The 72,089-nt window shown below is 41.2% G+C and overlaps 2 pseudogenes and 2 gene segments (V, D, J or C); 3 read left to right on the plus strand and 1 right to left on the minus strand.

Annotated features, from left to right (window-relative positions):
- The first annotated feature begins 8,772 nt into the window (after window positions 1–8,772).
- On the plus strand, window positions 8,773–40,654 carry LOC132022181 (immunoglobulin lambda-1 light chain-like; annotated as a pseudogene).
- Window positions 25,734–26,790, minus strand: LOC132022186 (immunoglobulin kappa variable 3-11-like). The segment is given in 2 exon segments: window positions 25,734–26,447; window positions 26,695–26,790. Coding segments are annotated over 2 exon segments (384 nt in total).
- Window positions 40,655–50,788: 10,134 nt separating the features above from the next.
- On the plus strand, window positions 50,789–52,316 carry LOC132021371 (immunoglobulin kappa variable 1-9-like). The segment is given in 2 exon segments: window positions 50,789–51,132; window positions 51,360–52,316. Coding segments are annotated over 2 exon segments (495 nt in total).
- A 6,108-nt stretch (window positions 52,317–58,424) lies between these two features.
- On the plus strand, window positions 58,425–61,453 carry LOC132021372 (immunoglobulin kappa variable 2D-29-like; annotated as a pseudogene).
- Window positions 61,454–72,089: the final 10,636 nt, after the last annotated feature.

The raw sequence follows: 72,089 nt of genomic DNA on the forward strand, positions 1-72,089 counted from the left end.
TATCTTTTGAAACTGGTGTTTTCATTGTCTTTGGATAAATACCCAGCAGTGGAATTACTGGAGTGTGTGATATTCCCATTTTTAATTTTTTGAGGAGACTCCATGCTGTTTAAACACCTTACTCTTTTTCACAGTGGTTGAACCAATGTACAATCCCACGAACAGTGCATGGGACTCCTTTTTCTCCACATCCTCACCAACACTTATTCTTTCTTATCTTTTTGATACTAGACATTCTGATAGGTGGAAGTAGATATCTTATTGTGGTTTTGAATTGCATTTCCCTGATGATTCGTGGTGTTGAGCATCTTTTCATGTGTCTGTTGGTCATCCCCAATCTTCTTTTGAAAAATGTCTATTCAGGTTCTCATCCACTTTCAATCCAATTATTTGGGATTTGGTTGTTGAGTTATAATAGTACTTATATATTTTGGATTTTAGCCCTTTTTTGGATGTATCATTTGCAAATATCTTCTCCCATTTAGTAGGTTGCCTTTTCGTTTTGATGATGGTTCCCTCTGCTGTGTGTTTTTCAGTTGGTGTAGTCCCAACGGTTTATTTTTGCTTTTATTTCCCTTGTCTAAAAAGACATATCTAGAAAAAGTTTCTAAGGCTAATGTCAAAGAGATTGCTGTTGACCTTTATGTCTATTTTCGTGTCCATACCTTATCAATTTGTTTACTCTAGCTGCCCAATACAGTTTGCAGTCTAGGATCGTGATACCTCCAGCTTTGTTCTTCTTCCTCAAGATTGCTGTGTATACTCAGGATCAACCTTTTTTTTTTAAATATTTTATTTATTTATTTGACAGACAGAGATCACAAGTAGGCAGAGGCAGGCAGAGAGAGAGAAGGGGAAGCAGGCTCCCTGTTGAGCAGAGAGCCTGATGTGTGGCTCGATCCCAGGACGCTGGGATCATGACCTGAGCCGAAGGCAGAGGCTTTAACCCACCGAGCCACCTAGGCACCCCAGGATCAACTTTTTAAAATAGAAAGAAAATGTGTCTGGAAAAAGCTAAAGATATAGAAATCTAGCAGGAAAATGGAAGGAACATTTAAATATGTCCCTCCTACTGCTTAGGCAGCATACTTATATCTTTATTAGTTTTATTCTATCTTTAATGTCACTTTGCTCACTTGAGAGATCACACCCTTCTCTAGCTGGCTCTCTCCATTTGGCTGTGCCCACAGGGGATTTGCATGTTGTCCCCCATGGAGGACCTTCCCTTGCCAATCTGAGATAAAAAACCAAATCTCAACTGGTTTTGACCTACCAGGACTCATCCTTTTAACTTGTCAAAGCTCAGCTTCTGGGGATCCTCATGCTCTGGTTTCCAGGTAAGGACAGAGTGCCAAAGGGGAAGGGAAATGGGAGGGCAGGATGAACTCTGAGAGCACCACAGTTTCCCACATAAATTCTGTTTGCCTGTGAGATGGATATGTCTTGCCCTCTGGGATGTGACATGTGACCTTTAGATCTGTGATAGAGGAAGAGTCCCAAAGGAAAAGGCACTCTGCGTACCCTGGTGACTACTGTAACACTGAAGATAGGAAAGGCTTAAATGACCTCCAGAGATGCCTTTATGTCTGCCAATCTCTGGTTCTTTTTTGAAATTGGAGAGTTTTGAGTTCTGAATCAAAATCCCTTAAAAAGCATTTAGTCTGAAATAAAAAGCAAATGGGAAATTGTGAAAATTTCTCACAATATTTGCACATAACCTTGCTTTCCCTCTTCCTACTTTAGGATCCAGTGGGGATGTCGTGATAACATAGAGCCCACTCTCAAAGCAGGTCACCCCTGAAGAGACAGCTTCCATCTCCTGCAGAGCCATTCATAGCCTCTTACAAAGTAATGGAAACGCCTATTTGCATTGGTTCCAGCAGAAGCCAGGCTAGTCTCCACAGAGCCTGATCTATTCAGTTTCCAACCATCACTCTGGGGTCCCAGACAGGTTCAGTGGCAGATTTCAGTGTTCACTGGTTCAGTGGCAGATCAGGGACAGATTTCACCCTGGGTCAGGGACAGATTTCACCCTGACAATCAGCAGCGTGGAGGCTGACGATATGGGAGTTTATTACTGTGAGCAACATACATATGTTCCTCCCACAGTGATTCAGCCCCAAACACAAACTCCCTGCTTGTTGTGGCCCAGCTGCCCACACGTGTTGCTTGTCTGGGGAGGAGGCACAGCAGATTCTCCCTGTCAGTATAAGAGGAAGATGATGGGGAGCTCAAGGAATAGTTGAGGCTGTGGGTTCTGGACCCCAAGGACCTCAGCCACACCCCAGCACCATCCTTTATGGTCTTGTCAGCTAAAAAGTCTTGGGCATGACATGTCTGTCAGGAAGAATGGGTGAGCTCCGAGCACCAGCCAGGACAGAGGGAAGAGCTAAAGGAAAGTTCATGTGAACCTCCTGCCTTGTGTAGAGTTGGAATTTAAACTCAGGAGGAAAGCCAGACAAGTGAGGCCATTCTCAGAAATACAAGTGGAATCCATATTGCTATTTGACAGTTTTGAGCACCTGGTATTGTATGGAAATGTGGAATTGCCATTTTGTACATCTGAAACCAATATTACACAGAAAGTTGACTGGAACTTAAATTAAATCTTTTAAAAACAATAAAATCTGGGGCGCCTGGGTGGCTCAGTGGGTTGAGCCTCTGCCTTTGGCTCAGGTCATGATCTCAGGGTCCTGGAATCGAGTCCCTCATCGGGCTTCCTGCACAGCGGGGATCCTGCTTCCCTCTCTCTCTCTCTCTGCCTGCCTCTCTGCCTATTTATGATCTCTCTCTCTCTCTCTCTCTCTGTGTCAAATAATTAAATAAATAAAATCTTTAAAAAAAACAATAAAATCTAATACAGCTGAAAGGAAATAAAAAGAATTGTTTTGACAAGGCAGAAAATTTTCACACACGAATTTTATCCCCTGCTTTAAAAAAAGATGAAGGAAGATCCCTCCCTTCCCCAGGGTGGGAAACCGCACAGGAGGAACCACGGCTTTTAGCTAATGGGACTCTTGTTCTTCCCCAATGAGATTTTGGTCAAGAGAACCCTCCCCCTAAACCCTAATTAAAAATGACCTCTTTTCTCCTTTAACTTGCCTAATATTTGTCATAGGATTCTTATCCTCACCTATTCCTGAGTAAATTTCTGAGTTGATAAAACCACTGGCCATGTTACTTTTAACTTGGTCATACTCTTAAGCAACATTTCCTCAAGTTTCCCACCTTACTCCCCTAGTATCTGGACACACCATTCCACTCTGTTTTTTGAGTTCAGTTCTTTTAGGTTCTACATACAAGTGATATCATAGAATAGTTGTCTTTCTCTGACTTCTCTCCCTTAGCAATAATGACCTCAAGATCCATCCAATTGTTTGCAAATGGCAGGATGTCATTCTTTGTCATGGCTGAATAATATTTCATATACCACAACGTCCTTATCCATTCATTCACTGATGGTTGTTTGTTTCCATATCTTTGTTAGTATGAATAATGTTGCAGTAAACATGAGAGCATAGATATCTATGACAACTGATTTCCTTCAGGGAATTTGGGAAGATAAGGTTTATTACTCATTACCTTGAGGGGCAGGTCTTGTATTTATCAGAGAATTATGATGGCCTGATGTCACATCATTGCTGTAGTCAAGGACATCTGGAAAGAATGGAAATCAACACAGTAAGTAAACTCCAAGCATTACATGTGGTGTTCACTATTCAAAAGCAAGCAATTCAATTTCAGGGTTTCAGGGCTCCAGGAACAGGCCTGCAAGGAATTTGAGTCTTGTAAAAACTTTCTCGGCAACATGAAACCGACCATTCATTCTAAAATGAGATTCCTAGGTAGAGCCTGCAAAAGGTTTATCATTAGCATGGTTTTTGAATAGCTTCTGTAGAGGAGGTGTTTATTAAAGGCTAAGAACTGGGTTAGAAAAAAAAAAGAGTCTGTAGTCAATGAAATAAAACAACAGAACACCAATTATATTGCCATTTGCAATTTACAGAAATCTCTGGGCTTTACCATGTGTAAGTAGTGTATTAAGGACTTAACCATCTAGTGCCACTATTCTCACAATTCTCCTGTGGAGATGAGAAATCAGAGGTTCTCAGAGCTCAGGTTGCTCAAGGGACCAGTGCCAACAGGGAAGAAGGTGGGAGAAGAATCGGATACTCTGACTCTCTAATTCCTACTCATTAGCTAATCCATTCATATAAAACAAGTAGATAGACATAGACACAGTAAAGTGTGTGGAAAGTGACTATGAAGTGTGTAAGTGGGTAAACATAAACACAGACAGCTCCCCTAGAGCCACTACACACATGCAGATGGAGTCTGTCTCCAACATCCCAGTCTCCTCATGCTTCTTCTGTCAAGTCCACATTTCTTCCACCACCACCACCAGAGGCCCCCACTGTTCTGTTTTCAACCAAAATGTATCTGATTTTCCCAGATCTTTTACTTTATCACAAGTGGCCACACACTGTGTACTTTGTTGTCCCGCTTCTCTCCAGCAACACATTTTTGTGTGTCATCTACATCATTAATGTGGCAGTAGTTTGTTCCTTTTTATTGCAGAATGATTTTTTTATTCAAATAGATCACAATTTATTCGTTTTTATTTAACACTTTGTTCTGTTTTTATTTTGTTGTTTTTGTTTTTTAAAGATTAATTTATTTGAAAAAGAAAAAGAGAAAGTGAGTGCCCATGCACGTGCATGCACAGGTGGCAGGTAGGGGAGAAACAGAGGGAGAGAGAGAGAGAAACCTTAGCAGACTCTGCCTGAGCCCTGAGCCCAAAATGGGGCTCAATCCCAGGACCCTGAGATCATGACCTGAGCCAAAGCCAGGAGTCCAGCACTTAACTGACTCTGCCTCCCATATGCCCCATCAGTTTTTATTAATAAAGTTTTATTGGAACATTCATGTATCTGTCAGTTGTGGATTTATGCACCTACCTCCCTTGGGTATATTCCTAGAAATGGAAGTCCTGAGTCACAGGGTTGGCATAGGCTTGGCTTTACTAAATACCACTTTATCGAAATGGTGAACATGTTTACATTCAACCAGCCATGTAATAAAAGTTTCAGTAGCTGTAAATACTGTCCACTTATTGTCAGACTTTTTTTTTAAAGATTTTGTTTATTTATTTGACAAAGAGACATCACAAGTAGGCAGAGAGGCAGGCAGAGAGAGAGGAGGAGGCAGGCTCCTTGCTGAGCAGGGAATCCTATGCGGGGCTTCATCTCAGGACATGGGGATCATGACCTGAGCTGAAGGCAGAGGCTTTAACCCACTGAGCCACCCAGGCGCCCCTTATTGTCAGATTTTAAAAAAACCAACAACACACAACTGTATTGATAGACACTTCTCCAAAGAAAACATACAAATAACTAACAGACACATTAAAAAACACTATTGGGTATTTACCCTAAAGATACAAACGTAGTGATCCAAAGGGGCACGTGCACCCGAATGTTTATAGCAGCAATGTCCACAATAGCCAAACTATGGAAAGAACCTAGATGTCCATCAACAGATGAATGGATCAAGAAGATGTGGTATATATACACAATGGAATACTATGCAGCCATCAAAAGAAATGAAATCTTGCCATTTGCGACGATGTGGATGGAACTAGAGCATATCATGCTTAGCGAAATAAGTCAAGCAGAGAAATACAACTATCATATGATCTCCCTGATATGAGGAAGTGGTGATGCAACATGGGGGCTTATGTGGGTAGGAGAAGAATAAATGAAACAAGATGGGATTGGGAGGGAGACAAACCATAAGTGACTCTTAATCTTACAAAACAAACTGAGGGTTGCTGGGGGGAGGGGGTTTGGGAGAAGGGGTTGGGATTATGGACATTGGGGAGGGTATGTGCTTTGGTGAGTGCTGTGAAGTGTGTAAACCTGGTGATTCACAGACCTGTACCCCAGGGGATAAAAATATATGTTTATAAAAAATAAAAATTAATTAAAAAAAATGTTCATCATCATCATTAGCCATCAGGGAAGTTCAACTCAAAACCACATTGCGATACCACCTTACACCATTTAGAATGGCAAAAGTGGACAAGACAAGAAACAACAAGGGTTGGAGAGGGTGTAGAGAAAGGGGAACCCTCTTACACGGTTGGTGGGAATGCAAGTTGGGTCAGACTCTTGGGAAAACAGTGTGGAGATTCCTTAAGAAATTAAAAATAGAGCTTCCCTATGACCCTGCCATTGCACTACTGGATATTTTCCACAAAGATACAGACATAGTGAAAAGAAGGGGGACATGCACCCCAATGCTCATAGCAGCAATGTCCAAAATAGCCAAACTGTGGAAGGAGCTAAGATGCCATTCCACAGACGAATGGTCCATATATATGATGGTTTCTACTACTCAGTCACCAGATAGGATGAATACACACCGTTTGCTTCAACATGGATGGAACTGGAGGGGATTATGCTAAGTGAAATAAGTCAAGCAGAGAAAGACAATTATCATAGAGTTTCACTTATATGTAGAACATAAGGAATAGCATAGAGGACCAAAGAGGAAGGAAGGGAAAAATGAGGGAGGAGAGACCAGAAGGGGAGATGAACTGTGAGAGATTATGGACTCTGGGAAACAAGCTGAGAGTTTTAGAGGGGAGGGGCATGGGAGGATGGGTGAGCCTGGTGATGGGTATTAAGGACGACATGTATTGCAATGAGTACTGGGTGTTACAGGCAAGGGATGAATCATGGAACCCTACATCAAAAACTAATGACGTACTGTATGGTGACTAACATAACATATAAATATAATAAATAAATAAAAGTTGATTTGTTATGTGAATTTCATCTCAATAATAAAAAAGGAAAGAAAAATTAAAAAATAAAACTATGCTTTAGTGGTATCATCTTTCAAATTAGCATTTCCCTGTTGACCAATGCTATGGAGTAAGCTTTCCTGTGTTTATATATACATGTCCACATACATACATATGATTTGGAATTCTTGATTATAGAATAGATTGATCAAGTGTTCTTTTTCTATGTTTATGTTTGTCCCATTCAATAAGTTTCTGCCTCTCTTCAGAGCCTAACAATATTCTTCTATAGTTTCGTCAGGCATCATTATTTTTACCTCTCGCTCATAGAGAGTGGTCTACCTATAATTCATAATTTTGCCTGGTATTAGATGGGTCAAAACTTTTTTTGATTTCTCAGTTTATTCTTATTTCAATATCCAATAGCACCTTACCATTCTTTGTAACAACAACAATAAACAAACAAACACAAAAAGCAAATTATACCTCACTTGAATGCCTTTGTTAGAAATCAAATCATTATGTATATGGAGTCTTTCTCTGGACTTTTTGTTCTCTTCCATATTTTTATTTGTCTATCTTTGTAACTACAGTAACTGTCTTAATCACTGTAGCTTTATAAGAAGTCTGGAAATCTGGGTACTGTAGTCTTCAGACTTTATTTTTTTCCTTTAAGATCTTCTTAACTATTCTAGGTCCTTTGAATTTGCATGTAAATTCTGGAATTGCCTTTTTCACTTTCTAGGAGATTTTAATTGGATTGCATTGAGTCTATATGTCAAATTGAGGGAAACTGAAATCTTAAAAATATCAAGTTTTCCATTCTTTGAGCATGGAAAAAATCTATTTAATTAAATTTCCCTTAATCCACAAAAGATATTTATGTATTGACATTGTATGTGGATACCTGGTTAAATTATTTCTAGTGGTTTATTTGAAGGTTCTCTAAGAATTTATGTATGCATTTTGTTATCAACAAATAAAGATATTTTGCTTCTTCCTTTCTGTATTTTGTAACTTTGCCTTTCTTCTTCCTGTTTTATTTTTCCTTATTGCACTGTCTAGGACCTGCAGTATCATTTTGAACAGAAGTGATGAGAGTGGACATTTCAGTCTCTTTAACAATACAAGGAATAAAATGTTCAATAATTTTACCACCGAGTATGATGTTTATATGGGATATTATTGAATATTGAATGTTGAATATATTGAATAGATACTTTATGAGAATAAGGTGTTTTTCCATTATTTGTGTCTTGCTGAGAATATTGTTCAAAAACAATTGAACAAGTCAATTGTTGACTTGTTTTCAAGTGATTTTTCACTACTATTGAGATCACTTAGGAACAAAGAAAAGGTCCCTCTGCAAGATAAATATCTCTCTTTTTTTTTTTTTAAAGATTTTATTTATTTGTTTGAGAGAGAGAAAGCAAGCACAGCCTATGTAAGGCTCCATCCCAGAACCCTGGGATCATGACCTGGGCCAGAGGCAGATGCTTAACCAACTGAGCCACCCAGGCATTCCTGGAAGATAAATTTCTGATCACCCCCTCAATCCAATCCAATCCAGTGATGCACTAAGACGTCCATGCACATTGAGAATGGAAAGTACATAATAAGACCACCAGCCTCTCTTCCGCTTCCAGCATTCTTGCACCAAACACCATCTCGCTGAATCTAGGTGAATAATGGGGTGGGAGGACATAGGAATCAATGTTGTGAGCACAGGTCAGAAATTCTTCCCTTGGATTGAGCTCTAGGCATCTTCTATCATAACCACCTGGGGATGGGTTGTTCAACTTCAGGGAAGAAGAAGTGAATGGTCTCTGCAACTGGAAGCCCAGATGCCCCTCCCCACCTGCTTTGCATGTTGTTCCCAGCCCACTCTGCTGTCCAGAGCCCATATCAATACCTGGGTCAGTGTCCTGGGGGAGATCTGCCTCAGTTAAGGCACGGAGTGAACCATGATATCCCCAGCTCAGCTCCTCTGCCTCCTGTCCCTCTGGCTCCCAGGTGAGAGGAAAATGGGATGATTCTGCGTATCAGTGAAAACTGTGTTGTTTGGTCTTATCACTTGGCACCTTGACTCAGCAAGCACAATAACTCAAGCTCAATACAGAGGAACAAACCAGAAGACAGTGGTTAAGATGTTTATGCGGCTGACTTTTCTGTTTTATTTCCAATCTCAGGTGCCACTGGAGAAATCGTGTTGACGCAGTCTCCAGCCTTGCTGTCTTTGTCTCCAGGAGAAAAAGCCACTCTCAACTGCAGAGCCAGTCAGAGTGCTAGCAGCTACGTAGCCTGGTACTAGCAAAAACCTGGACAGGCTCCCAGGCTCCTCATCTATGGTGCATCCACCAGGGCCACGGACATCCCAGCCCGGTTCAGCGGCAGTGGGTCTGGGACAGACTTTACCCTCACCATCAGCAACCTGGAACGTGAAGATGCTGCAATTTATCACTGTCATCAGTATAATATCGGGTACCCACCGTGATTCAACATAAGACAAAAACCTCTGTTAGGACCTCAATGATTCATTTTACCAGGTGCTTCCTTTATAAGCAGCTGCTGTAGTGCTTCCTCAGTCTCAGCATCTCTGTTCTGTCGGGAAATCCTGAGGTTCAGAAAACTAACTCCATCACAAGACTTGGGCTCTGATTACTGGATTCTTCCTTGGACTTAGCTGCACTCCCAGTTCAGGAACAATTTCACCACCAATGGCATCAGATCAGATTCATAGGAAAGGACATCTCTAAAGGTCCTGGATGGTGTAATAAGACAACAACAAGGACAACAAAGGATTGGAAAGGAAGAATGAAAAATATCATAATTCAAAGATGAAAAGATTGTATGCTGACAAAATTCAAAATAATTTACAAAGAAACTACTAACAACAACAAAAGAAATAAGTTATCACTGAATTCAAAGACAGCATGCAAAGAACCGTGTGATTTCTGTATAAAGGAAATAAATGCTTAAAAATAAAATTAGAAAACCCATTATTTTTATGCCTCAAAAACATCTAATATATTTAGGAAAAACAACAAAATAATTAGTAATAATTATTAACAGAATATTATTCAAAGAAAACAAAACCTAGGTAAATGGAAAACCGTATTATGTCCAAGGATTAAAAGTCTTGATATTGGGAACATGTCCATTTTATCTTCCCTTCAGCCCAAATCTGTGTATTTGTTGGAAAATTTCATGCCCCAGCAAGGAAGCTTTCCCCCATCCCAGTCCCCAGCAATGATAAACACTCAACATTCTGTCTCATGGAAGGTAACCTGCATAGCCTGCTCTCCCCAGGAGCCCCTTGTATGAGTAAAAACACCCTCTCAATTCTTTTGGTACATGGAGTCCATCAGTCTCAAATTAATGCTTCTTAACTGGAAAAGGGGTCCGTCTCACCTCCATGGAAAAACCATAAAACATAATACTGAAGAAAACAGGAAAAGAAGGAAAGCTCATAGAGTTGAGCCCCACTTTTCTTTCTTTGCTCTTCCTTGGCTAATGAGCAGAGTTGGGATTAGTAACAGGTCATTAGAAGCATAGAGTCTGGAATAAAGAAAAGGCTGAGAAGTCCCAGCACTGAACAAAGTTTCCAACAATATCACACGGTCAGAGATGAAAATTAATCCTCAAGGACCAAAGAGAAGGAAAGATTCTGGCAAAGTCTGAAGACTGCAGTTGGAATTGCAGCAGGGCTACACCCTGGGGGGCTGGAAGGACTGGGAAGAGCCAACAGGGCATCATCGCCAGTGCTAACCCCAGACTCAGGGACAGTGCAATCCTTGATTGGATAGAGATTACACAGCATCCAATAGCACTTCAGGCTGCCAGAATCAAATGTCATTTCTTTCTGCATGATAAAAATCGTTCTTTTATTTTTATTTTTAAATTTATTTATTTGACACAAAGAGTGAGAGAGAGAGCAAGCATGCGGCAGGTAGAGAGGCAGGCATAGGGAGAGGGAGAAGCAGGCTCCCTGCTGAGCAGGGAGCCCAATGTAAGCTTCGATCCAGGACCGTGGGATCATGACTTGAGCCGAAGGCAGACGCTTAACCGACTGAGCCACCCAAGTGTCCTGATAAAAATCATTATGGAGCCTAAAATCATTAAAATGTTTCTCAGCAAATACGTGTATAAATCTACATAAGTAGTAAGTATATAGAACACTGTCTGGTTTTCCATCAATGAGTACAGGAGGAAAATAAACAGGCAAGAGAAATAGATTTCTGCCCTCAAAGTTGCAACTATGAGGTAAGAGGATGTTAGAGGCTTAATGCATTCACTGAAAGATTGAGAATTCTAATAGACAGCCTGAAATGATTAAAAGTAACCAAAAAGAAATTCAAAAATAATAATCCAAGTCAAGAACTCAACAGATGAGTTTAGCAGTAGATTTATCAGAACTGAAAAGAGAAATGGTAAACAGGAAGATGATACAGAGTAAGGTTGGAATATCAAATCAGTAGAAGACATACAAAAGGTCATAAAAGGCAAAATAGATACACCAGGGGGGAAAAGTCCAATGTATTTATAACTGAAGTTCACGAAGTAGAGAGGAGAGTATAGGCAGAGGCAAGATTCAAAGAGGTAGTGACTGAGGAACTTCTAAAACTGATCACAGATTGAAGGAATTCTGTGAACTCTTAATAAGGTAAATGCCCCTTCGAAATGATACCAAGGCCCATCTTATTACCGGTGCTGAGAAAACACATACAAAATGGGGAAAGAGATAAAAAACAGAGAGGGTAAATGTAATTCTTAGAAAATAAGGTAAATTATCTTTAAAAGAGCAACAATAAGAAAACCATATAGCTCTTAACATTAGATGGCGGGAGACAAAATGAAATAAAATAAAATAAATAAAATAAATTTTGAAGGTGTAGGAAGAAAGTATCTGCCAATTAAGGATTCTATACAGGAATATACTTTACAATGGAAGACAAAAAAAATACATTTTACAAAAACAAAAATGTACAAATTGAATCATCAGAAGACCAACATGAATAGAAATCCTACAAGGACTTTTAGAGAGAAGAAAATGAAGTCCAGACATAAGTTCGGAGATTGAAAAGGAGTGAAGAACAGTACAAGGGGTATATATGTGGGAAAGTCTACAGTAATTTTGACTGTCTACAATAATAATATCTTGTGGTATTTACAATGATGTAGAATTAAATTATACATCCAAATGAAACATGGACACAAATACTCAGAAGGTACAAAGTTTTGTACCTTTGTACTTCTAACTAATTTAAGTTAGAGTTTCGAAGATGAATGCATTTTCTGGAATATGTTCAGGTACAAAGGCATATAAAGACAGGACAAGCCAAAAACACATGCCATTACTCTCTAGAATACTCACAGTGTATGAAAATAATACAAAATTTAAAAATGTACTTAGGAAAAGAATGAACCAGTCCTGCAACCACATACCAAATCAGTGCTATGTGAATTGTTATGGAAAAGATTATATAAAGATACTCAAAATTGCATGATAAAATATTACAAATTAAACTAAATCAAAAGACAACTGAAGACTACAGTGAACTATTTTTAATATATTATATATAAATAAACATCAATATTCTCAACTATAAGAACTTTTAAAAATAATTATGGCAAAGAATCAAAATCTATGAAGAAACATGAAAAAAAAAGAACAGAGAATTAAAAAAAAGACAAAAATAACTTTTAAGTATACATAATATTTTCAATCTCACGATTATTAGACAATGCAAATCATAACTATTTTGAGATGGTATTTCTCATCTATCAGATCTGAGAAAATTAAGAACACACGAAGCACATATTTAGACAAAGTTGTGGGGAAACACACACCTCATTTATAGCTCTTGGGGATGGAAGTGAATACTGTATCTTCAGAGAAGAATATGACAGTAGTAACAAAATTATCTGTGTGTTAACCATTTGACCTATAATTCCATTTCTAGGAATTCCTGGAGATACACTTACAAATGCGATGTACAAGGTTATTCCCTGCAGCACGGATACATTTTATCCATGAAAAAGAGGATTTCTATGAACTGATATGGAGTGACTTCCAGGATTTATTTTTAAATGAAAAAAGCAAAGTGCAAACAATTCTCTGTATTATCCTACATTCCTTACAAGGTGGAAGAAAAGAAAAACAAAACAAACAACAAACAAACAAACAAAAATCTGTGAGGATAAACCAGAGTGAGATTGTTGCCTACAGGGGTGGTATGGCTATGAAATAGAAGGGACAGGAATGTGACCTATCTCGGATCATAACCTTTGTTTTTGTGTATCTCTGACTTCGGGAATCACATTAACTGCACACACATTCAAAAACATAAATAAATGTTATCAACCAGGATGAGGGAAGTGCAGTTGTTTTCCTTGTTTTAGATAGAAATTCAGAGATCAGAGAGAATGTGTGTGAGCATTGAGCTGCTCTAGCAAGTGATCTGGTGGAAGTTTCGACAAGCCAGGTGGAAATCTGTTATAAACAAGGAAAGAAAATCTTTCTAAGAAAAGAGTTGGATGTGCACTGATTTAAAAATAACAGATTGTTACTTCACGAATTGCAGGGAACATGATCATCAGATGGAAAGTAAGAGCACTCATTCATTTTCAGGCCAAACATTGTGAGAAATTGGGGCCAGATAAAGGATTGAAAGAACATTGCGGAGGAAGTAAAACAGCCCAGTGATGAAGGGACATAAGCAAAGGATGCTTGCAAAGCCCTGAATAATGCAGACTTCTTGTCTTTTGTGGAACCAGGGAGCAAAGGAACGCACGAAGGCGCAGCTCCCAGGCTTCCAAATGTATTACGTTCAATACAGTTTGAAGGAATCATTTGACTCTTCTCATACTTTTTGACTTAATCCTCTACCAAAACCAGGATGCACCCAGTGTAGAGAAGATAGAAGAAGTTGTCCTCCACTCCGTGATCATCCCTGGGCACCATCTCCTGTGAGATGACTAAACAAAGCAAAGCTAGGATCTAATCCAAGAGAGCTTGAAGATGGGTATTGTGGGCAGCCATCATTCTGTGCTCTCAGTACATCCCAGGTATGTGAGGGAGAGGAGGCCAGTGGGACAGACAAGAAGGAAACCACACCACAGGTTACAACCAGAGAATATAACAGAAGGTGATATAATCTCAGACTGGCTGAGTCGCTGGGAACCCCAAACCTGATCACACCATAGGGACTCCATTGCTAATGAGAGAGTCTTGAGCACCAAACTATTGAATGGCCTTGAGTCCCAGATGTGGTGAGGAAAGACCAGTTCATAGAGCATTGACATCTAACTGAAAACTACATCTCCTATATAATGCTCCCACTCTCTGGTATGGTACCTGGAAACTAATTATGATTTGTCACAGGCATCAGAAATAAAGCATGTTTGAAATTGTATAAGAAAAAGTACATTGTCCCCTGGAAATGACACTCAATTAAACAGGAAGTACCCCAGAGTGTCTCTCCACACATGGCCACAAGAGGGGACACCTACACCAAGTGACCCCAGAGAGGAATCTGGGTTTATCTGGTACTAATGGCGGAGAGTCCGGACTAATTTAGGTCACCGTCATCATCATCACCATCACTTTTTCATTCCATTTCAGAGTTTAGCCTTTTAATGATACAATAGGCTTTTTTTTTTAAGATTTTTTATTTATTTATCAGAGAGAGAGAGGGAGAGAGAGCGAGCGCAGGCAGACAGAATGGCAGGCAGAGGCAGAGGGAGAAGCAGGCTCCCCGCCGAGCAAGGAGCCCGATGTGGGACTCGATCCCACGATGCTGGGATCATGACCTGAGCCGAAGGCAGCTGCTTAACCAACTGAGCCACCCAGGCGTCCCTGATACAATAGTTTTATAGTTCCTCCTACTGCCCATTATACAGCTGACTCTATCTATGGCCCTATGGCATTTCATATTTAGAAAGACTCAGAATGATCTAATCAAAGGGTAATTGGCACTTAAACTGGTTCCTTTTATGACAAAATGTTTCAAGCACAATGAAAGTCTGGAGAATTGACTCACACAGAAAATACACATGAAGGGGAATAGTGAGTGGGAAGGTTTGTCCAATAAAGGAAAGAAGACTAGATCTCTGGAGTGTGGTCCAGTCAGTGATGAGCTTCCAGAGGACATAGATCAAGGCACCCCATTCAGGCAAGCATGACAAAGTGCAAACCTGCAGCTGCTGCCCAGGCTGGTGCTCATGGTTTTGGAGACCAGTAGATCACACTCACATTTGCTCACATTGGCAGTCACTTCCTGAATGCAGACACAGAACTGGCGTGGTCTGGCATCTCAGCTTCTCAGGAACTGTGGACCCAGACTGCCAATGACTAAAACAACGAGGAAGAATATTTTTGGTTAGATGTATAATGATAACTACACCCAGGAAAGAAAAATGGGTAGAAGAAACATCTCTCTATACCCAATTTAAAAATCACAATCTTGTGACTCTTTTCCCTTCTCATAATAATCCTTAAGATGGTATCTGAAACTTCACAAAGTGAGCTTAGTCTTATATATTTATCCCCAGTCCTTGGCCCTGCCCCACTTGAGCCCATGGTTGGACCATCTCCAGGCTTTTGGGAACAAACCAGTCCCTGAGCCACGAGTTTTCTCTTGCAGGGACCTTCAGCTGAAGTTTAGACTGCTGACTGCACTGCAGAGACCTTTGCAGAGAGACACACATGTGACCCTTGACAGCCTCTAAGATACAGACATGAATCTTTGTTCTGCTCCTGCTCATCCAGGCTGAAGACATGCTTTCATGTGGTTCCCAGATCCAGGTCTTTCCGGGACAGACCTTCCACCCCTGGGGATCTGTGTTCACTGTAGGGGATAATTTTTACAGTAAGTGATATTCAGGAAGAAACAGTCATGGCTATTCTCATCCAGTGCAGAGACAATTAAGAACGAAGACTAACTGTGATATTTCAGTAATTGATTCTGGGGAGGTGTTCAAAATTTTGGCTAAAGTCTATAAAATATCTAACATTTGTGAGAAAATATGATTTTGGTACTACTTCATTCCTTACTTCAAAATTATTACCTCATATTTGCATTTCCATGACAAGTTTCTTTCTTCTTCCAGTATCCCATGGGCAGCTGTGCTACTCGGGCTCCATCCATCTTGTCTGTGGCAATGGAAGGGGTGTCTGTGTTGCCTGAAAAGCAAGTCTCAGTCCCATCCCTGCATTGGACACACCCACCTGCACGGGTTCCTCAACTTGCACTAATATCCTCAACCTGCAGGGTGTCCCACAGGGCTCCTAGGGACTCAGACCATTCAGTGGTGGTGGGTCAGGGACAGAGTCCACACTCACAATCACCAGCATGGAGACTGGAGGCACCACTTATACCTGGGTGAACAGCACACTCACTGGGAACCTTCACATTGTAATGGCCCTAAACACAACCCTCCCATGTGGGGTCAGCCCTTCTGCTCAGCTGAACAGCTGCTTCCTCTGGGGAATCAGTCAGAGCAGCTGCTTCTCTCAGAGAACCAAGCTGGGGTGCGGTTAAAAGGGTGGGGGGCTCTTGAAGGAGGTCAGGAAGATCCTCATGGTCTAGACCCAAATCCTGACCAGAGTTGCTTTCAGTGGATAAACAGTGTCCAGAACAACATGGCTGAGGTGGCTCATAGATGGTTCCACACTGACTCTCCCCCTCAGCTCTCAGCCTGGCTGATCCCTAAGGAACGACCATCCGCCTCTTCCCCATGACACCAGGAACAGACCTCCCCTGGATTAGTGTAAAATTCAGAAATATCCAAATATAACTTTAGATTTGTTAATATCATAGCATTATCATTCATTTTGGGTTTGGAAAATTATGCCATGGTTATGTGCAGTGATACTGTTAAGGAAAGCTAGGGCAAGAGTACACAGGAACGATCTGTTATAGTTGAGACTTTAGGTAAGTCTAAAATTATTTCAAAATAAATATGGCATAGAAGTAAAAATAAAAATAATAAAAGAGCATAAATGCTTACTGAAGGCTTCCACAAGTGTTACTCTATTTTTGCTTCATTTTCTGGGTGTAATTCCAGTGCCTTGTGGCGCCAACCTGGACTCTGATTGTCTACAGTATGTTGACTTATTTGTCCATCCTGGAATACACATAAGTTGTTAAAAAATGGCTAGTGCCTACTTCTGAGCATCAGAATTCCAAGTGTTTGAATTCCATTTCTCTTAATTTCAGAGCTTGGGGTCCACGTTCTCTATTTAAAAATTACTTCTTTAGTTAGAGTTAACCCTTGAATAGCATCGGTTTGTCCACTCAAGTCTACTTACATATGGATGTTTTGGGGTATTTTTTTTTTTAATAAACACCGTCCAGTACTATAGTGTATTTCCTCTTCCTTATGTCCTTATGATATTCTTCATAACATGTTCTTTTCTCTAGCTTTCTTTATTGTTTTAATGCTGTATATAATACATGTAACGTACAAAGTAATTGTTAATCTACTGTCTATGTTATTGGTAAGGCTCCTGCTCAACACTAGGCTATCAGCAGTTATGTTTGGGGGGAGTCTAAAGTTAGACATGCATTTTCAATTGCATGGGACAGAGGGTTGGCACCATTAACCCCTGCATTGTTCAAGGGACAAGTAGTTAGTCTACACCTTCATTCCCTCTTTCAGGGTGGCTATGATGACTCTTTAAATCCAGTTCTGAAGTCACTCCCAATTACACAATAATAAACAGTTTAGTGAGTCATTTCTGCAAAAACAAACAAGAAACAAGCACTGTACACAACTGGAAAAATCATCAAAATCTATTTCAGTTCTTTATTTTAGGAAATTGCCATAAGAACAAAATAAATGGAGCAGTGCTCATTCTTGAAAAAGAACTAGAGCTTAGAGTAAGGAAGGAGAGTTTGTGTCTTTTTACCCATGAATGCTCACTTCTGTCCCCAGTTCAATTGATCTGTCACTTAACAACATAAGGATGGTGACAAAAACTAACAGGTTATTGCCAGGAAAAACTGGACTTCAGGTGGGATGTGGATTGGAGCAAGATCCTTCAGCAAATACGGTTATTTAAACATAAAATATTAAAATACTGGCAGAATAGGAATGCCTAGGTGACTCAGTTGGTTAAGCAGCTGCCGTTAGCTCAGACCCTGAGTTTCTGGGATCCAGCCCCTCATCCATACCCAGCCAACTGCTTATTAGGGAGTCTGCTTCTCCATCCCCTTCTGCACCTCCCCCTGCTTGTGCTCTGTCTCGCTCTCCCTCTCTCAAATAAATAAACAAAATATTTAAAATATTGGCAGAATATTGGGGAAAATGTCACACATAATGGAACATAATTAATCTATAGAACAAAGAAACTCAAGGAAATCTGTTCAAGAGAAACACAATGAGCTTCACATTACACAGAGTAGAGTAAAAATGATCAAAAACAAAGAGAAAATCTTGAAAGTGACAAGAAAAAAACCCAACTCATTTTTTAAGGGAAACGATAACACATTGGCTATCTTTTCACCGGGACTGGTAGGGACCACAAACAGTGACAGATTTAAAGTGCTGCAAGAGAAAAGAAAAATCCACAAAGAGTTTTATAACCACAAAACTATCCTTCAGAAATAAAGGAAAAGTAACAATATCCCCTGAGAAGCAAAAAGGAAGAGAAGTCATACCTGGCAGATATGCAAACAAAAACCATAAAAGGAAATCCTTCAGACTCAAAGAAGTGACGGAAGGAGCTAACTCAAATACACAAGAAGAAAGGAAGCACTCAAAAATCGTAAGGAAACTAGAAAGAGGATGGAAACAAAAGGATGTTATGTGTAACTAATGAACCATTCAACACTACATCAAAAACTAATGATTACTATACAGTGACTAACTGAACATAATACATACATACATACATATGATAAAAATAAACTGAAAAAAGAATAAAAAACACACACACACACACAAAGGATGCTTGCTGTGACTTATATGAAGCTGAAGTCCAAGAAAAGTCCAAAGTATTGTGAAACATGTCAAAATCATAGTTACCTCGGTTGGGTTAGCAGAGAGTTGGTTTGGACTCAAAGGAGAGAGGCATCTCGAGAATTTGAAATATTCTACACTTCAATATGGACTGTGAATTTATGTAAAACTCAGATGCACAATTAAGATTTCTGCCCTTTCCTTGGCACTACTTTTACCACAATTTAAAACAAAAAGACAAACCCTAGATTCGTTTAAATAAATGTGAGAAAGATTAAGAGTCACCAACTACTTATGGAACTCAACCTTATTAAGAAGTATAAATGTGACTGGGAATGTTCTAGAGACATAGAACACCGGTTGAGGAAAAGAAGGAAACGTCAAACTGTGTGCCTTTACTCTTCAAGCAGCATAGACCTTAGCTCTCTGAGTTTTCCTTTGAACACAGACATTTTATATTACTCTGCTCCCCTGGGGGCCCCTACCCTCCCATTGGCTCTTACCCAGTGGCTGTAGCCACCAGGAGATTTGCATATTGTTCCTTAAAGGAGGACTAAGATACAAAGGCTCAGATAAAATCTTTGCAACTGAGATAAAAGACCAGCTGTCGTCTTGGTCAGGACTCATCAGATAAACTTCCCCAAATGAGGTTCCCTTCTCAGCTCCTGGGGCTGCTGATGCTCTGGGTCCCAGGTAAGGACAGAGGGGAGATGAGAAAGCAGAGTGGGTCAGGGAGGGTCACACTACGGACACTCCTGCTCTCCATGTCTATTATGGCCAAGAGCTAGAAGCCTACCTCTTACCCTCTGGGAAGAGGCATGTGATGTTTAGATCCCGGAGAGCAAGGAACGTTTCAGATTGTGGTAAGACTATGACATAGAGAAAAGGGGGTGAGGCAGGCAACTTTTAGACTCGACTTTGTCTGCTGCAAATCTTAGGTTCTTTTTTGAAATTGGATATTTGGGGTTATTAATAAATATCACAAAGTGTGGTGTACCTTCATGGCACAGTCAGTTAAGCTTCTGCCTTTGGCTTAGGTCATGATCTCAGGGTCCTGGGATGGAGCCCCACATCAGGCTCTCTGTTCAGAGGGCAGTCTGCTGCTCCCTCTCCCTCTGCCACTGACCCCCACTCATGCTCTCTCTCTGTCATATAAATAAACAAAACCTTTTTAAAAAAGTTACAAGAAAGTGATGTAGCCTGAAATAATTACCAAGTAAAATTTTGAAAATGACTCATAATGTTGGCATGTAATCCTACAATTCTCTCTTTACTTTAGGATCCACAGGGAGGTCGTGCTGACTCAGACCCCACTCTTGTTGCTGGTCACCCCTGGAGAGCCGGCCTCCATCTCCTGCAGGGCCAGTCGGAGCCTCCTGCACAGCAATAGAAAATCCTATTTAAATTGGTACTTGCAGAAGCCAGGCCAGTCCCCACAGTCCCTGATCTATGAGGCTTCCAACCGTTTCACTGGGGCCCCAGACAGGTTCAGTGGCAGCGGGTCAGGGACAGATTTCACCCTGAGAATCAGCAGGGTAGAGGCTGACAATGTGGGGGTTTATTACTTCGGGCGAAGTATATATGTTCCTCCCACAGTGGTTCAGCCCCAAACACAAACTCCCTGCTTGTCATGGCCCAGCTGCCCTCACGTGTTGTTTGCCTGGGAAGCAGACACAGCAGATTATCTCAGTCAGTGTAAGAGGAAGAGGTTGGGGACCTCAGGGCAATGGATGAGTTTGAAGACTCACTGCTTCTTGCAACCCACAAATTTTGAAATTTTGATACACCATGTTTTCTTTTGGTTTAAAAAAGTATCTAATTTCTCCTTTTATGTCTTGTTTGACCCAAGTTTCACTTACTGGGTATATCCTCTAGTGAGTACAGTTATTTAGGAAGGTTGACCAACTTGGGTCACAGAGGTCTCAGAGCTCAGGAAATTACTCCAGTGACCTGCAGTTGGGGAAGTTCATTCTGGCTGGATGGCTTGATCTTAGTACTCATGCAAGGAGAAAGTCTTCCTTCTAATTAGAGAGAAGTTCCAGGTGGGCCCATCAAGGAACAGGCCTCTGTGTGTCTCCAGTGTTGGCCGAAACAGTGTGGGTTAGACTCTGTGGCTGATAAAGTCTATGGGTCAAAGTATAAGAGTATCACATTGTTGGGGTGCTTCGGTGGCCCAGTCTGTTAAGCATCAGCTCTTGGTTCGGCTTAGGTCATGATCTCAGGATTGTGTTCTCAGGGTCATGACCTCAGGGTCATGAGGTTGAGCTCCACATAGAGGCTCTCTGCCCCTCCCCACCCCACTCTCTCTGTCTCTCCCTCTCATAACCTCTGATTCCAGGAGAACAGATCAAATAGTTGCACCAAGACTATCTGGATCTCAGACAAATCACACACTAGCCTTCCATTTTATTGAACACAAACTAACATCCTCTGACAACTGAGGCAATCTTCAGTAAAACCAACCTGCATAAGTCCTTCCTCATTCAGTGATGATGGTCAGATATAGAGACTCACAGAGACTGCTCTGTTACCCCACATGATCGCCTTGTACCTTTTTACCAAATCTTATTACTTGTGTCAATTCCTGGTCAGTTTCACTGCCCAGGCCACAGCATGATTCTTTATCGTGCAGGAGACAGAGATTCTTTTTTTAGAATTGGAAATATTATGGTTTCTGTATATAAGTAGAAAGGAAAATTTCAAAGCCTTTTTGTAACTAAGAAAGAATTTTTATAAGATTTACTATTTTCAAAAATACTAATTTAGGGGTACCTGGGTGGTTCAGTGGGTTAAAGCCTCTACCTTCAGCTCAGGTCATGATCCCAGGGTCCTGGGATTGAGCCCCACATTGGGCTTTCTGCTCAGCAGGGAGCCTGCTTCTCCCTGTCTCTCTGCCAACTTGTGAATTCTGTCTGTCAAATAAATAAATAAAATCTTTAAAAAATACTAATTTAAAAAGGTATTATGTACCCCTATGTTTATTGCAGTATGATTTATAATTACCATGGTATAGAAACAACCTAAGTGTCCATCAATAGATGAATGGGTAAGGAAAATGTATATACAATGGAATGTTACTCAGCCATAAAAAAGAATCAGATTTTACCATTTGTGACAACGTGGATGGACTTAAAGGGTATTATGCTAAGTGAAACAAGTCAGACAAAGAGAAATACCATATGCTTTACTTGTACATGGAATCTAAAAACCAAGATACATGAACAAACTAAAAAGATTTTTATAGAACTTAGAGTCACATTAATAAAGCTGTTTCTTTGAAAGGAAGTGAAAAGCTGAGAAATCAAGGAGTATAACTGCTCTAAGGAAACTCCCAGACTTATAGGAAATGAGAATCAGAGCCAGATGATGTAACCCAAGTGCTGGATGGCAGCACCACCTCCATCTTCAGGGAAATTGTATCTGCGATCTGAGATACAATCTCAGATTGTCCTCCTCACCTCTGCATTTGTGGTTGTCTCTCCATTCACATAGGTGGTTCCAGTTCAGTGCAGTTTTTTACTAATCCTTACAAAGAATGAAGCAACTTCAGGGTCTTCAAGAAAAATGTCTAACAAGTAAAGGAAAGTTGCATCTGGAGGTAGATTTCTTCTCATTGGAATTCTTCATCCAACCTGACCTAATCATGGAACAAGGGAGTTGTGTAGGCATGTTACCAGTAGATGGGGAGTAGATGGGGAGCACAGGATTCTATTTTCTTTTCCATAGACTTGTACCAAATGCCATCTCACCAAGTGTAGGTGACGGGTGAGTCAGGAGGACACAAGGGATTCGATTCTGTGAGCACAGGAGAAAAATTTCTTCCTCAGGCTGAGCCCATGACATCTGATTTGACCACTTGGGGATGGTTGCTCAAGAGTAAAGAAGAAAAGGTGAATGGTCTTTGCACCTGGAAGCCCAGGTGTCCCTCCACAGCTGCTGCTCATGTTGCTCCCAGCCCACTCTGCTGTCCAGAGTCCATATCAATGCCTGGGTTGGTGCTTTCAGGGAGATCAGGCTAACTTAGGACACAGAGTGAACCCTGGAAGTCCCAGCTCAGTTTATCTGCCTCCTGTTACTCTCACTCCAAGGTGAGAGGAACATGAGATGATTTTGCATGTAGTGAAAACTTTGTCTGCGTTGTTGGGTCCTGTGACTTTTGCTCAGTCAGCACAATCATAAAAGCTCATTAAAGGCACACCTGGGGGGCTCAGTCAGTTAAGCATCTGCCTTCGTCTCAGGTCATGATCCCTGGACCCTGGGAGAGAGACCCAATTGGGGTTCGCTACTCAATGGGGAGCCTACTTGTTCCTCTCCCTCTCTCTTAGCCTTTCTCATGCACTCATGCTCTCTCTCTCAAATACATAAATAAAATCTTTTTTTAAATTTTATTTATTTATCTGAGAGAGAGGGGAAGAGAGAGAGCACAGGCAGACAGAATGGCAGGCAGAGGCAGAGGGAGAAGCAGGCTCCCTGCTGAGCAAAGAGCCCGATGCGGGACTCGATCCCAGGACGCTGGGATCATGACCTGAGCTGAAGGCAGCTGCCTCACCAACTGAGCCACCCAGGTGTCCCACATAAATAAAATCTTAAAAAAAAAAAAAACCCTCAATATAGAACAATCATCCTAGCACTGTCAGGAAGATAACAGTTAAGATCCAGATTATAGGCACACCTTTCATGTTTCATTTCCAATCTCAGATACCACCAAAGAAATCATGAGGCTGTAGCCTCCCTTTCATTGTCTGCAGGGGAGAGGACAGCCCTTACCTGCAGAGTGAGTCAGTGTTGGTAACTAATAGAAACCTGGGCAGACTTCCAGGGTCCTCATCCTTGGTGCAACCACCAGGGCCATTGGCATCCCAGCCCAATTCAGTGCCAGTGGATCTAAATAGACGTTACTGTTTCCATAGGCAGCCTGGAATGGAGGATGCTCCAGTTTGCTCTGGTCAGCAAGGCTCCAGTGAGAACCACAGTGATCCAGTCTCTACCACAGACCTCACCAGCTCCTTCCTTCAGAAGCATGGAGACACATCTTTTGCAGCTTTCTCTGTTCCATTTGCCACCTGAAAAAGGAGCTTGTGAGGATTAGCACCTTATTTCATTCAGGTCCTAGAGAACTGAGTGGGCTCTCAGACTCTCTTTTGCTTCCCCCCATGAAATGTCAGATATTAAAGAGAAGTGGAGGACACATTGTTCACTTGCACACAATTTACCAGGATGAAACTGAGGCTCAGGAAGGGTCATAAATATCCCAAGTCCATGCAGAGAGTTAGTGGTGACTATATTGAGAGGAATCTCCTCTCCCAGATTCCCCAGGTACTTCCCATTTGACCTGAACAAGTGATGGCCTCTTCTGTGAAGGCCCAGTCCCTGACAAGAAAGTTCCCGAAATTTTTTCCAGGTCCCCTCAGAAGATACTTTCTTTCAATCACAGGAATAAGGTCTGGAGCCTGAAAATCTATTGTTGGCTGAGTTCTTTCATAGGATTAACACACATTTCTCCTGAGAACACTTCTTAAAAACAATTCTGAGAATTTTGTGGTTTCAGAGCAAAAGAGATGCAAATCATCTGAGTGTAGGTGAGGAGGTCCTATCTTATAAGTCCACATATGCCATCCACTTCTTTGTATAAGTCAAGTGGGTATAGGAAAGAGGAGATTCTCTGAGCTTTTACAAAGTGTGCATACACCTGGCTCAGCTATATGTCCCTGTCCAGCCAGGCTTACTTTGAACTTGTTAGAAAGGAAAACTTCATGGACCTGTTATGTGAAGTGAATTTCCTTAGCAATAAGAATCTGTTAAGGAAGGAGTCACCTAATTTCTATCCGAAAATCCCAAACCCATAGATCTCCCTCTTCTTTTCTTGGCAGTTGCTCAACTGAGACCGTGCCCATCCACTGAGTTCTCTTCAAACACCTCTGAACCCTCAAGACCCTGGGAAAACTAGCTTCCCAGTGGGTGACCTGGAATCCAGATATCCTCAGTGTGTCTTTCCACATAAGACAGGCACTGGTTCCATCCAGAGAAAAGAACCCACCAGGAAGGTTCAGCAAAATAGACCTTTCTCTCTGGTACTGAAGGACACATAGCTATTGAGTTTTTAGCATAGCAAGTTATCTAGCCCTCGAACTCATTCTCCTTTTAAAAGGATCCTGGCACTGAGAAGCAAGAATGGGGCTCATTAAATAACTACAGATTAAGTAATGATATTTTTAGTCACAAGATGAACAATATTCTGGGATATTTAGCTAGAAGTCACATTTTTATCTGTGACTGTTAGAGAATAGTTTTCAAAAAGTTATATATCAACTATGAAAGAGTAAGTGAGAATACTAGAAGCAAGAGATTTTATGCAAGGATTTGGTCAAGGCAAAGTGCTGAAAGGTATTCTTTAGTCTCATAAAAAAAATGAATCTATCCCTGTGTGCAGTGAGGAGATACCATGAAGGGACCATGAGGAACCATGGATGGAAATATCTTCCCTGATCCCCAAGGATGAGTAATAGACTCACTGCTTGTCTCTTGAAACAATTCTCCCATTGTTGGTCATCGATTCATAAAGATTAGTAATAAAAATTCCTTAAGGTATTAGTGAATAAAGGCCCTGTATCTAGAGATATGGATTTCCAAATGGTCTTGACTTTATATTAACTCTGGGAGGAGTTAATTTAAAGCTTTGCTGAGAAGTGAACTCTAGGCATATGATTTCTTTTTTAGTCATTTCGAAGTTGTCCCATTGTCACTTCCTCCCCTTGTTTATGTTGAGACTTTAACTAACCCTTCCTATTCTTGTTCCTTCAAAATGAGAGGATTTTCTTTTAAAAAAGAGACACAAAGATAGAAAAATCTTCATCAAAAAATGAAAAGTAACTACATCACAATTCTTTTTTTTTTTACACTAACATTTTTTTTAAGATTTTATTTATTTATTTGACAGACAGAGATCACAAGTAGGCAGAAAGGCAGGCAGAGAGAGAGGGGGAAGCAGGCTCCTGGGCTGAGTGCTTGGATCTGAGTGATCCAGAGAGCCTGATGCAGGGCTCGATCCCAGGACCCTGGGATCATGACCTGAGCCGAACGAAGGCAGAGGTTTTAACCCACTGAGCCACCCAGGTGCCCCACTACATCACAATTCTTAAGTTGCTGAACAACTACAGAGATCTTTGTGTGAGCTCAAGCAAATAGGAGAAGTTAAAAATCCAAATTAATGTGAGAAGATCAGGCTCTATCTGAAAGACAGAGACCTGAAAGTTCTGGCAGTTGAAGGCTGTTTTTTTTTTTTTTTTTTTTTTTTTTTTTTTCATTGAAATGACTGAGCAGCCACTTGAGGAGGTTTTTGTTTAGACCCAGAGCACCGTGGGAGGTGTCTCCTTGCTCTGCTTGCAGTAATAGTTGGCAGCATCCCCATCCTCCACGGGATCAATTGTGAGACTGAATTCAGTCCCAGACCCACTGCCACTGAAGCGGGCCGGGGCCCCAGATGCTTGACTGGATGCTTTATAAATCAGCATTCTTGGACGCTGTCCTGATTTTTGTTGATACCATGTAATATAGTGTGTCATGCCCCAAATGTCACCAACGTTCTGACTGGTCTTACAAGAGATGGTGGCCCTCTGCCCTGGAGACACAGTCAAAGAGGCTGGAGACTGGGTCAGCACAATGTCCCCAGAGCAGCCTGGAATGAGAAACACAACAAATTTAACAGAGATACTGAGAGCATCCTAGTGGAGGCCCACAGCACTGATGACCTTGTAGTCAAAGTCATGGACAACACTCTGAGGAACCAGAAAATGGAAGGGAATTGGGCAACTGGAACCCCATGCCAAATGCTTGAATTCCAGCCACCAGGAACCCAGACACACTGAAAGCATCGAGGCCACAGTTGAGTTTGCCCACCATTTCTCAGTGTGCCCCCCTCTCACCTGGAGCCCAGAGCAGCAGGATCCATAGCAGGGGAGTCCCGGACCCCATCTCAGAGAGCTGGACTAGAGGCTGCTCCTCGGGGGCCCTGACAAGATGCCTTTAAGGATGTTGAGAACAGCCTGGGGTTTTGTCTAATGACACAACATGCAAATCAGCTCCAAAGAGCTTGAGGTTGTGCCCAAAGTGGACACCTGCTCTCAGAACACCCTGTGGGACTTTGGGTCACCAGAAATTTCCAAGTATAGCTCAAGCATGTCCCAAGGGATTTGGGGACCAGTTTCTTGAATCCTTGCCTTCTAGTCTGTCTGAGATGCCATGTGGGGGAGTGCCCTGGGCTCTTCTACTGTGAGGATATAGGTTATTTCAGAAACACTCTTAATCCCTAGAATTAACACAATAATGTATTTCAAGTTGTGATTATTGTCAGGAAGAGAAAGCCGCAGGATTATAAAAGAGTGAACCAGGGTGGCCTGGTTCGATGAGGAGAGGAAGTCTGCCCCACTGAGTAAAAGACCTTCATATGAAGTCCTGACATGTCCTCAGGACCTGGAAAGGGTGAAAGGTCTGGCACGGACCCTTGGTGAAGGCTGGGAACAGACACTAATCTAGGAACTTGCCTCAGTGTGGATAAGCCAGGACTCTCTATCTGTTCAGTCCTGGAAACCAATGTCATGTCCCCCTCGAAGCCCTCCCATGTGGAGGGATCACTCCGCTGGCTCCCATTCACAGTGAACAGCCAGCATCTGACTTGCCACTATTAAAACTTTGTCACCGAAATCTCAAACTGAGGAACTTCTTGTTCTACTACAGCAGAAGTATCATGTCCCAAAGACACTGGGCAGAGTAATAGCATTGATATTAGATTTAGTCTACCTATGAAGGGAAAAAAATAACTGATATCTGAAAATATTTCTTAGAGGTTAAAAAGGTAAAAGAAATCAGCTGAGAATAAACTGGTAAGATATTCTATTCTGAATAGTCAAGAACAAAAACTAATAACAGTCTTTTTAGGATTGTTTAAATATTATAATCCAGGAAAATTGTCCTTGGGTTCAGTTGAAAAGACTTAATGGATTTATTGCCATATCCCTTTATTTAACTTATTTTCTTCATTCAACATGATATTTTCTTTGCTGAGAAAACAAAACCTTTGGCAGGATCTCTACATAGAGAAAACCATCACCAACTCCCACAACAACAAAAGAGAAATTGACTACTTAACTTTGGAACTAACAGGAGCCAGGACTTGACTCAGGACACCTGTCAAGCATCTTCCAACCCAGGGCCCTGCCCCAGGTGTGCACAGAGAATTGGAGGTCCTACACATCAGCCATCAGTAATAGGCAGGTAAGCTCTGTTATTCTTTAGTGCTCTCTATAAAGTCATAGCCACCTCCCACACGATCATAGCCCTGGACACAATCCCACAGACCAGCTGGGCAGGGAGGCTCTTTTGTGACAACTGATCCACTTTTCCATTGCATCTACACTGTAAGGGAGCCACACTGGTTTACTTTAGAGAAAGTTGTGAAGAATACAAAGGAAGTTCACACATCTAAGCTTGCAGCTGTTTGTCTTCAAGAAAGGTCGTTGCCCCTGGTGCCCACACACAACATTAGTTACAATAGGAAGGGCTGAGTAGGGGCAGTGCCGGGCTTCACTCAAGCTACTGGGCTGCTGCTTTCCCTCTAGCTCAGGGGAGAGAGCTGCTCTAGTGTTTGGAAGATACAATAATGCATGATAAGACACACTTCAGTTGATGTTTGTGAGGTAACGTGCAATCAACCAAAATAGAGCAAGGGGACCTGTTTACATAGAATCTACTGCCCCATGGAGGTTACTTCATAATAGAGAACCAAAGTTTAAATATCACATAGAATGCTGTCAGTACAAGTAACAGGGTCAGAGAAATGGTAGATTTCAGAGTCTGCTGAGTCAATGACTTAAAGTAAGATCAAACTGTTTCCACATCAGCTCTGATATCCTCGGTCTGTCAATAATGAGTTCCTTCATGATGGGCTGATGATCCACTTTCTGTACAACCAACAGGAGAAAAATGCTATATTTTCACTGAAACATCAAATGCAATTTTTGAGTCTTCTATTGAAGTCTTACTGAGTAATCTAGAACAACAATAATTGTACACACTGTTTCTCTTTAGTCAATAGATTGGAGTTAAGCCAGCTTGCTATGAAGCCCAAGGAAAGGTTTAAGTTGAAGGCCTAAGATATTGAGATGTTTAAGAATGAAGCATGTCTACATGCTCAGTAAGCATCCAATTCCCCTCCACACTTATGGATGATTGAGATCTGTGTAATGGGAATGGTTAAGTCTTCATAGCAGAGCCCAGATTGTTGGGGAGGGGAGAAACATTCCAAATAATCCAGAAGAATATGCAAGTGTTTTCATAGTGTAGAAACAGAAAATGATGGTTATCCTCAAAGTCCCAGAACCTAAATCCAGTCCTACTCTCAGAGACAGAACCATGAATTCTTCTCCACTGTGAGGTTTACACAGCTTCTGTGAAATTCACATAACCCTGCCCTTTCTCAGTGGACCTCAAATGTTTTTGCAAGCCTTCAACTGGGATCCAGTGAGATATTATTTTTCTATTTACATTTTTCCTTTCTAATAGCCTCTGGCAAGTAGAAGGAGGAGAAGCTGAGCAAAGAGCAATCTTAAAAACACCAGTGAGTAATCATGTCTTGAGGTGGCAAGCTATGCAGCTGGCCAAAGGGTTACAGGGAATGCTGATGTGTCATGTTACAGGGGAGCATTCTGCTCTGAATCCCACTGATCCCTTCTCCGCAAGAAGCAGCAGAAGCCATGATCATGTCAGTAATATAAACCCATCTGTATGGACAATTCAGATTCAGGTGATCCAAAATATTTTGAATGGTGTAGACAAGGGCCCATGGCAAGTCATTACAGCCTTCACAGAATGACCTCCTGGTACAAGAGACATAGAAGAGCTTTATCCACTCAATCTTCCCTTAAGACTCATACATTCTTCTATGATTCACCCCAAAGGCTTATCCTACAACTTAGGGAGAAACAAGGCTGAGCGGGGAGGAAGCAGCTGGTTCAGCAAAGCCTCCCTTACCCCATGGCCCTGGGGAACAGGTTTGTGTTCGAGGCTGAAGCACTGTGGGCGGAAAGCTATAATACTGCATGCAGTAATAGTCCCCCACATCTTCAGCCTGGAGGTTGCTGATGGTGAGGGTGAAGTCTGTCCCAGACCCACTGCCGCTGAACCGGTCGGGAACCCCAGATGCCCGGGTGGATGCCCAGATGATGAGTAGCTTAGGAGCCTGCCCTGGCTTCTGCTGGTACCAAGCTAAGTAGTTCTTCTGGTTGGAGCTGTATAGAAGACTCTGGCTAGACTTGCAGTTCATGGCAATGCGTTCTCCTGGAGACCCGTTCAGGGAGGCTGGAGACTGGGTCATCACGATGTCCCCAGACACACCTGCAATCACAAATGGACAGTGGCCATACACTGTCTCATTAGTATACTAAAATATGTATCTAAAAATGTAGGTTTCCTTATTTTTCATAAGTAATCAAACTGTTTTAATGAAATGTTTTATTCATAACATGTTGTAAAGTCATTTGCCAATTTTATAAAGATCTTTCTCCTCTCAGCCTCTCACCTGAGATGCCCAGTGCCGCAAAGAGGAGGAATTGGAGCTGTGACCCCATCGTGCTGCTGGTCCCCTGTTTGATGCTCCTGGACCCCATCCCCAAGAAACCCTATTAATATAGCTCTCAGCAGCCAACCCAAGACCCGAGGAGCCTATGCAAAGCATCAGAGAGCATGAAAGTGCCTGCTCACTGAGCTGTGAATCAGAGAATGGAAAGAAAGAGACAAAATATCAACACCCCAGGAAATGTGATTGTATGCTACAAGAGGCCCAGAAATCACCTTAAAACTATGATTCTCAGCAATATATAGCAAAATCCCCAAATGTAAACTCTTGTTAATATCTATTAACAAACAGTTAATAAATTCTTGTTAACTGTCCAATTTCAAACCAGCTAAAGTCAACCTGAAAGCATAAATCACTTTTGTAGTAAAATATATGTGTTCATGAGTATATAATTTCAGAACCTAACTGAAATGATATAAATATAGTGTGAGTGCATGGAATGTACTCATGTCACCAGAATGAGCATAGAGGGTAGGTACACATTTACATCGCTATCTCAGACTTTCCTCTGAATTTTAAACACATACTTGAAGTTGCTCTTGGACAACTTAAAGGCATCGCCATATGTCCAAAACAGACCTCTGGTAGCTCCCTGTGCACAAACTCGATTTCAGAAAATGTGTCACCACATACTTAGGAATCACCCTTGTCCCTGCTCTTTAGGTCAACCAGGGTCTGAATAGCCCAAATCCTTCCCGCCTGTAGCATCACAGCTCCTCCTAGGGGCAGTAGGTGAAATAGCTTCAGCTCCAGGCCCTGCAGAGCAGTTTTTCATTTCTCTTGACTCCAAATCAACAGTCCTTTTAGAATTCCACAAACAACAGCTTCCTAAACTCTCCTAGGCATAGAGAATTTAAAACAAATCGAACAGGGGTTCCTGATTGGTTCTGTTGACTAAGTGTCTGACTCTTGATTTTGGTTCAGGTCATGATCTCAGGGTTGGAAGATGGAACACCGTATCAGGTTCTGTGCTGGGCTCAGAGTCTATCTTCCCTCAGGCACCTGGGTGGCTCAGTGGGTTAAACCTCTGCCTCTCGGCTCAGATCATGATCTCAGGGCACCTGGGTGGCTCAGTGGGTTAAACCTCTGCCTTCGGCTCAGATCATGATCTCAGGGTCCTGGGATCGAGTCCTGCATCAGGCTGCCTGCTGAGCAGGGAGGCTGCTTCCCCTTCTTCCTCTGCTGTTCCCCCTGCTTGTGCTCTCTCTCCTTCTCTCACTCTCTATCAAATACATAAATTCTTAAAAAAAAAATTGTCTCTCTCCCAGAAACAAAACAAAAGCAAAAACAAAAACAAACAAACAAAAAAATGTTTTCTCTCTCCCTATCCCTCTGCCTCTCCTCCCTCCACTTGCTCTCTAAAAAAATTAATAAAACAAATCAAGCAAAACCTCATAGCACTTTTATTTCAGTGGGAAGGATGGATAAGAAAGAAACAAATAGCATCTCTGCTGCTGTCACTTCTGCTCTCTGAGGTCCCCTCTCTGGGTAGCATCATCACTCAGCATGAATGGGGCAGTGGATGTCCAGGTCCATTTAGTGTATCGCATCCTTCAGCATGGACAGACAGAGGAAGAGAGAACATGTCTGTGTGGGTTTACACTTTTGTTCTGGGAAAATAAAAGCAACTGTAGTCTCATATATTGTCAAGTATCCAAATCATCTCTTGATCACGGACAATAGTCTTTCCATTCCTCATTTCCCTGCAGCATGAAACTACCCAAGACAAAGGTTGGTGACAAAAATCAATACTCTAACACTATATATAAAGATAAACTGGGCCCAGTTTTATCAGAGCATTTTTGTATGTTTAATATTCCTTTCTGGTGAGGAGAACCATCTTTCATTTTACCTTTTTCCATTTTTTCTTGGAAAAAAAAAGAAGTTTATCGAATATAAGAGGTAAGCACTGATTCTTCATGTGCCTCAGATTATAGTGACTTGTCCTTGAACCATTTACTGTTTCCTCCTATAATCCTTACCTCAGAGCATCAGATCCAGATGGAAGAGAGGATATCTATATTATTTCCTCCAAACTATCCCATTTCTCCTTCCAAGGCTCTCAGTTACTGTTTGGTCAATTTGCTTTGGTCAATTAAGCAGCTTCCAGCTTAATTCCAGGGAAGAATGGATTCTCCATTCACCAAATTCCTCTTCTTGACTGGAGTGACCAGAAATCTGTCAAGAATGGTCATTACTGAAGCTGGACCACATGGAGAGACTCTCAGAATTCCTGATAGAATGTGAGGAATGAATACCATGTATATGGAACATATATAACACAGGATCTGTTGGCATCCATGCTAAAACTTCCCTTCAAATGGAGCTAGTGCAATGGAAGTCAAAATGGAAAGGTAGAAACTGGATCTTCCACTCTGGACTTTTCATTAGCGTAAGCAACCAGATTCCCTTTACTATTTAATGCAGCGCAAGGTGGGGTTCCTGGTAATTGCAACTAAAAATTTGCCAAAAGATTTTGTACCCTCTTACGCTGTTGGTGGGAATGCAAGCTGGTGCAGGCACTCTGGAAAATAGGATGGAGGTTCCTAAAGACATTAAAAATAGAGCTACTCTACAACTCAGCAATTGAACTACTAGGTATTTACACAAAGACACAGATGTAGTAAAAAGAAAGGGCAGGTGCACCTCATTGTTTGTAGTGCAATGTCCATGATAGCCAGACTGTAGAAGGAGATGAGATGTCCTTCAACGGATAAATGGATAAAGAAGATGAGGTTCATTTTTACCACGGAATATTACTCAGCCACCAGAAAGGATGAATACCTATCACTTGTATCAACATGGATAGAACTGGAATGGATTATGCTAAGTGAAATAAGTCAAGCAAGAAAGACAATTATCATGTTTCACTTATATGTGGAGTATAAAATAGCACAGAGGACCGTAGAGGAAGGGAGGGAAAACTGAATGGGAAGTCATCAGAGAGGGAGAAAAACCATGAGAGACTCTGGACTCTGGGAACAGAACTGAGGGTTACAGAAGGGAAGGGGGTCGGAGGTTGGGGTAACTGGGTGATGGGTATTAAGGACATGTGTCATGATGAGCATCAGGTGTTATAAGCAACTAATGAATCATTGAACACTACATCAAAAACTAATAATGATGATGATAATGATAATAATAATAATAATAATAAATGAAAATAAAATTCTTAGAATTGGAAAAAAAAAAGATTTTGTACTCTTTACCAACCTAACAAGTTCAACAAAATTGAAAATAACACCATTTTATTTTTTGGCCTGCACAGTCTCATCATAGAAAATATAAAAGAACCATTATTTAAAATGGTCTGTTTCTAACAGGGAGAACCATGAAAAATGCAAGCCAATATGGTAATATCAACCTTTACCCAGGGAAAAGTTCATTATTTTCTTAATATTGTCAAAAGCATTTTTTTAAAATTTTAAGCCATTAAAAATCATATATTATATGTAAAGGATTTCAATTCAATTATTTTTCACTTCATTACTATCCTGAGAGAGAGCATGATCTTCTTCAGGAATGAGTGCAGAAAATGGGAAGGATCACTAGGCACATACATATGTACACATACTACACAAGCATATCCACAAACTGTAATAAAAATATTTGTAGCCACTTGATCACAGCCATGGCTTATACATTTGAACTAGCTGTTTATGTTCACATGCCTTCCACAAACCATTCCTCATCATAAATTATACCATCTTTAAATCAGTAATCAAAAATCCTCCAAACAAACAAAAGTCCAGGACCAGACAGATTGGTAAATTCTACCAAGTATTCAGAGATTTAATTTATCTATATGTCTCAAACATCCAAAAAAATTGAAGAGCAGAAATGCTTAAATTCATTTTAGAAGGCCAGCATTACCCTGATACCAAAGCCAAAAAGTGGTAACAAGAAAAAAAAAGTTACAGGCTGATATCCTGGATGAACATAGATGCAAAAATCCTCCACAAAATATTAGCAAACCCAATTTAACAATACATTAAAAGGATCATACACCATGAAAAGTAGGATTTATTCCAGAGAAGCAGGGATGGTTCAATATCCATAAATCAATCAGCATGTTATATCACATTAACAAAATTAAGGGTAAAAATCATAAGATTGTCTCAACAGATGGGAAAAAGTATTGATAAAATTCAGTATCTATTTATCAAAAAAAAAAAAAAAAACCAGAAATGCCAAGGGTTATAGAGGATATGGAGAAAGAGGATATGGAGAGGATAAGGAGACATGCCCCCAGGTGTTGTCATTGGAGATATAAATTGGTGCAGCCACTATGGAAGACAGTATGGAGTTTCCTCAGAAACATAAAAATAGAACTACCCTATAATCCAGCTCTTCCACTTCTGGGTATTTGAAAATATATATGCACCACTGCATCCATTCAAACATTATTTAAACCAGCCACGATATGGAAACAACCTAAGTGTCCACTGATGGATAAATGGATAAAGAAGCTGTGTTCTACATGTGTACGCACACAATGAAATACTACTCAGCCATGAAAGGGAAAGGAATCTTGCCATTTGGGACAACATGGATGAAACTTGAAAGTAATATGCTAAGTGAAATAAGTAAGGCAGAGAAAGACATTATGTATAATATCACTTCCATGTGGAATCTAAAAAAGCCAAATACATAGAAACAGAGAATAGATTGGTGGTTGCCAGGGGCTGGGTGGTGAGATAAATAGCAAGATTTGATCACAGGGTACAATCTTCCGCATATAAAATAATTTCTGGTGGTGCTTGGGTGGATCAGTGGGTTAAAGCCTCTGCCTTCGGCTTGGGTCATGATCTCAGGGTCCTGGGATTGAGCCCCACATCGGGCTCTCTGCTCGGCAGGGAGCCTGCCTGCTTCCTCCTCTCTCTCTCTCTCTGCCTACTTGTGATCTCTGTCGGTCAAATAAATAAATAAAATCTTTTAAAAAATTAAATAATTTCTGGTCTCATGTACAGCATGGTGACTGTAGTTAACAGTGTTATATTGTACGGAAGGTTACTAAGAGACTAAACCTTCAATGTTCTCACCACAAAAAAGTAAATAAGTAAAACAAAAAGGTTAATTATGCACAGTGAAGGTTCCATTAACTCTCCTTATGTTGGTAAGCATTTCAAAATATAAATGTAGTTCAAATTATCACATCGTGTAAAATGTAAACTTACACAATGTTATATGTCAATTATATCTAGAAAACAAAAATGTTGACATCATTTCTTTCTGGCCCCCGTGCTTTCTAAATAGAAATCCTCTGTCATTCAAGGTGTTTTCCGCTCTGGGTAAGTGTGATTTTTCTCTTTCAGCCTATGATATTTTTTCCTTTTTCTTTAGTGCTCAGAAATTTTAATACGATGTGTCTTGACATATATTCTTCACGATTATGCTGTTGGGGGTCTGCTAAATGTGAAAAATTTTGAGCAATTAATTGTTCAAAATATTTTTCATCTCCAGCCTCTCTCTGCACTCTTTCTAGGATTCCAGTGGCACAAATGTTAGATCTTTGGTTTGGTCCCACGTATCCCAGATACTGTGGGTTTTGTTGTTGCTGGTTTTGATTTGGGGGTTTTCCTTTGTTTTGTTTTTAACGTAGTTTCTCTTTTTGGTTTAGACTGGGTAATTTCTTGCCTCTGATCTTTCCTCCTTTATCCTTCCACTCTCCTCCTTCCAGACCTTTCCTAGTCAGATACCCCGTAGGGCATCCATGTCCCTACTTCAGGCCACTTCCCCAGCCACAGTAAGTCAATGACCATTTGTGCTCTTTGAACATCTACTAACTAAACATCTTATTTCATTATGGTATGATACGGGAGGTGTCCAGTTTAACTTACATCAACATATACTGCGAAACTGGGCAGAACCAGGAGTCCTCTCTCTGCTATTTGCTGGTTGGGAGTCTCTGTGTCTTTAGTCAGATGTGGTAAGAAGCAAAGACAGGAAAGCTATTACAATGCAGTAAGAGATTTTTATTATACGCATAGTCCCCGGGGAACAGAACATACAGCATGCCACATGGCCACACAGGCAGTACCGAGGTGAGAAGAGCAGACAGAGGGAAGTAATGCTGGCCTGTATTTTTTAATGTGTATTACATGAGAAGTAATGGAGAAGCAAAGTTAATAAGCTACTTAGACATAAGATTGGAGACTTTGAAAATTTCAGCAGATTGCAGACTATAGCTGTGCCCCTTGTCCTCTGGTAACCAGGAAGTATTTGGGTAGAAGGAAATGTCACAGATTGTTGGTCTCACTGAAAGGAAGAGAGTAAGGATTTGGACTCAAGATTGTCTGGCTTGCATCTCAAATGTATGCCTTTGGGCAAGTCTTTTGCTGCCTCTGGGAATTAGCTAATTTGGGGAGAAGCACTCCCTTCAGGGCTGGAGCAGCAAGAATGCGGAAATAAGAAAATGCATTAAATATAAAACCTCATGAAACTGAAGATAGGAGATTATGCAGTGGTGTCTGGCAAGAGTGGTAAGTATTGTGGAGATCTGAAACTCTTGTCCCGTAAATTAAGAGTGCCTGCTGAATCTGCTTGGGTCCAATACTAAAGGAAATACTTTCTCCTTCCTGAGTTGACAGATGCTGGGCTCCACCCAATCTTACAATCTGGTGTGTCTGACATTTCTGGTTTAGGACAATCAGCTCTGTCATACAGTTAATTGATGTGCCATGGACAGGTCTACCAGGGCCGGTGCTATGCTGGGAACTACTTGTTGAACACTGAATAGGTTGTTTTTGAGAAGGGCCAAGTCTTTCCAAAGAACCCAGAAGTCTATGCTATGAGTCTTCCTCTGGGCTTGCCAGCGTATCCACACCATCCTTCCCGGACACAGATGCATGTACCACCCAACGACAGGAGAGGTCATAAGGCCCACGTGATAGGACCACTTGCATCATGACCTAAACCTGACACAGGGCCTCTCCTGGCTCTGCGCCCACTGTAAACTAGTGACTTCAAAATTTGCTAATAAACAGAATGGTGTAGCTTATCCAAGTGTGGAATGTGTTGTCCCAACACTCAACACTCAGCAAGGTAGTGTGCTTCAACCTCAGTGGTCGGAGGTACAAGATACAAGTATTTGTCTTTTACCTTGACAATGATGTGCCTGCATTCCTCAGATACCTGGACCCCTGACATAGCCACCAGGGCGGGGTGCCACATGAATTTTTGTGTGGTTTGCATCCCACTGTTGTAGCACATGTGTTTTTGCAAGTTAGTGAAGTTCTCACCATTTCTTGCTCATCGTGTGTAATTAAAAGGATGTAATTGATAGAGTGTGGCCTGGCGGGATGCTCTGGGGGATGTTTATACAACACACTGCAGCAGAGAGCAGGGCGTTAACGTATCCCCAGTCTACTACTGAAGATGTGACCTCTCTTCACTGCAGTGAAAGGGAATTCCACGGGAGGACTGCATTAGCTCACATGCCATGCCCCCTGCTGGTAGACCTTGTAGTTGACCCAGCATGGGGTAAGCATTTTCAAAACCTCCACATGGCCAGAAGAGGGAGACTTAACACACCCAGAGAAGAAAATGTCCGGGTGGGCAGATTCTTCTGAAAAACTTGCTTTTTGAGTATTTAAGCAACATGAATGCCCCATAATTTGCATATCTTCTTCCTCTTAGATCTGAAGCATTTCTGCCTTTCAGAGTCTTATACCAGAGTCTCTGGGTGTGTGGCATGAACACACTGGACCCATCGAAAGCAGCAAGATGGTGACTCCATCACAGCTTCTTGGCCTTCTGCTCCTCTGGGTTCCAGGTGAGAATATTTAGACAAAGGTGATTAAAGTGGGGGTATGATTTTCCATCCCTGATTTTCTTTCTTCATTGGGAATTCATCCACAGGTGAAGTTGGCTTGTTTTATAATAAGTAGTATTCTCTGTCCTACCTAAGTAGATATTAGTGACTTCCATGTACATATCATGAGACTCTGCTGATGTTTCTTGTGTGGTTTCAGCCTCTCATGGCGAGATTGTCCTGACCCAGTCTCCTGCCGTCCTGTCCATGGCTCCAAAAGAAAGAGTCACCATCACCTGCCAGGCCAGTCAGAACATTAACAAGTGGTTAGCCTGGTATCATCAGGAGCCAGGGAGAGCTCCTAAGCTCCTCATCTATGAGGCATCCAAGTTGATAACTGGGGTCCCATCACGGTTCAGCGGCAGTGGGTCTGGGACAGACTTCACTCTCACCATCAGCAGCCTGGAGCCTGAAGATGCTGGGACCTACTATTGCCTGCAGTCTAACAGCTACCCGCCCACAGTGTTACAGGTCAGAGCATAAACCACCAGGGAAGAAGATGTGAGGGGCTGGGCTGCCCCCGCTGCTCCTCTGATTCCTTGCACCTGCTCAGACAGTTTCTCAGAAGCAACTCCACTTTGTAGGTCATTGGGGGCTTTGAGAGAAGGACAAGAAGGCTCCTCAGCCCCCTGACTGACTCCCTTTCCCCCAGATCATTAGACCTCAGGAGTGTGAATGATGGCATCTGTTGGGGTTTGTACAGAAAAGGGAAGCCACTCTAGGTTTTCCAAGCAGGGATTGCTTCCAGAAAGGAAGTAATGTCTAAACGTCACTCTCTCAAAGGCCTGGGGATATAATAAGGGAAATAGACACTAGAAACAGTGATTCCTCGGTGATCCCCCATAAGTCAGAGAATATATACCATTGGAGATGCAGGCTGCCTAACCTCGTAGTCCTCGGACCTTTCTGTGAGGGCCAGGGATGGAGGGGCTGATGCTCTAGCAGGCACAGATCGTCTTCAGGTGATTCTCTGGTCCCGCATTTATCACTCATATGCCTGCAGGTGCTGATGGAAGGCACTGAATCCTCCTCTTCTGACCTCCAGATCTAAGGTAAGGTGCCTCATGAGCAACTCTGTAGGGAACCATAGAGGAAAGGGGGCTCTGGGAAATGTGCTTCCAGAAGTGATGGTGGTGATGGGAAGCTGACCGAAGACAGCCTGGGATGGTCACTGTTTTTACATCTCTCAGTTAGGGGAAGACCCCAGTATATGTTTCAATATGCTTCTAGCTACCATCATTAGGCCTTTATTCATAACAAGGAGATTTTGTTAAGCAACTGAGGGAACAGAAGAATGAGGAAATTGTGTCATGTATATAGAAATAATTTGGCAATGAAGGACTTTCGTGATTAAAAAAATTAAATGTGGATGAAGCATTGTTTTTTCTTAATATAAGAATACCTTTTTGCTTAAAATTCTCTGTAAGTCAGAACATCATCAACAACCCTGAAAGCTATGACAAATGCGAAATAGCTGTCTCCACCTGATACCTACTCACATGGCTCTCCATTGTAAAAAGATGGTAGGAGCTACGTAAGGTTTAAGATGCTCTGCTGTAGAGGATTTTTACTTCCCTTAAAGTAGTCTCTCTTTAATTTTCTATATTCATTTAAGACATTTCTATTGAAAGCCACCTGTTGGGTTAAATCCACAGGTTGAAAAAGCTTCCAATTTTACATTCTAATTCATACAAAATTAAATCACAAACTTCTCTTAGACTGCAAATATGGAAAAATAATTATTTGGAAACAACGTGACTATGTATCTTAAAAATTAGATATAATAATGATTTGTAGAAATTTAAAGAATTACAAAGACCACGGTAAGAATAAAGCAAAATTATATGCAATTCTGGCAGGATAACTGGACTTAGATTTGCTTGTTTTGTGGATTCTGTACCCTCCTACAGCTTGCCATGAGAATGATGTGCCATGGGTAGTCTCCACACACTGTCTTGGCCCCAGATCAACCACAATCCATAGACTGGAGAACCGTGTATCTCCCTGCAGAAGAACCACACAGCTGATCCCTGTGCATTATCCAAATAATTGTCAACGTGAACATCCATGACTATAGGAACAAATGCTTAGTATAAGAAGCCACTGAGTTTTTGAATGGTTTGTTAAAACAGTGTGTAAAATCTGACTAGTACAGTTTTTACATATCTCTGCATAAAAATTGACAGTTTTATTAAACATGATGGCATAAAAAGGAGTACTTGGAAATCCATTCATAAGAAGATACAAAACAAAGAAATGTTTTTAAAAATATTTGAATTAAAAGTGTAAAATTCACCCCATTGTAGAAACATCTAACTGAGATTCCTTAGAGTAATGGTAACAAATTCTGTAGATAATTCAGACTTATTAAATGTGATCAAATCTAAAGTTTATTCATATATATTCATTCATATATATGTGAATGTATGTCCATATATATATATATATGTATATATGTAGAGTATGCATACATGTAGATACATATTTTTGATGTGTTTATACAATTATCTTATGAATTAAATGGATTAATATGACTCTAGTAAACTCCCCATGAAAAACTGGTGTCCAGGACCAAATATGATATAGTACTACTAACCTGGCTTGAGGTATTTTCTTTACAATCTTTGTTTCTATATCATACACCAATTGGTATACTTATCTGAATATATGTTTTCTCACTCAGTGGAGGTCCAAACGCTTTGAATGGAATTATTTTTTCCTACCAACCATTACACTCCATGAGAGCCCCATTATCTCTATGTCCACATTTATGTGATGAATTCCAGGTATGAAATGTTATCCAATCTTTTTTTTTTTCATTTTATGGTGAAATCTATTAATACTCTTATAACATAGGTCATAGTTCTTGTAATTTACAGAGAAAATAACAGCTAAATGAAACTACAAATTAACAAACATAAAACAGAATGATTGAGAAATGAATTCATGGATAATACCATTTGTACTCAAGTGGATCATAAGGGACAGTACTCAACCTTCTGAGAGGAAGCATATCAGAATCTTGTGGAGGGGCAGTTATCAAGTTTGATCATTTAACAACATGTGCTAAAATCTCAATTTAGTCCTACAAATATTAACATTTGTTTTATCAACAGTTGGCATGTCTCTAAAATATCGGTTGAATGATATCTCTGGCCTTATTGGTGAATTAGAGAATAAAATTATAATTTAGAGATGCATAGTCAATATGTTAAATATTTTAGACTGTTCCTAGGTAACACCCCTCCATATTTTATACATAATTAACCCTGAAGAAACTTGGATGAAACTGGAACAATTTAACAGGTTGTTCTGTAGCCAAAAGAAACCAAAAGTGAAACAAGTCAACCTATGTCCTAAGAACTTTAAACAGAGAACCTAGTGCACAGACCATTGGGGTATATATGAACTACCTCATTTCCCACTTTCCCAGATAAGGTAAGCGACATGGAGACTTAGAAAGACACATTTATTACCAAGAATGATATATTGACTAGTCAGTTACCTAGAGATACAAAAACAAGAGCTTTCAATTCCAGATGAACCCGGATATTTCCTTATTTTTATCAATTATCTCTGGAATAGAGGACAAATTTATGTCTGAGTTTGGTCAGAGAATTTCACTGGTATGATGCCACTTTACTGCTCTTCTCAAGGATGATTTTGAGAAAAGGGAATCAAAATAGTACATAAAATTCAAGGGTTATATATGATGAAAGTAGAAATAGTCAATTGACTGGCATAGACTACTGGTTTTGACAAACTATCAGACCTAGAAAAAAATAAGATCAAACGATTGGAGTCAAAGTCATTTTGGAAAGAGCTGAAAAATGGGCCAAGATTGAAAATAATAGCTTCCCAGGGGATGCTGATCAAAGGGCCATTATCAAACAGAAGGCTGTCCATAATTACATGGTCCTATAGGTAGATGTTGGTTCCTGGTATGGTCTGATCATCTGTTCCCCACAGATTCATATGTTGAAATCTTAAACCCCAAGGTGATCATATTATGCAGTTGGGCTTTTGGTAGGCTATAAGGTCATGAGGAAGGAGCACACATGATGGGACTCATGCTTTAAAAAGACTCCACCGAGCTCCCTGGTCCCTTCAACCATGACCAAACATGGCAGGATGGCACCATCTGGGAAGCAGAATGTGAGTCCTCACCACATACTGAATTGGTCAGCAACCTGATCATGGACTCCACAGTTTCCAGAACTGTGAGAAATATATTTCTGTTGTTTATAAGCTGCCCAGACTAAGGTTCTTTCTTGTGTAACGACCCAAACAGATTAGGACACTCACCTTTCCCAGCTTTCCCAGGAAGCCTAATGAACAAACATCATGACATCAGAGATGGAAGTCCATGTGTAGGCTCAAGGATGTGGACTCATCTAACTGAAGGTGATGGGATTACTAGCACATGTTCTGTGATTGAGCCATTTGATAAAAGACGACATTATGGCTAATCAAGAAGAAAGGTATTTATTATCGAGAACTGGATAAATCAAAAATGTGCAGAAAGACCAGATGAGCAGGCTCAGGCAACTCCCTGTTTCAGTCTCTCAAATACCCTAATATTTTCTATGATCAGAAAATCTATTGCTCTGACAAAGGTCATCAGGCGAATCAGAGAGCTATGTGCTTCAGACTGTGCTGCCTGGACCCCACTCCAGAGAAGTGAGCCCCTCTGGCTGTATGTTTCTCCTCCCCTATCTCTGTGCTGAAAACTACTCTATAGGATCACACTGGATAGTCAGAGTCTTAATGGCACCTGCAGGAAAGAGTGCCAAGGCAATGTGGTTTAGCCTTTCCAGAACCTTCCACACAAAAAGCCTTGAGGGAGCCCTGAGGACAGAAATACTAAAGATGCTTTTTCACAATAACTGCATAAATCAGGTGTACATTTATGATTGTTAAATAATTTCCCTTTCTCTACTCTTTCATTTTTAAAAAGTTGTTAAGCAAAACAAAATTGTTTTGTGACCAAAATGGTGTCACTATGTTAAGGCTGTGTCTTAGCAAACCAAGACTTAACACCTCACCTAAATACAATTTTGCTCCCAGGAATGCAATCTTTAACCAGCAGAACTGGAATTTCCTGGTCAGAACTAGTAGCCAATCCCCTGATGGACCCCTTTCATTCCTTTACCGAGGGCAACTTTCCCTAAAACAATACATTCTTTGGTAATAATTTTCTTTTTTCTGCTCTCTCTCTGCTTTTTAAAACCTTTCCTTTTCTGCAGAGCTCCCCTCTACCTGCTGGAGGAGATGCTGTACAATTCATGGATTGTTTAACAATGCCATTTAGATCTTCACATTTACCAGATTGAATTTCATTTTTTAACAAAATTTTTAAAGAATCTACTGGGGTGATTGTCATCTTTATAATTGAAACAATAGTTGGAATGACATTCAGATAGGTCTGTGACTCTTCCAGGAAGATCATGAATCCCTAGGAAGGGAGACAAACTGAAGGGAGTTGGGTTCCCCCATCTTTTGGGTAGAGGTCAATGTGCTGTTATGTATAAAGAAAACACTTCCATTATATGAGATGATCACACATGCCTTGATGTTCCAAGGAGTGGGAGTTCAAGTGTGGGGAGATGCATGTTTATGATGGAAAGCCCCAAGGGGGCCTGGGCCAGAAATGGCCCAGCAACCATGGAGCTGGGTAAGACTAACCAGAGGTCATAAACAACAGGGAGATGGTTGCAGGTCAAAAGGCCTGATCTCCCAAGCCCTGGTGGCAGTGCCCCAGTTCCTCTGGGGCCCATAGTGAGACAGGGCTCTATCCAAGTTGTATCTGTATTTTGATTCTTGCATTATTTCTAGAGACTTTGCCTGGAGCTGTTTCCTTCCCAATAGTTTGTGAGCAATTCAGTATTGATAATAAATCCCTCTCTGCTTAGTGGCCTTGACATTTGCAACCAAGAACAGTCATCAATCCCCACTGAATGGTTGTCATAGACTCCCTGTCCGTTTGGCTGGAAGTGCAAGAAAATGAGCCCAAGGGAGCCATCGACTTCTCATGTTGCTGCACTGTTTCATGTACAAAAGGGAGGATGGTAACACTTCCAGGTCCACCAGCAAAGATGGGTAAGAGGCACCTTCCACAATAGCTTTTCACCATAAGCCCTTTTAGAACTGAGCGCATGATGGCAAGGAGACAGCTATGCAGAGTGGGTTATTGTCCCTGCTGCATTTACCAAGAGAAGCTACACACAGATCACTCACTCTGTAGAGTGTCATTTTCTATGCAGGAAATAGAAGGCATTTTTAAGTTGACAGCTTTTGTTGTTAAAAAAAATTCAACTGAGTAAATATGAAGACCTCACGGTCTTTATAAAAAGAAAAGAGTATTTTCATCCAAATGTTCTAATCAATACAAAAAATACAAATAAGAATTTAAAAAAATAAATAAATTAATTAAATAAATAACATTTAAATAAAAATAAATTTAAAAAATAAAAATTTATCAAGTGTTTTAACAAACACTTGATATTTACTGGAAATATCTGTTCTCCTTCAAAACAGACAATCTCCCTATGCAGCAGGCCCTCCAGCAGGAAGTCACAGAAACACATGACAATGAGGGCAAAGAGTCAAGCAAACTTCATACATGACAATTATGGGGAACATCCAGCCTTAATAATACGGGCAGAGTGTCACAGTCCTTCCCCAATAATAAAACACCCCGTGACTTACCTTCCTGGAGGTTCTCCTCAAATGTGAGTTGATAAGTAAGAAAGAAATCTAACAGGTAACTGCATATAAGATGTGTTATGTTTGTTATAAACCACTGTTTCTTATTATTTTCCCCTTCACCTAGATTTTTGCCTAGGGTATGTGTGGTACAGCCTGGAAAGTGTGACAGAATATAGGGAATGGATTAAATTATTTATGTCATACTGATAATGTTCCTTTCCTCTTTTTCATTCCTAATTCATACTCAGCCCCGAGGATATAGTAAAAAAAAAAATTAACTCTCAGATCTTGATTTATATGCTGTGTTTCAGGTTGTAAACCTTAGGTAGTCTTTCCCAAGACCTTATAATAAAATAATATGGTATGATATGATGCGTATAATATATGCAATTATATATTATGTAATAATATATTGTGTATAATATAGTAATCTATAAATTATATATAATTGTCATAATCATGGTAAATAGATTAATTCTCCAGTAAAAAGACAAAGTTTATCATATTAAATCCACAGTCAAATAGTAAACATTTTAGGATTTCTTGGCCAAAAGACACTGAGGACATATTTCAGGCACTTACATAATAAAGGAGAAAACAAATTTCCACAACTTTTTACTAATTTCACAATGTAGCAATAGTAATTAAATAAGAGTTTTTGTAATATAGGCCTACAAATGAGAAGAATAGCATTATTTTTAGGTAGGGATAACCTTTCATGTAAGTGGCATTCAATGTACATGATCTCTAGTATCAAGTTCTATTGCAAATCATCATCCGTTAAGCTGATCTGCAATGAGATGATATGCATTTCATCTTTGTAAATATCTTTTTTCATTTTTTAATTTATTGTTTCTTTTCAGTGTAACAGTATTCACTGTTTTTGCACCAGACCCAGTGCTCCATGCAAACTGGGCCCTCCCTAATACCCACCACCTGGTTCCCCCAACCTCCTACCCCCACCCCTTCAAAACCCTCGGATTGTTTTTCAGAGTCCATAGTCTCTCATGGTTCACCTCCCCTTCCAATTTCCCTCAACTCCCTTCTCCTCTCCATTTCCCCATGTCCTCCATGCTATTTGTTATGCTCCACAAATAAGCAAAACCATATGATAATTGACACTCTCTGCTTGACTTATTTCACTCAGCATAATCTCTTCCAGTCCCTTCCATGTTGCTACAAAAGTTGGGTATTCATCCTTTCTGATGGAGGCATAATATTCCATAGTGTATAAGGACATCTTCCTTATCCATTCGTCCGTTGAAGGGCATCTTGTTTCTTTCCACAGTTTGGTGATTGTGGCCATTGTAAATATCTTTTGCACACACATAGGTACTACCAAATACTGATACCAGTTCACGTGATAGTAATTGGGTACGTGTATCACTTGGAAATCATATATAGAATTTTAAAAAAGATTTTCCTTATGTATTTGGCAGAGAGAGAGCACAAGCAGGCAGAGCGTCAGGCAGAGGGAGGCTCTCCACCAAGCAGGGAGTCTGATGCAGGTCTCGATCCCAGGAGCCTGGGATCATGACCTGAGTTGAAGGTAGATGCTTAACTGACTGAAGCACTCAGGAACCCCACATGGAATTTAGGAAAGTCTTAATGAAATGTGTATTTTGGTTTATTATTTTTTAAGACTTTATTTATTTATTAGAGACAAAAAGAGCAAAAGAGATCACGAGCAGGGGAGAGAGGGAGAAGCAGGCTCCCCACTGAGCAGGGAGCCTGACGTGGGGATCGATCCCAGAACCCTGGGTTCATGACATGAGCTGAAGGGAGACTCTTTTAGCTTGTTATTACATTGAGGTTAATTCATTTCCACTGAATATTATGTGGAAGCTCCTCAATTGCACAGAAATATGGAAAACGGCAAGTTCGTTATCAGTTGCCTCAAGTTCCAACAGATTCTATATTCCCTGCAAATTTATGGGAAATTTATGGGAAAACAAGAACTCACTTCTTGCTTTCACTTTTGACAAATTGGCAAATGTGACTAGCAGCTAGATGGCAATGCCCATATCCTCGTCTTCCCCTTAAGGTATTTTCTACACTTTAGAACCTGGTGTCTGAGACTCAACGCACCTTTGCATTACAAAAGTAGTCTTAGTCGATACTAATGTGAAAGAGTATTACTGTATATACCTATAAGGCCCTGAATTTAGAATTCACCTACTTTTCTTACATCACATAAAATTAATCTGTTTTTGATTTTTCTCAACCAATTAAATGAAAAAGCAATTTTTAGCATATAAGTCCCTCAATAGTGGGCAGTTGGCCTGATGAAGCCCATGAACCATAGTTTGCTGACTTCTGATCTTGCTTTTCTATCCAGGCTGAATTCAGAGTCTCAACTATGAGTCAAGCAGGAATTATGACTTCATCTGCCAATCAGAGATTCAGAACAAGCACAATACTGGGACTGGTTTCCTATCTGATATACTGTACATGATTCTCCAGCTAGAATCCAGATGCTCTGCTTCTAAATGTCGAGTTTCCTGCCACTGTGACAGCACCATGAAGTGCTTCTTTCTGTTTTAAAGACAGAGTTTGAAGGCTAAGGGACTTCCTTCTGTACCATCATCCCTCTCAAATCTTGTCTTGAGTTGTACAAGCTTGAGGGAAGAATGGTGCCGAGCTATAATGAATATGCTATCACAAGAGAACGAGTCAGTGCTTTGAGGATGAGATCTGTCTAATTCCACAGGCTCACTGATAGAAGAACTGTCCATGTACTAATGAACTATATGGATGCACATCCTACTAACAAAATTCTATTCACATTGTTCAGCAAACAAATATGCAGAGCTACCTTTCATCTCTATTAATTCCCTTTAGCTGGGCACAATTGTGCAGTGCACTAACCAAGCTACTCTACAGAGCACTCCTGAGTCCCCAGCCTCTGCTTCTTAACAAATATCTCTTGATTTCATCCCTATTGCTCAGAGCCCTCAAATAGGAACCCTGATCATGACCTCCACTGAAGAACAGCTTCAAACAAAAAAAAAAAGGGAGGAAGAAATATGGTATTTCCTAATCATGACAAAGATGATATTCTATATTCTATTTTCCATGTGACTCTGTAAAGCGGTGACATGGCCATAAGGACAGGGCAATAAGAACGACAATGCCCTGCTGCCATTGAGAAGAGCACAGCTCTTACGTATTTGTTAAGAGGAGGGTGCTACCAACAGTAGTCATAGATGCACCTGCCCTGTGGTTATTCTCCTTGACAAACAATATTGATTTTGTTGGATTAAAAAGAGTAAAGAAAACCTCATCTAAACTGGGAAGTTCTCCTACACATACCATTCCATGGTTAGAGTGTGCATAACCAATGGGAAGAAGAAATGTAAAAATTCTCTCAATGAGGAAGAATATTTTTCATGTAGGAATTCACAGCTTGCAGCCAATGAGAAACCACCACCACATCACACTGTCCTTCTCCACTGAGCATTTTTTCAAAACAATCCTGCCCAATCTCCTCCTAACACATAATAAAAGCAGACCTTCCTTTTGCCTCTTCAGACTCAGCAGTGGTTTGCTATAATTTGCTTTATCCTGAATGGCAATTCTTCTGCTTTTCTCAAATAAGATCATTTTGCCAGTAAAATAACTGGCTATTCTTTGTTTAAGGTTGATAAGTGCACTAATAGAATTATTAATTCAGAATAATGATAAAATTAAAAATTCTTGGTGGGGGGCCAGGGTGAAGGGCAGAGTGAGAGAGAGAATCTTAAGCAGTCTCCATACTCCATGCAAAGCCCGATGCAGAGCTTGATGTCATGTCCCTGAGATCCTGACCTGAGCTGAAATCAAGAGTCTGATGCTTAACTGAGCCACCCAGGTGCCCCATCACTGCTGGTTTTTAATATCAGCACATCAGTAAGGCAACCTTCCCAGGGCCCTGGTCAGGGATATGAATCTACCATTGTATGACATCTATAAAGAAGGGGCCCTGATTTAGCTCCTTAGTTCCTAAAGCCCTGTACAATGTATAGGTTTTCAGTATCATAGAAAGCAAAGAGAAAGACAAAACACTGTCTTTGATGGAGGCATAATTTTGCTCATTTATTTTTTAAATTTTCTTAACCTATTAGGAACAAGTTGTTTTTAAAACTTTTATGGAAGTTTAATGGACAAATAAAAGTAAAAGCAACATTTAAGAACAAAATTGTAGAACTACAACAGCCACAGAATGAAGGAAAATCTCTTACCTATTTTATTTATTTATAATTTATTTCTGTTTAACATACAACATTAGTTTCAGGTATACAACATAGTGATTGAGCCTTTCTATACCTTATGCAATGCTCACCACGTTAAGAGCTACCCTCTGTCACCATACAAAGTTATTAAATATCATTGGCTATATTCTCTATGCTGTACCTTACATCCCCATGAATTATTTATTTTAGAACTGGAAGTATTACCTATTCTTTGAAACAGTTTTTTCCCCTTAAGTGTGTCACAGTATGAATAAAAATGTTTCTATATGGTATATACTGGTTTCACAAATATGTTTGAATCCCACGAAAAATTTCTTTTAGATTAGATCATATGGAGAATAATCTTTTTACGTTTTTTACAGGAAGTTAATGTTGATGTGAAAATATGAAAATATTACATGAAAAAGAATAAATAGATCAATGTCACCTATAAACATAAATGCATAAATGTAGATAACATTTTAATATTTTTCCCCTTATAAGAATATGGTGACAAGATATAGTAAATTTCAAGAATATTAGGAATTAGCAAGAATGTAAAAATACTTCATCATTAGGAAGTTTATGTAAATAAAATGGTGGTTTTCTTTTTCTCTGATTTTAAATCACATGGAAATAGTTAATAGCGCATTGGCATTTGTGCAGGAAATTCTTGGGAAGGTTGAACACGATACAGCCTCTGACTCATGTGCGAAAGTTGCCTGCAGAACATAGAGCACTGGTCCTCGCAGCTCCAGAGCCGCTGAGAGGGAGGACAGATTTCCCTGATGTTCTGAGGTCAGGAGTGTAAAGGTTCATCCCCCAGTGCTGGTTGTGTGCTATGAAGGGAATTCACCTTCAGGGCTGTGTCTGGATACAGGGACATGGACAGCCACCATCTGAGCAACCGTATGGGAGCAACTGTGGGGCCTGAGAAGCTGCCAGTGGGAGAGGGGACATCTGAGGTGCTGTGGATCTTGACCTAAGAAAAAATAGGACAAACAGACCCCTCTCACTCCAAAGAATCCCAAAGGCTTATAATGTACAGCTCAAATAAAAAATCACAAGGTACTCAGGATTGAAGGTGATTCACAATAACCTGCATCCTGCCTGGGCAACCCTGTAGATGTCTTCTGGGAAGAGCAGCTCTGGGGCATTTTATGTTGAACCAAGCGGGTGATGATCCTGGGAGCCCCCATGAGCCCAAATGATCTACTGTTGTAATTGTTATATGATGGGTTCTCAAACATTTTCAATCACAATGGTAAATGAGATAAAGGTATGTAATACACTTTTACACACATTTCTAATTTTTAAGTAAGAACAGTTAATAGACTAAGAATGGAGTCAGAATCTAGGTTTCACCAAATCCATTTCACCCAAACATAAGATCATTTATGAGAATACAAAATGAATTGTATTAAGGATAACACTGGATCTGTATGGGGGTGGGGGGCTTGCTTCCCAGGCATCAGCTCCTTCCCTCTTCTCCCCTGGGGCTCACGGCATCTATCCATGGTAATATATGAAGATGGAGCCTTCCAGGCCTTTCTAGAGCATGATGTCCTGAGTATCTCACACTCAAAAGTGTGTACTCATAGGAAAGGTTAGGTTGTAGAGAGTCATCTTCTTTTCTTTCTTCATTCTTAGGAGGAAGACCCCCTGTTCTAATCACAAACTCTTGGACTCTAAGGACAGACAAGGACCACAAAATACAAAGACTTTTTTTTCTGACAAACAGAGGGGTGAAGCTCCCCTGGGATGCTATCCGAACCTGTGTTGGTTTGATCCCCCAAGAGGCACTGGTTCTGCACCTGCCGCCGACATGCTCAACCCCTCAGTGATTTGCATGTTTCCCCCAGAGCCCATTTCTGCTCTTCAGCATCTTCATTAGAGGCTGCTCAGACACTTGGGGCAAAAAAGAGCCTCAAGCTAGGCCTCGGATTGAACATGGGAGTCCTGACCCAACTCCTCTGCCTTCTGCTGGCCTGCCTCCCAGGTGAGGAGGGGAGTGCAGCAGACATCCCCGAGGTGGTGGAGTCCTCTCCTCCCGACTGTGGGATCTCCCCAAGGATCCTCCCTGTGGATACCTGACCCGGGGTCTCCCCTCCCATCGGAATCCCAGGTGCTCTCAGATTAGGGACCAGGGATGCCAGAATCTTCTGGGAGGAACATGGGGTGGGACCTGGTAAACAATGGTGGCTTTGTGATTTCCTTCCAATCCAGCTGTCTGTGCGCACACGGAGCTGACCCAGTCTCCAGCCTTCCTCTCCGTGTCCCTGGGAGACAGCGTGTCCATCACCTGCAGGGTCAACGAGAGCGTCAGCGATTACTTGAGCTGGTATCAGCAGAAACCAGGCCAGGCTCCTAAGCATCTCATCTATGATGCTGATAACCTCAAGTCTGGTGTCCCAGCCCGGTTCTCTGCGATTCAGTCGGACAAAGAATTCACCCTCAAAATCAGCGCAGTAGAGGCTGAGGATGCTGCCAGTCATTACTGCCAGCAGGATTATATACTTCCTCCCACGGTGCTACAGCCCCGAGCAATAACCTTCCCAGGGCTAGGTGGGGAGGGCAGGAGAAGCAGTGGGCTGTGCTCGAGGTGGTTACAGCAGCTGCATTCTGCTCTGTGGCTATTCATTCTGGCAGGAGCTGCTTTGGGGAAGAGCTAGCAGGGCTCAAATATCAAGAGATTTTGTCCTTTGAAAGCTTCTTTTCTTGATAACACAAATCCCAAACCTCAGGAATTCTTTTTTTTTTTTTTAAAGATTTTATTTATTTATTTGACAGAGATCACAAGTAAGCAGAGAGGCAGGCAGAGAGAGACAGAGAAGCAGGCTCCCTGTTGAACAGAAAGCCTGATGCAGGGCTGGATCCCAGGACTCTGGGATCATGACCTGAGCTGAAAGCAGAGGCTTTAACCCACTGAGCCACCCAGGCACCCCCAAACCTCAGGAATTCTTAAATGAAATTTCTCTTGCAGGCCTGCAATGGAATTCACCCATCGGATGGACCTTGAATCCTATCTCTGATAAACACTCTGAAGTAGGCAAAAAAAAGGGAACCCGCATCCAAACAAACACTACCAATACTATTAAGACTGCTATGACTAATACTATTTTGCAAATACTAGTACTACTAATGTTAGTACTAAAACTTCAGGCACTACTATTGTAATGCTACTACTACTAATGAAACTAATAAACATCAACAACTACTCTGTCAACTGCTATCGAGTGAAATCTTGAGGACTTACTGTGTATCGAATACTGTACGAAGGACCCATTCATCTACCGCAATGCATCTCACAATAATCCTCTAGAGTTGAGAGATCAGATGTTCTCAGAGGTCACATTACTCAACATGCTTGTTAGTGGTTGTAAAGGAAGAAGACAGAAAAAGAATCTGTTATTTTGACTCCATAATTTCTACTCATTATTTAACTACATTCATTAAAAAAAATTAGTACTGTTAGGTCTGTTATTAAATGCAATGAGACTGAGACAAAGTGAAAGTTATGCAAAGCTCTATTCTATGCTAAGCATTAGAAGTCAGACTGACCGGCCAGGGCTGTGTCTGAGGAGAGTGACCACCCCCAGTTTACAGGCTCAAGAATTGACTGACTGACCGGTCAGGGCCACCTCCAAAGAGAGCGACCTCTCCCCATCTTACAAACTACCTTTTATAGAGCAAAAGTCTGGCCACACATAGGTGGCCAATAAGATTGTAATCCTGTTAGGTCACACGCAGGTGGCCATTTGAATCACAATTTACCCTATAGATTGCAATTTACCCTAACCTATTACTCTGGTCAGAATTGGTGCTCAAGTTTGGTGCCCAAACAGCGGGGTTTACATTCTTTGGTGGTTAGGGAAAAAGTATGTGTGTTTCTTACTGATTGGATGTCTCCACCTGGCCCAACTCGTCCTTGTATTCTGGGCTCTGTTATCAAGAACTGGCTGACCTGGCCTTGTATTCTGGGCTCTGTTATTAGGAACTAGCTGACCATATTTTACTGGTTTCCCAGACTTGCTTCTAAGTAAGTTTCTCTGGGGTGGGGGGGCAGGGTCAGTTTAAGTTTTACTGCACAAACAACAAAAAGTCTTTTAACCAAGATGGAGTCGCTCTGGCTAAATAGGTCCCTACAAGTACAACTAAAAACAGATCAAGACAGACTGTCTCTAGCAGCCCAAAAGCTCCCTCAGTCTACTTGCCTGTCAATTCCATGCCCAGCCCATACACACATACCACGAGAGGCCACCCCTCTTCTGTTTTCTATCCACATTGAGCCGATATTCTCTGTTTCTGAACTTCATATAAATGGAATTATACAGTACATACTTTTTTGATGTCTTGCTTCTTTAGATCAACGTGTTCTTTGAATTTCATCTCCATTGTTGGTGTGGCCATAATTTGTTCTTTTCCTACTGAATAGTTCTATTATATAAATACATTATTATATTATATAAATACATCACAATTAATTTTTTCATTTGAAGGAATAGTACAGAAGTCTTGTGACATAATAGGAAAAGTGCACAAGCCTCGGTGTATTGAAGGCATTTCTTAAGACAGTGTCCCTTTTATATTTGGATCATCTTTGCACACATTACACAGCATGTGTCTAATAGAGAAAATATCCATGAAGCTATTCTTACCATTCAACCATACAACATACTTTTTTTCTATTTTATTATATTATACTCTGTTTTAATCCATTAGTCTAGCTTTTATTATTAAAACATACAATCATGACACTAATTCCTTAGCCCCAAAACAGATAAAATCCTTCATTTTATAAAACACTGCCCTGAGAGATATTTCCAATCTGACATTTTATAGAGGCCCAAGGCCCAGAAATCTGAAAGTATGCGACAGCAGGTCCCCCAACATGACGGGGGTAATTTTTCCTTTCTGTGAGTCAGGGGTCAAGTATTAAAGAACTACAGAAAAGAAGAAAAAGACAATATAAGGATTATGTAAGAAAGAAGAACAACCCATGATGTTTTAACATTTTTTAGGTGAGATTTTGGTACTGGGTAATAAAAAGAAATACAATGAACAGGTCTGGCAGGCTTGATGGAACCCCTGAGCAATTAGTATAGATCAAGGCAAAATAATTATATGTTTAGGAGTTGTAAGTTGGTTGCTGAAAAACAGTCCCAGATCATAATGTGGCTGTGGATGAGACATACTTGAATTAGTTCTAAGTTTCTCTTCCACGTGTCTCTCTATGAGGTTCCTCAGTATATCTATGATAACCATGTTTATGGGAACACTGAACACAGGAATGATAGTAATAAAATAAAAAAATAATATATGCTATGTGTTTGATACAGTGCTCAATACCTTACTTTTGTTTAAACTGCAAAAAGAACCATTGTTGTCACAGTTGCAAAGACTCAGAAACTGAGACAAAGGGAAGTTAACTGAAAGGGATCAATATCACTCTTCCATAAGAAATGGAGCTTTGTCCCCAGACCAAATGGGGGTGATTTCAGGGACTTCTCTGATAATATCAGGACCTTTGGATGGATAGTGTCTGACTGTCAGTAAGCTCTAACTCCTGATGTGATGACCATTTATGTGGAAGTTGGAGTAGCAGTGATAAAACTGCTTCTTTGAAATGTACAAAAAAGTTGGGAAAGTGAGAGTTGAATGGCTTCTGTTTTCTTCTCAATGGGCTTGTGACAAAGGCCACCTGGAGGAATTTAAGCAATAGGTAAGGCAGGAGGACACAGGAGAGAAATCCTTCCCTCAGGCTGAGCCCTCGGAATCCTCTGGCATCACCACCTGGGGATGGATTGCTCAAGGGCAGAGAAGAGGAAGGGAATGATCTTGGGAGCTGGAAGCCCAGATGGCCCTTTGCAGCCCACCCTGCTGTCCAGAGCCCATGTCAGTGCCTGGGTCAGTGCTCTGGGGGGAGATCTGCCTCAGTTAGGACACAGATCAAACCAGGGAAGCCCCAGATATTTGCAACACATATAATCAAATAGCTTCTAATAAGCCTAGAGAAAAAAGTAGTACAATTAAGGGGGGAAAAAGAGCCACAATAAGCAATTCTTTGTGCAAAGATGGTAAGTAATTACATACAAAGGGGGTGAATTTGATCAGTAATGCAGGAACTGCCCATGAAAATCTCACTGTCTTGTTGCTATGGCACAACCAGATGGGCTAATGTTGAGCAAACTGCCAAGATTAAGTTGTGCTGAGGCTAAAGAGCTAGAGGACATTTCACGTGCTGCTGCTAGTATGTGTATTGACACATTCATGTCCAAAAGTTGTTTCTGATTATCTATAAATGAATATATGCCACCCCGGGACTCAGTACTTTTTTACTCTGATATACCCAACAGAATTGAGAGTGTACGTGCTCAAGGTATGTCATGATAGTGTTGCTTATGACAACCCCAAACTGGAAACAACCAGTTACTGATCTAGAATGGAATGGATGGAATGGATGCTTCAATTATGGTATTTTCAAACATCTTTATCCTTCTGTGCTTTATATCTTTTAACTAACAACTAAGAGGTAGGAATTCAGGAGAACTCTTCAGGACAGAAAGAAGTTCCATCCCTCACAGGAAACACTGGGGCTGGGGATGAAAATTGCTACATAGAGTGAAATATTTATCAAATAGAGGGATTATGAGGTGGCCTGTGGTCAAAGGGAACTTCTGTGTCACTTTCCCAATTAGACTGGGGTTCCTGGGGGCCATGCTGAAGGATTAGCATTAATATAGGAATAACCTACCTACCCAACATAAGACACTGCTTCCATTTCTTCAAGGACTCACATGAATCTCAGCTCTAGAAAATTTATTTACTTATTTACTTATTCCAAAAAGTGCAAAGAAAAGAAATGACAATTTGGGGAAGGAATTCAGATTATGAATATGGAGATCAGGGCTTTGAAATATTTAGATCTTTGAATCTTATAAATGACCTTCTCACATGGCCTTCTGAGGAATTAGGAACAGTCTTTCTTCAGTTTACAGGTAGCAGAGGAAAATATCAAAGCCTCCTCTGTCAAAAAAGAACTTTCAGAAGCTTTTGCATTTTTTGGGTATTTCAAGGCAAGAAATTATGAGATAAACAACCAAACACAAAAGGAGAATTTTAATGTTTTCATGTTAAGCTTTGTAGGAAATAGTAATATTTTTGAAGTCAAAGGTTCTTAGGAAACAAAACATAGTTTCAAAATTGATACACAGTAAATAAACATGATGGATGAATAATTTTCAGCCAAATTTGAACATATTGAGGATTCACATATGATAATGGATAATGTGATTCTTATTTTTTTACTGTATTTGTCACACAGTGTTAGATATTGTGATTCTAATTTAACATGTGTAATGAATAGTTTCCAAACTCATCATAAGATTTATAATATTATCTTATATTTTCCTTTTTGTTTTTTTTTTCCTGTTTTCTTTCATTTCCAGTGGTTTAACTTTCTGAATCATTCACCAGCAGGATTCATTAGGAGGGAAGACATCTTCAAAATAAGAGTCAGGATTTCATTGGCTAGCACGCTAAGAAAAGATCAAGGGAGAAAACACATGAAAGAGTAAATAAAATGACAACTAGTAACATACAGGACATGGGTTATCAATCCTAGTTCTATCACAACTTGTTATCAGTACCCAAGTCACTCCATAGAGTTCAGGGTTTACTTTCAGTACCACTGTTACATAATAGTTCTTCCAACTATGGTACAAAATCACACTCTAAGAGGAGTTCCTAGAAGATATTCAGACCAAGATTTGTTGTGTAATCATGCCTGGACTTGCATGTATTCAATAACTGTTCAATTCAGTATGACCTTGGATTTGAATTGCCTGAGATCTAATAGAAGTACAAATTCTATTCCTTCAGTTTCTCCAGGATTTTGTTTGCCCAACAGTTACTTGAGTTGTGAAGTAATTTGAGGCTGACACAAATTGCACCAACAACTAACACCTACCTCAAGCTGACACACGCAAAATCATCAGGTTATATCCCAACTTCAATGAAGGATGGTGGGTAAACTGATGCCCCAAGCAGCTCTGACCCTGCACCCTGTTCCACAATGACTGTGGTTCACCCAAGACCCCAGAAAATGTCAGTCATGGGTATAGGTGACCTCAAATTATTAGAAGTTTTATCTCAGACCTTGCTATTCTTACCTACAGAATCTCTGAAGTACAGACTCAGAGCTGCAGATGCTGAACAGAAAAGCCAAGTAAGAGACAACATCTTCTCACATAGAACTAACAAGGAACCAGACCTCCTGACAGAACCTGCTTACACGTGATGAGGAAACCTCTGTATGGGAAGGGAAACATTGTTTCCTGGGAAATGGGAAACATTATTCATTCTGTCCACTTTCTTAGAACATGTTGACTTAAGAAATCTTTGTTTGATATGGGGTGTGTGTGTGCATTTACCTTATCAAATATGCACTATATGGTGTGTATTTGTCTATCATCTATCTGTCTTGCCTGTCTATCTATCCATCTGTCTGTCGCTCTTGGAAGAGAGGGAGAAGTATGGCAGGATACACACCAGGTTGTAACAAATGGTTACCACAAACTTCATTCTCACTGCCTGAAGCATAAAACTGTCTTCTCTCCTTATCTCTTCTGCAGGACTATGAGTTCTCATCCTGTAAGCTTGAGATTCTTATCTATCTGTCTCATTCTTCTCACATTCATCTTCTCAAAGAGTAGATAATTCATAAGGTCTCAGGATGAGTTTAATTCATTAATAAATCACTAATAAATTGTCTAAAACCATTAACCTGGAAACAGCAGATCCCAGAGAACCATCTCCAGTTCATCCTGGGATCTGGAGATCACCGGCCAATCAGCTGGAGTGGGAGTGGGACCGGTTGTCTCCCGGTCATTAGCTGACAGGAATCCAGGCAGGATGGCCATTCACATGCCAGAAATGGACTCTGGACACTCATGTGTGTATCATCACAGTCTCTGGAGCTTTCTCAGAAGGCAGGACTAAGAGCACTGTGTCCTGCCACAGATCCTGATTATCACAAGGAGATCCTGCATCCCACCCAGGCAGTAAGGAATTTGTCTCTGTTAGGTTCCCTGCAAACACAGAAAACATTTTAAATTACTGCACTCCCAGGAGAGGGACCTGCACCCTGCCTTTGGCTCTTTCCACCCTGCCACACCCACCACAGAATTTGCATATTGTCCCCTGGGGAGGACCTTGTTTTGAAAGTCTCAGATAAAGGTCAGCTCTGAGCTTGTGTTTACTTACTAGGACTCATCAGTTCAGCTTCTCAAAATGAGGTTCCCTTCTCAGCTCCTGGGCTGCTGATGCTCAGGGTCCCAGGTAAGAGCAGAAGGAGGATGAGGAAGGAGATGGGGTGGGGAGGGTGAGCTGTCTGGGTGATGGTAGTCCCTATGGGTGCTCTGTCCAGGGGTGAGATTGTCCTCCAATAGGGGAATTTAGTTTTGAGACAGTGAAAGCTAGGAGGAAACTAAAGGGAATGAAGAACAGTGCTTTAGTGAGATGCTGAAAGAGAAAAATGTGGCCACTCTATGCAATTTTGGGGTTATCCATGGAGATTGGATATTTTTAGAGCAAGAATCAAATCACGAAATACGATTTAGCCTAACATAAATGAAATTTAAAATCATAAAAATGGCTTATAATGTGTCAAATTAACCTGTACTTACCTCTCATTATTATAGGATCCAGCGGGGATATAGTGCTGACACAGACCCCACTGTCTCTGTCCATCACCCCCGGAGAGTCAGCCTCCATCTCCTGCAGGGCCAGTCAGAGCCTTGTACACAGTAATGGAAACACCCATTTGAGTTGGTACCTGCAGAAACCAGGCCAGTCCCCACAGCTCCTGATCTACAAGATTTCCAACCATTTCACTGGGGTCCCAGACAGGTTCAGTGGCAGCGGGTCAGGGACAGATTTCACCCTGACAGTCAGCAGGGTGGAGGCTGATGATGTGGGAGTTTATTACTGCGGGCAAGATACACAGTATCCTCCCACAGTGGTTCAGGCCCGAACACAAACCTCTCTGTCTGGCGGTCCCCACTGGGCACATGTGCTGCCTGAGAGGGGAGTTGGGACAACAGAGGCTCTTAGCTGGTGTCAGAGGCTGGTGTTGGGGAACTCAGGGCAGTAACATGCAGCTGAGTACTCTGGACCGAGTCCTGGGACCTAGGATGCTACATGCTCAGTGGGGTATAACCAGCTCTGGAGCGGATGTGATCAGCCTGTGGGCTTTGCGGTGAGCTCCCAGGGAGTGCTGCCCTGAACCTCACCCTGACCCTCCCGGCCTGTGTGCATGTGTCAGGAACTATTACTCAGGCTGAGTGTCAGAAACCTGAGCGATTTATGTGAAAGCACAACTACATACATTTGGAGCTAAACACGTCTGCCATATTGTCAGTAAGAGAGTATTCAGTGTTGTTCAGAATTTATTATTTTTTATTTTCCCACTTTATGAACCTCCACTTTCCCAGTTAGACTAATGGCTCTGTTACAATGTTCTCTAGATAGTATTCTATACACCCTATCCCCATAGGAAATATACATGAGAAAAATTTGTAAAATTGTTTGATGGTCAAGCACCCAAATAGACTCTTGTCGTAAATTCATAGCAAATATAAGCTCCTCCTTCTGATGAGAAGTAGGTGGCATATGCATACATATATTGAAATACTACTCAGTCCAGGAAATGGTATCTTGTTATTTGTAACAACATGGCTGGACCTAGAAAGTATAATGCTAAGCAAAACAAGTCAGACAGAGTAAGACAAATACCATATGTCTTCATTTATATGTAGAATCTACAAACAAAACAAATAAAAAACTCACAAACACAAACTGACCCATGAATAAAGAGAGCATTGACATGATACATTAACATTGTTCAAATGTGCACTCAATTGTTATCTCTCTTCTGTACAGAACAGACAATTTCAATAAGGATCAAAGATATTAGTGTCTCCTTTAGTTTTCTTTCTGCTCCATTTGTCATGTGCATCAAACTTTCCACAGAGAAAAAGCAAACACATAAATAAATAAACAATCAAGCTATCTCACATTCAAACAGTGGAAGGAAAGCTGTAGGATTTCAGGAGAACTACTCATGAGAGAAGTTCCATCCCTCACAGGAGACACATTGGGGTTGGGGATGCAAATTTCTATACAAAGGAAAGAGTTCATTACAATGGAGGCATTATGAAGTGGCCTGTGGTTAGAGGGAATTCTGCTTTTCCCAATCAGACTGGGATGACTGGGGACCCAGCCCAAGGATTACAAGTGATACAAGAAAAACCTTCACAGTCGACATAAGACATTGCTCCCATTTCTCCACAGAACTCAGCTGAATCTCAGACAGCTCTACAAAATGTATTTACATGTATATTTATTGCAAGGAAAAACAAAGAAAAGAAATGATGATGTTGGGAAGGAATTCAGATTACGCATATGGAGATCAGGGCTTTGAAGGATCTAGATCACTGAAGTTCAGAAAAGACCCACTTCACATGGTTGAGAAGTAACTTATAAAGTCAGAAGATCAACACATTCATATGAATTTGTGAGCCGCCTGGTGCTGAAATTATTCTCTGTGAGTTCATCCTCTAGAGGGTGATAGTTTGCAGTTCTTTAGAAAAGGTGACCCACTGGGGCTCCTGGTGGCTCAGTGGGTTAATCCTCTGCCTTTGGCTCAGGTCATGATCTCAGGGTCCTGGGATTGAGCCCCACATTGGGCTCTCTGTTCAACAGGGAGCCTGCTTCACCTTTCTCTCTGTCTGTCTCTTTGCCTACATGTGATCTCTGTTTGTCAAATAAATAAAATAAAAATTAAAAAGAAAGAAAGAAAGAAAGAAAGACAGAAAAGGTGACCCATTTCAGTCACAGGTCCCAAGAAGCTACTAAACATACAGCCCATAGGGGAAGCTCCCTCTGCTGGATGGCTTCATCTCAGTTCTCAGCAAAGGATAAGCTCATCTTTTTTTTCAGAAAGAACTTCCATTTGGGTTCAGTCAGGATACAGGTCTGTTGTCCATCAACGTGGCCAAGGCACTATGAGTTCCAGCTGTTTGCCTTGAGAAAATTTATAGATTAAGTCCCACAGAATATATAACAGGATCACACTCCCCAACCACACACTGTAACCCCAGAATAATGGACTCACACAACAGAAGCATCAAGAGAACCGCCCCAAGGGACACAACTCACACCCTGGCTTCCAGTTTGACGGATTCCAAATGGAAGACCCCTGGCAAAGGGACAAAAGTGCAATCAAACCCACCGGTCTGAGTCCTTCTTCATTCAGGTGATGGTGGTCAAGATTAGAGACTTCAGAGTCCTTTTCCCCACCTTGACCTCATGGATATTCTTCTTACACCCCTTACAGATGCCGGTGATTTCTGTGTGGTGTACCCCGACCTGCTCGATGGGGTCCATTTCACTGTCCAGGATACAACCTAGTTTGTAAACATGAAGGACACAAACACTCCTGGTCAGAATTAGGAATGCTCTTCCTTCAGTCTACAAGGAGTACAGGAAAACTTCAAAGCCTTTAGAAGAGAAAGAAATCTTTATAAGATTTTGCATTTTCTGGATTTTTTAAGGCAAGGAATTATGAGATATCTAATCAAACAGAAAAAGAGACTTGTAAAGTTTTCAGCTCAAGTTTTGTAGGAAATAGTATCATTTTGAAATTCAAGAATTCTTAGGAATACATTGTAAAAAAAAAGAAGAAGAAAACTTTCAACTGATACACAGTAAATAAACATGACAGATGAATAATTTCTGGGCATATATTCACACATTGAGGTTTCACATACGATAAGGCGTAATGCGATTCTGATCCTTTTTTTTTTTTTTAGTGTACTTGACACACAGTGTTAGATAATGGAATTCTTACTTTAACATCTGTAATGAATAGTTTTTCAAACTCACCTTAAGATTTACAGTACTGTCTTGTATTTTCCATTTGTTTTTCTCCTGATTTTTTTCTTTTTCACTGACTTATCTTTTTGAATTCACTCAGAGCAGGATGCATTAGGAAGACTGGCATTTTCAAGAGTAAGATTCAGGATTGCACTGACAAGCACAGAACTTGCAAAAAAGGGCAAATAAAATGCTAGCTAGTCAACTCTGGACATGGGCTCTTCTACTTCTACGTGTTCCATGGTTTGCCATCATCCAAGTCTCCATCCTGAGATCAGGCTTTGCTTTCAATACCCTTTTAACACACTAGCTCTGTTAGATTTTACACAAAATCTAACTCTTGGAGGATTTCCTAGAAGATATTCAGACTGAGCTTTTCTGATATCATGCCTGAAATTGTATGTATTCAGTTATTTTTCAAGTCAGTAGGACTTTGGATTTAAATTAATGGAGATCTAAATCCTTCTCCAGGATTTTGTTTGCAGAATGGTGACTTGAGTTGTGAGGTAATTTGAAGTTGATACAATTCTCACAAATGATTCAATATCACATAATGTTAAGCTGACACATGAAGAACCATCAGTTTATGTCCCTATTTTAGTGAAGTGTCTCACATGTACCATATGGTGTGTGTATCTCTCACTATCTGCCTACCTCTCTCTCTCTCACTATATATATATCTATTTATTTATGTATCTCTCTCTGGGGAGAGAGAGCGAAGCAGGACAAAATACACATGATATTATAACAAACGGTTACCACAAACTTCATACTCGCTGCTTAAAGCATGAAATTCTGTCTTCTCTCTTACTCTCTTCTGCAGGACTATGAGCTCTCCTCTTGTAACTGAGAGATTCTTTTCCACTTCTTTAAGTTTTTTACATTCATCTTCACACAGAGTATAATACATGAGGTCCCAGGGTGAATTTCATTCATTTTAAATCATTACTGAATTGTTTTAAAACATTAACCTGGAAACAGCAGATCCCAGAGACTCCTGAACCATCACCAGTTCATCCTGGGATCCAGAGATCACCGGTCAATCAGCTGGAGTGGGAGTGGGACCTGTATCATTTTGGACATTAGCTGACAGAAATCCAAGCAGGATGGCTGTCACCTGCCAGAAATGGACTCTGGACACGCATGCCTGTATTGTCAGGATCTTTGGAGCTTTCTCAGAAGACAGTGCTAGGAGCACTGTGTCCTTCCACAGATCCTGATTATCGCAGGGAGATCCTGCTTCCCATGCAGGCAGTAAGTAAGGAATTTGTCTCTGTTAGTATCCCTCCAAATACAGAAGGCATTTTAAGTTACTGCTTGAGGAGAGGGACCTGCACCCTGCCTTTGGCTCTTTCCACTCTGCCACACCCATCACTGGATTTGCATATTGTTCCCGGGGGAGGACCTTGCCTTGGAAGTCTCAGATAAAGGTCAGCTCTGAGCTTGTGTTTACTTACTAGGATTCGTCAGTTCAGCTTCTCAAAATGAGGTTCCCTTTTCAGCTTCTGGGGCTGCTGATGCTCTGGGTCCCAGGTAAGAGCAGATGGGGAGGAGATGGGAGATTGGGGTGGGGAGGGTGAGCTGTCTGGGTTCTATTACTTCCTATGTGTGTTCTGTTCAGGGGTGAGATAACCCTGCAAGAGGGGAATTTAATTTTGAGATATGTGAAAATTATGAGGAAACTTAAGGGAAAAAAGAACAGTGCTTTTGTGAGATGGTGAAAAAAAAAATTGTGCCCACTCTGTGCCCTGCAATTCTTGGGTTATCCCTGGAGATTGGATATATTTAAATTAGGACTTAATTCACAAAATGTGATTTATCCTAACATAAATGAAATTTAATATAAGAAACATGGTTTATAATATTTCTCCATAACCTATAGTTATCTCTCATTATTTTAGGATCCAGTGGGGAAAATCATGATGACACAGACCCCACTGTCCCTGCCCATCACCCCTGGAGAGCCAGCCTCCATCTCCTGCCAGGCCAGTCAGAGCCTCGTACACAATAATGAAAACACCTATTTGCATTGGTACCTGCAGAAGCCAGGCCAGTCCCCACAGGGCCTGATCTACAGGGTTTCCAACCATTTCACTTGGGTCCCAGACAGGTTCAGTGGCAGCGGGTCAGGGACAGATTTCACCCTGAGAATCAGCACGGTGGAGGGTGACGGTGTTGGGGTTTATTACTGCGGGCAAAGTACACACGATCCTTCCACAGTGGTTCAGGCCTGAACACAAACCTCTCTGTTTGGTGGTCCCCACTGGACATGTATCTTGCCTGAGTGGGGAGCGGGCACACCAGAGGCTCTGAGCTGGCATCAGAGGCAGGTGCTGGGGAACCCAGGGCAGTAAGCTGCAGCTGAGTGCTCTAGACCAAGTCCGGGCCCCTGGATGCCAACAGCCTCAGCGGGGCACAACCAGCTGTGGAAGGGACATGGTCAGCCTGAGGTCTGAGTGGTAAGTGTTAGGTCCCCCAATAATGGGTCTGTGATCAAAGGAGTGATGATACAAAGCGAAGGTCAAGCAAAGCTTAATTTTGAGCAAGCACTGAGAATCAAACTGACCGTCTCTTACAAAGAGGGGACCCTTCCTGCCTTACCGACTAACTTTTATAGAGCAAAGGCCATGTGGTTGGGCCTGCCACACACAGGTGGCCAGTGCGATTGTCACACACAGAGAATGCTGCACAGTCATGCTAGGTCACTCACAGGTGGCCAATTGAATTACAATTTATCCAAGTAGATATTTGAACTAGCCTATCACTTTGGTCAGAATTGGCACCCACCTTCTTGGTAGCTAAGGAGACAGTATGCACGTCCCACTGATTGGATGTCTCCACCTGGCCTGACCCGCCCTTGTTTTGGGGCTTTGTTACCTGGGACTGGTAAGTTCCCTGAGTGGGGGGCAGTGTCAGTTTCAGTTTTACTGCATAAACAACAAAATCACTGTTTAACCAGATGGAATCACTCTGGCGAAATAGGCCCTTACAGTGAGCTGCCAGGGAGAGCCACAGTGAACTTCACCCTGACCCTCCCAGCCTGTGTGTGTGCATCAGGGACAGTTACTCAGCCTGAGCATCAGAAACCTGAGCCATTCATGGGACAGCGAGAAGTTCCATACATTTTTGAGCTAACTAATTTTGTGATATTTTCAACAGGATAATATTTGGTATCATTCACGAATTAGTATGTTTTCTACTTCCACTCTCTCACCTTCTTCCTTTCCAGTTATACTAACTGATCTGTACAGTGTTCCCTGTGGAAAAAGGATATCCATTTTCATACAACATACATAAGAAACATCATTCAAATAGGCTCCACTTTTAAACATAAAACCCCAAATCTTAAACCTTATACAAGAAAATATATAGCAGAATATATGGAGATAGGAGTACAGAGTAGGAAGATCAGATCTAGGAAGGCATATCTGGTTTCCATTCCTAATTCTTCTGATCAAGGAAAAGGTCCTGAAAGCAGTAACTTCCAATCATATCAATTATAGAGCTATTGGGGCACCATAAAATGAAATCAAAACCCATAGTCTTGAGGCCCCCACACTAGGATCTTACTAGTACCTTATTTGAGTAACCCCATGGAAGGAGGTTCAGCAGCACCAGGCACATCCCTACCTCAAACACAGCACCTTGGCCTCTCACGGCTGAACCTAGTATTCTTGTCTCAACACAAGGAGGTGCTTGATACTCATAATAACCTCTCTTTGTGCTTTAAGGTAGGTCAACTGTACAAAAATTGTAGCAGTCAAAGCAATGTGACAAGATATTCTGTGCCCTTGGGGTGGGAGGGGTAAGAAGGAAATAAATCTCAACCAAAGATAATTCCATTAAAAAAATGGAGGAGAATTTGGGGATTGGGAAACAGTACTTAACTACAGTACTTCAGTTACTTAAAGTTGCTGTTCCTGGAAAGTCTCCCCATTGGAAGGGATCCTAAAAACTACCAAATACTTCCCATTGGAAGGGATCCTAAAAACTACCAAATTCATTCTCACCATTTCTCAGGATCCTCCCAGTCCTCGCCCTGTGTATACCTTCATCTAGCTCTTCACCTGGATCTTTTCTCATATCCCTTAGTAAACTAGTAAACACAAGTAGGTTATTCTCAGAGTTCTGTGAGCTACTTTAGGAACCTAATCACACCTGAGGAGGGAATCATGGAACCCCGTGTCTACAGCTGGTCGAGGACACGGGCTCATACTCTATGCCCTTCACTCCCATTAGATGATGACACTCCTGATGGGCTAGTCCTTCTCAAGCTAGGGTCTCCATACTGTCCTGTAGAGCCACAGGTGGCAGGATGGAGGATGAAGTGTGGGCATGATGTCACTGCGAGCAGACCCAGAGCCAGGAGGCTGTGCCCCTGAGAAAACTCCATCTTGAAAGTGCTTGGTGTCCTCCACACCGCTGGTCAGGGACCACCACTTGGCTACTGTACACTGGAGCTTCTCCATCCCCGGATGGTTCCTTGTTCCCAGTGTCTGGGAAAGTGGAGACACCTCCTCCACGATGTGCAAGGACAGCAGTCTCCTCCCGAAACATACACATGGGATGGATATAAACCCAGATTGGAGGTCTTCCCTTAACAAAGCTAAAGTCATTTTTCTTTCCTGTCACAAACTTTAAAAATTCCTTCAAATTTCCAGAGTGATAACAAAAACATTGTGATAGACTCGCTATACATTCCACAAAGAATGTATGTGAAAATAAAAATAAAAATAAAATAAAAGTGAAAGTGAGGGAATCTGAGGAGGAAGGAGGAACCACTATGAAAAGACCGACGTCTCTGGCAGGTGCATCATGGGTGCATGATGGTACAGCAGGAGAGGAAGCCATGATATCCTGGGTAAGGATCTGACCCGTGTGTCCCTTCTCATGTCCACTCTGGAGGGCAACCACAGGGCTGCACCCCCTAGGGAGCTGGCTTAGGCTTTTGTTCTACTGCATCCAAGTTCCACTATGCCTCTGCTCAATCCTGCCTTCTCTTTCCAGAGGTGGTGATGTCAGGAACATTCCCCAGCTATGTCGCACATGTTATATTCGATGTGAGTCTGCTTTCTGGGGGAACAATGCCTGTGACCAGTGACATCAGAGAGTAGCACAGACCACATGGTCAGAATAACCTGCATAGGCAGAAGCTCTCCATTTTCTAAAGTGCACAGGGAAAGAATGATGTCAGAAAGAGAGAATGGCCACGGTCGCCAAACTGTGGAAAGAACCAAGATGCCCTTCAACGGACGAATGGATAAGGAAGATGTGGTCCATATACACTATAGAGTATTATGCCTCCATCAGAAAGGACGAATACCCAACTTTTGTAGCAACATGGACGGGACTGAAAGAGATTATGCTGAGTGAAATAAGTCAAGCAGAGATAGTCAATTATCATATGGTTTCACTTATTTGTGGAGCATAACAAATAGCATGGAGGACATGGGGAGTTAGAGAGGAGAAGGGGGTTGGGGTAAATTGGAAGGGGAAGTGAACCATGAGAGACTATGGACTCTGAAAAACAATCTGAGGGTTTTGAAGGGGCAGGGGGTGGGAGGTCGGGGTATTATAGAGGGTGGTGGGTATTATAGAGGGCACGGGTGGTGGGTATTATAGAGGGCACGGGTTGCATGGAGCACTGGGTGTGGTGCAAAAACAATGAATACTGTTATGCTGAAAATAAAAAATAAATTAAAAAAAAAGAGAGAATGTGGCAGTAGATAATTGAGCACACATTATGAGAAATTAAGTCAATGTGTTGACCCTCAGACTGTATAATACAGAATGTATTTTGTCTCTCGAACTGGTAAACTCTAGCTCAGGGTTGCTGAAGCCTAAAGTCACAGCTTCTGACTCAGTTCCTAGACCTAAGTCAGCTCCTACTCTCAAGCACATTGACTCAGGGGAAGGACAGTTCTCAAAGGAAAGACGTTAAGAGTTTGCCATAGATGTATTGAGGAAATCTGGCTTCCTTATTTTCCTTAAGGAACAGGGGGCTTAGGGCTTGAGCTCAGAAGGTGTCCTCTCTGCCCTGATGAGAGAGCTCTCTGTTAGAAGGACACATGGGGGAAAGCAGTGCTCTGGCGTAGGAGACAAGGGAGCAAACCTTCCACAGGGAAAAAGCAAACACACAACAAACAAACAGTTCATCTCAAATTAAAGCAGTGGAAGAATATTTGTTAACTGACAAGAAAGCTGTAGACGTCCATAAGAACACCTCAGGACAGAAGTTCCATCCCTCACAGGAGACACTTTGGGGTTGGGGATGCAAATTGCTACACAGAGTTAAAAGTTTATTAAAGAGAGGGATTTTGAGGTGGCCTGTGGTCAAAGGGAACTTCTGTCTCACTTTCCCCGATTAGAGTGTGGGGACTGGGGACCCTGACCAAGGATTAGCATCGATACAAGAATAACCTTCGCAGCCGACATAAGACATTGCTCCCATTTCTTCAAAGGACTCACATGAATCTTGGTCCTACAAAAGTCATTTAGTTATTTACTTCTTCCAAAAGAACAAAGAAGAGAAATGACAATATTAGGAAGGAATTCAGATTACGTATACGGAGATCAGGGTTTTGAAATATCTAGATCATTGAATCTCATAAATCACCTGCTTCACATGGTTCAGAAATAACTAAAAAAGTCAGAAGATCAACACATTCACATATATATGGGAGCTGCCTGGAGCCAAAACTATTCTTTGTGCGTTCATCTTCTAGTGGGTGAGTATTTGCAGTTATTTAGAAAAGGTGACCCATTTCAGTCACCGGTCCCAAGAATCTACACAACAGACCTCCTGTTGGAGACCCTCCTTCTGCTGGGTGGCAGAGAGGACCTCCATTTGGGCTCAGTCACGACACAGGTCTGTTGTCTTTCAAGTTCACCAAAGCATTAAAAGTTTGTGCTGTTTGGCTGAGAAAATGTATAGATCAAGTCCTATAGAATGTATAACAGCATCACACTCCCCACCCACACACCCTGACCCCAGAATAATGGACTCACATAAACAAAGTAGCAAGAGATTCATTCCAAGTGACACAAATGACACACTGGCTTCCAGTTTTATAGATTCCAAAGGGAAGTCCCCTGGCAAAGAGACAAAAGTGCAACGAAACCCACCTGTGTAAGTCCTTGCTCCTTGAGGTGATGTTGGTCAAGATTAGAGACTCCTAGAGTCCTGTTCCCCACCTGGACTTCATGGAGGTTCTCCTTACATCCCTTACAGATGCCGATGATTTCTGTGTGGTGTGCAATGACCAATGTTGATGAAGTCACTTTTATTGTCCAGGATACAACAAAGTTCCTATATACACAGGAGATAAAGACTCCTGTTAGGAATTAGGAACAGTCTTTCTTCAGTCTACAGTTAGCAGAGGAAAGTTTCAAAGCCTTCTCTGTCAAGAAAGTAGCTCTAGAAGGATTTTGCATTTTTTAAGTATTTCAGGGCAAGAAATTCTGAGATAAACAACCAAACACAAAAGAAGACTTTTAAAGTTTTCATGTTAAGTTTTATAGGAAATATTTTTGAAATTCAAGCATTAGTAGGAATACATTGTACAAAAAATAGTTTCAAAACTGATACACAGCAAATAAACATGATGGATGAATAATTTTCAGCCAAATTTCCACACTATGAGGTTTCACATATGGTAATAGGTAATGTGATTCTGATTTCCTTAGTATATTTGACACACAGTGTTAGCTACTCTGACTCTTAATTTAACATGTGTAATGAATAGTTTTCAAACTCATCATAAGATTTATGATATTATCTAAAATTGGCCTATTTGTTTTTTTCCTGATTTTTTTCATTTCCAGTGGTGTAACTTTCTGAATCATTCACCAGCAGGATTCGTTAGGAGGGCCAGCATTTTCAAGAATAAAAGATTCAGGATTGCTTGGCTAGCACTCTAAGAAAAGATCAAGGGAGAAAACACATGAAAGAGTAAATAAAATGACAACTAGTAACATACAGGACATGGGCTATTAGTCTTAGTTCTGTCACAACTTGTCATCATCACCCAAGTCCCTTCATAGAGCTCAGGGTTTACTAACACTACCATTGTTACATAATAATTCTTCCAGCTATGGTACAAAATCTCACTCTAGGGCTCAACAGTTCAGGTTCTCAAAATGAGGTTCACCTCTCGGCTCCTGGGGCTGCTGATGCTCTGGGTACCAGGTAAGAGCAGAGGGGGAATGAGATGGGAGATTGTGGTGGGGAAGGTGAGCTGTCTGGGTGCTGTTACTCCCCATGTGTGTTCTGTCCAGGGGTGAGATTGTGCTCCAAGATGGGAATTTAGTTTTGAAATCCGAGAAAATTATGAGAAATTAAAAGGAACAAAGAATAGTGCTTTAGTGAGATGCGGGGGAAAAAAAAAACTGTAGCTACTCTGTGCTCTACAATTCTTGGGTTATCCATGGAAACTGGATATATTTACAGTAGGAATCCAATCACAAAATATGATTTTGCCTAATGTAAATAAAATTCAAATTCATAATAATGGCTCATAATGTTTCTCCATAACCTGAACTTATCTCTCATTGCTGTAGGGTCCATTGAGAGGTCTCACTGTCCGTCACCCCAAAGAGCTGGCCTCCATCTCCTGTAGGGTCAGTCAGAACCTCCTACACAGTAATGGGAACACCTATTTGAGTTGATTCTGGCAGAAGCCAGGCCAGTCCCCACAGGGCCTGATCGGCAAGGTTTCCAACCATTTCACTGGGGTCCCAGACAGGTTCAGGGGCAGCAGGTCAGGGACAGATTTCACCCTGACCATCAGCAGGGTGGAGGCTGACAATGTGGGAGTTTATTACTGCAAGCAAGGTACACATGAGCCTCCCACAGTGGTTCAGCCCCGAACACAAACCTCTCTGTTTGGCGGTCCCCACTGGGCATGTGTGTTGCCTGAGCGGGAATGGCACAGCAGAGTTTCTGAGCTGGCATCAGAGGCAGGTGCTGGGGAACTCAGGGCAGTAACGTACAGCTGAGTGCTCTGGACCAAGTCTGGGCCCCTTGACAGCAATAGCCTCAGTGGGGCACAACCAGCTACAGAAGGGACATGATCAGCCTGTGGGCTGAGCAGTGAGCTGGCAGGCAGAGCTGCCATGAATCTTAACCTGACACTCCTGGCTTGTGTGTAGAGGTCAGGAAGAGTTACTTTCCCATCATCAGAAACCTGATGCATATTTGTGGCAACACAATTACATACATTTTTGAGCTATGAAATTCTGTGATATTTTCCGTAGGATAATATTTGATATCCTTCAGAATTTATTATTGCTTATTTTCCCACTCTCTGAATTTCTTCTTTCCCACTTACACTAACTGTTTTTGTGCTATATTCTCTAGATAACATTCTATACACACTAACCTCACAGGAAATATGGCTGAGAAGGATTAGTAAAACTTTTTCTTCAAGCTCCTAAACAGACTTGTAAACCCATAGCAGATATAAGCTCCTAATCCTGAAAAGACGATGTCCATATATACAATGAAATATTATTCAGCCATAAAAAAGAATGAAATCTAGCCATTTGGCACAACATGGATGGACCAATAGGGTGTTGTGAGGTGAAGTAAGTCCAGAGAAAGGCAAACACTATATGATTTCATTTATATGTAGAAATATGTAGAAATCTGGCTTCTAGATCGAGGTCCTGACTTTGCCATTCAAATTTTAATCCAGAGAAAAATATTTCACAAAGGAGAAAACACTAGATCTCGGTCTATCCTTGTGCTGGAACCAATGCACATCATTTTTCCCCCAACATATTTTTAACATTAAAAAAAAAGACTTCTAGTACAAAACCAGGAGCAAAGAGCAGGTTGCTTTTGTCACTAGAAAACATTTTAAATTTGGAAAGAACAGCGAAACAGATTATAAGAGGGAGGCAAACAAAAAATATGGAAGACAGGAGATATAAAGGACTCACCACCTGGACACCTTCTCCCTCAACCCTCATCCTCTAAACCACAGAGATACACAATAGCTTGCCTTTCTTCTAAAAGTG

Source organism: Mustela nigripes, chromosome 7 (assembly GCF_022355385.1).
Source record: "Mustela nigripes isolate SB6536 chromosome 7, MUSNIG.SB6536, whole genome shotgun sequence".
NCBI lineage: Eukaryota > Metazoa > Chordata > Mammalia > Carnivora > Mustelidae > Mustela > Mustela nigripes.